Genomic DNA, 71512 nt, shown 5'->3' on the forward strand with positions numbered 1-71512 from the left:
ATAAAATGTGGTACATATACACAATGGAATACTACTCAGCAGAGAAAAACAATGACATCATGAGGTTTGCAGGCAAATGGATGGATCTAGAAAAATTCATCCTGAGTGAGGTAACCCAGACTCAGAAAGACAAACATGGTATGTACTCACTCATAGGAGGATGCTAGATGTAAAACAAAGATGACTAGACTGCTACTCACAACTCCAGGGAGGCTACCTAGAAAACAGGACCCCAAGAAAGACATAAGGATCACCCAATGACAGAGAAATGGATGAGATCTACATGAACAACCTGGACTTGAGTTGGGGAAATGAAGGGTAAGGGTCGAGGGAAAGAGAGATTAGGGGACCAGGAGATCCCAGCTGGATCAAGAACAGAGCGGGAGAACAAGGAATAAGAGACCATGATAAATGAAGACCAGATGAGAATAGGAAGAAGCAAAGTGCTAGAGAGGTCCACAGAAATCCACAAAGATACCTCCACAATAGACTATTGGCAATGGTCGAAAGAAAGCCCGAACTGACCTACTCTGGTGATAGGATGGCCAAACACCCTAACTGTCATGCTAGAAACCTCATCCAATGACTGTGGAAACCAGATGCAGAGATCCACAGCCAGGTAATGACTTCCCCTTCTCAGAAGCCTCTTCCTCAGTGCGGGCACTTGCAGTGCTTCCATCAGTCACCACCTCAGCCAACTCATTTTTCTGTGTTACTCAGAAAAACCAGCTTTTTCTTCTTTCCATCTGCTTTTCTTCCGGGTGCTGATCACAGCCTTGGCGTGTGTGGTTTGGCTGTAATTGGCCCCCAGAAGCTCATAGAGTGTGGCATTATTAGGAGGTGTGGCTTTGTTAAAGTGGGTATGGACTTGTTAGAGGAAGTGTGTCACTGAGGGGGTGGGCTTTCAGGTTTCCTGTGCTCAGGAAACCACCTGGTGTGTTTCAGTGGACTTCCTATTTCCTGCAAGCCAAGATGTAGCCAGCACCCCACTTTGCTCCCCATCATGAAGATAATGGACTGAACCTCTAAACATATAAGCCACCACCCCAATAAATGTTTTCCTTACACAAGTGGCTGCAGTCATGGTATGTCTTCACAGCAATAAAAACCCTAAGAGAGCGTGCTTTCCTGGATTTTTTGGGCTTTCTCACTGTTTCGTAGAAGCTGCCTCTCTCTCCACCTCCCACCATGCTTGTCTGCCATGTGACTGCTTACAAACAGCATGGCTTTCTCTCTTCCTCCTCTATCTCCCTTCTCCAGGCAGTTGCTGAGATTACAGCTTGCCTGCCCTGTTGTTTTTCTTTCAAACTATAATACAAGTGTCCTCAAGCTCCCTTCTGAGTCTGTTTCTAAATTCTTTTATTGACAAGACTAAGAACTCCAAAGTAGAAGCCACAATGTCTTAATTGCAGTTTCTATTGCTGTGATAAAATACCATGACCAACAGCAATTTTGGGAAGAAAGGGTTTATTTCACCTTAAAATTCTCAGGTCATAATCTATTACCAAAGGAAGTCAGGGCATGAAGTCTGACAGGAATCTCGTGGCAGGAGCTGATGCAGAGACCATGGAAGAGTGCTGCTTCCTGGCTTGCTCCTCATGGCTTGCTTATTTCTGCAATCTTATTTCTTTAAAAAATTCAAGGTTTATTTTTTTAATTTTATGTGTGTGTTGCAAACACACACACACACACACACACACACACACACACACACACACACACACACCATATGCATGTGTGGTGCCTAAGGAGGTCAACAGCAGGTGTTAGGGGCCCTGGAACTGTAGTTACAGATGGTTGTTAGCCACCATGTGGATGATGGGAATCTAACCTAGGTCCTCTGGACTAGTGGCCAGTGCTCTTTACCACTGTGCCATCTCTCCAGCCCCGTGGAGTCTTACTTCCGAGATGCCTTCTTTAGAAAGTGGTTTTTGGTTTCTTTGACTTGTTAGTTGGTTTAGTTTTCTTGACACAAGGTCTCATTATGTAGACTAGCCTCAAGCTCATGACCCTCCTGTCTGTCTCCTCCTTGCTTGATTTACAAGTATGAACCCCACACCCAGCTTTGACAGATTTTTGGCTAGCTATTTAGCCCTTGATTTTGTGTGACAATTTCTCTGCCCATTTTGTGTTTCCTTTTGTTGGTTTTCCTTCATTACTTTTGGTGTGGGAGATTGGGTGGAGGAATATTGTTTGGGAGGTGTATATTATTTTGGTAGGGTTTTTTTATGTTTGCCTTTGACTTCAGTGATTTGTTTATCTGTATTTATTCAGAGTTCTGTTTGTTAGGGTTTGGGGGCATGAAACACATCTCCCTCTCTGCACCCTTAGTGGCTGAAATCTGCTCCAGTAGCTTTGGAAGAGAAGGAAGTGTTGACCCTTGCCCACAGGAAGTTGTTAAGGAATATCCCTAGGAGGGAATAGGAGGAACTTTACCTTTATAGCATGCTAGAAAACATTTTCACACAAGGAAAAGCTCTGCTTGTTTTATTGTGTTGTTTCTACTCTCTTATCCGTAGGAAGATGTTATTGGTTGTTTTTACTGTTTTATTCTTTTGGCTCTTTGCTCTTTGGGGGGTCCACCCCCCACCACCTCCCAAATAAATCACACATGGAGGCTTATTCTTAATAACAAACGCCCAACCTTAGCTTGGCTTGTTTCTTGCCAACTTTTCTTAAAATTATCTCTTCTACCATTTGCCTCTGGGCTTTTTCCTTTTCTTACTTCTGTATATCTTACTTTCACTCTTATTTGTGCCTAGCTGTGTGACTGTGTGGCTGGTCCCTTCTTTTCTCACTCCATGATCTGTTTTGCTTCCTCCTTCTCCCTGATTTCTCCTTCTGTTTATTCTCTCTGCCTGCCAGACCTGCTTATCCTTTCTCCTACCTTGCTATTGACTGTTCAGCTCTTTATTAGACCATCAGGTGTTTTAGATAGGCAAAATAACACAGCTTCACAGAGTTAAACAAATGCAATATAAAAGAATGTACTACATCTTTGCATCATTAACCAGATGTTCCACAGCATAAACAAATGTAACACATCTTAAAATAATATTCTACAACAGGAAGATGTCCAGAATAAACATTTCTAGTGCATCTACGGCCTCTACACTCCAGCTCAACACAAACCGTATTGTATATTTGAAATTCTAGTATATTAAACTTTTAAAACACACACACACACATAGTTCTTTGATGACTACGTAAGAATCAAAAGCACAAAATGCTGTCCAAGCTGTGTAAACTGAGGCACTCTGAAGAAGCCACATCTGTATTTGTACCCATCCTGGCAGGAGCTAAGACAGTCAAGAGAGCCATGTATGTCTCTCCCTTTAGCTATCAGGTATTGAAACAAAACTCCAAGCAATTGGAATTTCCCTCAGACTCTCATCTTGGAGGAAGGAAGGCCAAAGCCTGGACCAACCAGAAGAGGAATTTGCCTCCTAAAAAGAGATTTTGAACAGTTCCTACAACATATGAGACCACCTTGCAGGAAGACCCAAAATGAGCTAATGATAAATCAATGATGGATGGGATTCTTGACCAGGACTGCTTAGTTATGCATGCCTCTTGCCCTCTATTTAAATATCAACCTGACTTTGGGACTTGTGGATGATGGTCTTGGGTGACTGGACCTCTGTTTCTCTGCCCAGTGTGTTACACTGAACACATCTCTTTTCTCTGCTTTTCACTACACATCTCTTTTCTCTGCTTTTCATTATTACTTGTCCCTTTAAATGGCTCACTGAGGAGAGACAGCTGAGCTTAGCTTGTGAAAGCTGTGACATGTTAAGTTATGCAGACTGGATGACTGACGAGAACTCTGTGACTACAAAGCGATGGAATCCTGCAGACTGAAAACCAAATTATCTTGTGCTGACCATGACCAAAAGCAAGGAGAGGCAGAAAACTTATTTTGTCTTACAATCCCAGAGGAAGAGTACCATAATGGCAGAGGAGGAGTGGCAGCCAGTGGCTGGAGCATGAGACTGAAAGCTCACACTCCAACCTCACATAGGAAGCAGAGATGCCAAACTGGAGCGGGGCAAGGTTGTCAACTCTCAAAGCCCACCCCCATGATGTACTTTCTCTGTAAAGCCTTTGCCCTAAAAGTTTCATAACCTCCCCAAAACTGCCACCAACTGGGAACCAAGTGTCCAAATGCATGAGCCTATGAGGAGTGTGTCATTTAAACTACTACAGCAAGTCAAAGCACTTGCCACCAACTCTGAGGACCTGAGTATAATCCTTGGAACCCATGTGATGCAGGGAGAAAACTGACTCCTTCAAGTTGTTGACTGATCTCCACATGCACTCCTGATCTTCCTGCTTCCTTCTCCCAAGTGCTGAGACTACAAGTGTGTGCCGCCACTGCCTAGCTGGTATGGTTAACTAGTGGCTAGCTCCACCCTCTGATCTCCAGGCAAGCTTTATTTGTCACAACAGAAACAAAATATCATATAATATAAATATTCTCCCAGGTTCATAATTTATTGTACAAATTGAGTATTACGTGATGAATTAACATCAGCTTCTCTAGGCTTTGGAATTGACACATGTGGTTAGACATTTCAGAATACATTTATGTTGCTCTCAGAGTTGGAGAATTTTTGTCCTTAACTTGAAGCATAAGACCAATTTTAGGAATGCCTCCGTAGCCACTAGTGCACAATTCAGTCTGACCATGAGGGCTGAAATACTTTTAATACCAGTTTCTGGACCTGCCATAATTTCCAACTTTGTCCAGTTCTACAACCACTGTCCTTTAAGAAATCCAGCCACACACTCAGCTCAGCTAGCAATAAAATACATTTTAAAAAAAATTACAAGTGATGCCTCAATGATCCATTTAGAGACAATTTTCATATAAAGTATGACACATACATCATGGTTTTATTGAAAATAATTGATCATGTTCATGAAGCTCTGTCTTTGGGCCTGAGTCTGTTCTGTGGACAATGAACCTTTTCAAAGCATCACAGGGCTGAGTGTAGTACATGGCTTCAATACCAGAACTCAGGAGGCAGAGGAAGATGGATCTCTGTGAGTTTGAAGCCAACCTGGCCTACATACACAATTCCAAGACAGCCAATAAAAAAAAAAAAAAAGGAGGAGGAAGAAGAAGAAGAGAGAGAGAGAGAGAGAGAGAGAGAGAATAATAATCACACTATCTTAGAGAAAAGTCAGTGTGCATCTCCCACACAACCTTCTTTCTTTCTTTAAAAAGGTTTCTTTAAAAAAATTATATGTATGAGTTGTATATGTGTTGTAGAGTATTATTTTAAGGTATGTTACTTTTGTTTATGTTCCATTTGTTTAACTCTGTGAAGCTGTGTTACTGTACCTGTCTAAAACACCTGATGGTCTAATAAAAAGCTGAATAGTCAATAGCAAGGTAGGAGAAAAGATAGGCAGAGCTGGCAGGCAGAGAGGATAAATAGAAGAAAAATCAGGGAGGAGGGAGGAGAAAAGAAGGAGCCAGAGAAGGAGAAAGATTCCAGGGGCTAGCCACCCAGCTACACTGCAAGCCATGGAGTAAGAGTAAGATTTACAGAGTAAGAGAATGGTAAAAGCCCAGAGGCAAAAGGTAGATAGGATAAGTTAAGTTAAGAAAAGCTGGCTAGAAACAAGCCAAGTTAAGGCTGGGCATTCATAATTAAGAATAAGCCTCCATGTGTGATTTATTTGGGAGCTGGGTGGTGGAGCCCCCAAAAGAGTAAAAACTCCCAGCAACATATATGTTGGATCCCCTGGAACTAAAGTAACAGACAGCTTCCATGTGAGAGTTGGGAAATGAACCCAGGTCCTCTGCAAGAGCAGACAGTGTTGGTAATAGCTGAACTCTCTCTCTGGCCCTTCTTTCTTCTTTTTTGAATTGTTTTTGGTGATTCTACTTTCCACATATTTTAGAGTCAACTGGTGTTCCCATAAAAAACAACACTGCTGAGGATTTGGGTAAAGTAGATATTTAATGGATGTACCATTCAAGTTGAGAAGAACAGAAATTTTAACAATGTGGTGCCTTCTAGTCGATACTGTATGACAGCTCTCCAATTTATTTGGTTCTTCTCTGATTTCTTTTATCAGTATTTTCTGGGTTTTAAGATGTAAATCTAGAATATATTTTGTTATCAGACTTAATAAATATTTCATATAATAGTATTGTAAATGACACTATTTTAAAATTTTAATTCCCAAGTTTTTGTTACTGACATATAGAATATTATTTATTTTTATTTTATGTGTATAGGTGTTTTGTATTCATCTATGTCTTGTTTACCTGGTGCTTATGGAGGCCAGAAGAGGTCATAGGGTGCCCTGGAGCTGGATTAAAAACAGTTGTGTGTCACCTTGTATGTGCTGGAAACCGAACCGTGGTCCTCTAGAAAAGCAGCCCATACTCTTCACCACTGACAGCCATCTCTCGAGCTCCATTCTCGCCTCTTTTGAATTTTTTTCTTTATTTTTTTACACTTTATAAAATCTTTATTGACAAATAATTCACATAATATACAATTTGCCTATTTGTACAATTTGATAGACTTTAGTGCAGCATCCTCATAGGCCCATGACACCATCACCACTTTCTATTTTAGAACACCACTGTCTTCAATTTCATACACATATATAACATATGGTGATTACATTCCACCTTATTTTTTTAATGAACATAATATTTGCAGTTGTAACCATTTTTAAGCTCACAATTCAGTAGCATGAATTACATTCAAGATATTAATCACACTCATGATATTCATTAATTACACTCATGATATTAATTACATTTGTGGTATTGAATTTTTTTTCTAAGCAGCAGTTTCTGAAGGTGAGTTATGTTCAAGTAGATACTACCACAAGGCTTTTCCAATGTATTTGTGTCCCTGTACACTTCCTCAAGAAACATCTAGGAGCACAACTCCTCTATATGCCTTTGATACTTGGAATCATCAACATTATAATTGCAGTGATTCTGGTGAGTGCTAAGTTCAGATTTTTAAAATCCAAAGTACTAGCAAAAAGAAAAAGAAAAAAGTATGTGAGGTCTACTGCCAGCTAGGTATAAACCTTAGGCTTGTATCTATCTACTGCACAGGTTCACCTAACAAAGACACACACACACACACACACACACACACACACACACACACACACGGAAGTCAGCATCTTCTTTCACTGCTCCAAGTCCTTGAGTGGAGTTTCTCCTTAGACCAGAACTCATAGCTCCTAGGATGAGTTTCATCTTACTTCAGATATCCTCAGTTATAGTAGCCACACAGTTACAGTATATATTGAGTTAATACTGTATTTAATAGCAGATGCACTTGAGCATGAACAAACACAAAAGATATAATATTCGAAGAATAGACTGGATATGAGTTAACTGTTGCTACAGAACAAATTACCTTAAAACTGAGTGGCAGGGACTGATGAGCATAGTTTCTGTGTGTCAGGAAAGAGGGAGTGGCTTAGCTGCACTTAGTGGCTTAGTTCTATCACAATGGCTCTCTCAAGATCCCCATTAAGATGTTGATATGGACTGCAGTTACACAAAACTTTCTGGGACTGGACTGTGTTCCTCCAAGGTGCCTGTTCTAGTTTGATTTTCTGTTGCTGAGATGAGCACCATGACAAAAAAAACCCTACTGCTCACAGTCCCAGGTCATACATAGTCCATCACTGAAGGAAGTCAGGGCAGGGACATAAGCCCACTGGGGAATGCTGCTTTTTGGCTTACCCAATGCCTCATACTCAGCTAGCTTTTTTACATCACTCAGAACCACCTGCCTAACGATGATGCTGCCCATCGTGGGCTGGACTCTCCCATATCAATCATCAGTCATGACCGTTTCTCACAGACATGGTTACAGGCCAATCTGATAGAGGCAATTTTTCAACTGAGGTTCCTCTTTCCCAGGTAACTAGGTTGTATCAAATTGATAACGAAAACTAACAGAACTGTAGCCAGTTCACATAGCTGGCAGGGAATGCTGGCTATTAGCATGAGGCCCCTCTTTCTCCCAAATGGGCCTCTCTATAAAACTCCTTGGAATTGTCCTGACAAAGAAGCCATCTTACCCCAGAGCTAAGAGAGCAAGGCAAGAGCCAAGGGGACTTTTGTAACCTTACCTTAAAAGCCACACCCTTTTGTGTTTTGTATTGACAATTGAGCTGTGTCAGCAGTTAAGAGAACCTGCTGATCTTCTAGAGGACCCAGAAACTACAGGACTGCTGAAAACTGTAACTCCAGTTTCAGGGGACCAAATACCCTCTCCTGGGCTCTAAGGAACCAGGGATGCACATGATACATAGACAGACATACATGCAGGCAAAAACACCCATACACATAAAATATAAAGTAATTTTGAAAAGCCACACCCTGTCACTTCCACATTAATTCCTAAGGTTACATGAGCTACTATCATTCAGTGTGATAAGGTACTATAATGATTGCCACAGGGCACACATTAAAATATGGTTATTCTTCTGTCAGGTTCAAGCCACACCTATTTGCCCTTTCAGAGGCAACCACTCAGAAGAGTAGTAATTTTTTAAACATTTATTTATTGATTTTCTTTTTCAGGGTGGTGCACATGCCACAGCATGCATAGAGAGGTCAGAGGACAACTTTTGAGAGTTGATTCTCTTCTTCTACCATGTGAGTTCCAAGGATCAAACTGAGGTCCTCAGGCTTGGCAGCATGCACCTTTACCCACTGAGCCTTCTTGCCAGCTCCCAGTAGTATTTTATAGACACACACACACAATTACATTCACCCATAAGTATATCTTTTCACTCACTGTCTTGGAAGTAAGTCTTCCCATGTCAGAACACAGTAACTGACCCTTCTTTTGCTGCAGTGGGCCATTCCTATGTGCGCACATGCCGTAAGTCAGTTTACCCTCCCCATGGGTGGCTAATTGGATTGCTTCCAGTTGTCTAGTGTAAGCAATGTTGCCCTGAATTAACAGGTTCTCATAGTCCTTTGCACAGGCATAAGAATATCAAAGATAAATTCCTAGATGTGGACCAGCTAGCAGGAGGGCTTTCTTGCCCTCCCCACCCCCTCACCCCCGCCGTGATCCATGTTGCCCTTCACAAAGGTTGCTTATAACAACTCATGCTCCCTCCCAGCAAAGAATTGGTAATGTTCTAGGATCTCTGGAAGCTGAGCAAGTAATTTAAAATGTAATATCATTTATCTCTATTGTCTGGATGTTTTTGTAGACTACTCCAGCCACTTCTTTTTAAAAGATGTATTTGTGTGTGTGTGTGTGTGTGTGTGTGTGTGTGTGTGTGTGTATGTGCAGGTGTCCAAGAGGGTACAGGGACTCCTGGAGCTGGAGTTCCTAGAGTTCGATGTGATTGTAAGCTGCCTAGTATGTGTGCTGGGAACTGAACGCTGGTCCTCTGGAAAAACAGCAAGTGCTCTTAACCACTGAGCCATCTCTCCAGCCCTCCTGCCACATTCTTCCCTCAGCTCTCTTCCTTCTCTACCAGTGGTGCTCAGCCTTCCTAATGCTATGAACCTGTCTTCATTAGGGTTTCTATTGCTGTGAAGAGACACCATGACCAGGGCAACTCTTTTTTTTTTTTAATATAATTTATTTAAGTTTATTTATGTGCATTGGTGTGAAAGTGTCAGATCCCCTGGAATTGGAGTTACAGACAATTGTGAGCTGCCATGTGGGTGCTGAGAATTGAATTCAGGTCCTCTGGATGAGTAGTAGCCAGGCCTCTTAACCTCTGAGCCATCTCTCCAGCCCTTCACGGCAACTCTTATAAAAGAAAACATTTAATTGGGGTGGCTCACTTACAGTTCAGAGGTTTAATCCATTATCATCATGGTAAGACATGGCCGCATGCGGGCAGACATGGTGCTGGGGAAGTAGCTGAGAGTCCTACATCTTGCAGGCAACTGGAAGTGGTCTCAGACACTGGGTGATATCTTGAGCATAGCCCCCTCAAAGCCCACCCCCACAGTGACACACTTCCTCCAACAAGGCCATACCTACTTCAAAAGCCACACCTCCTAATGGTGCCACTCCCTATGAGCTTATGAAAGCCAATTACATTCAAACTACCATTTTGATATAGTTCATGTTGTGGTGACCCCCAACTGTAAGATTATTTTTGTTGGTACTTCATAACTGTAGTTTTTATTGTTATAAATTGTAATGTAAATATCTGTGGTTTTTGATGGTCTTAGGTGACCCTTGTGAAAAGGTCTTTTGACCTCACAAAGGGATCTTGACCCAAAGATTGAGAGCTGTTCTATACTGTGTGCTAAGCCTTTCTCTCATGCTTGCTTGCCCATGGCCTCTGAAATTCCTCTTCTTGCCTTCAACGCTGCAGGTGAGTTCTTTTAACAGTTAAATACCCAAGACTGACTCTCCAATGCTAAGATGGTTTTTATGGTTTGGGTCCAAAATGCTCATTATAGGTTCATGTATATTGGTGGTGTGCTGTGTAGGCAGAATAGGGCAACTTTGGAAGATAGAACCTAGTCAGAAGAAGTCACTGAGAGCAGGCTGTTGTGGACATTGTGTCTGGCTTCTTCCTGTCTTGCTCTTTGCTTTCTAGGTGGCTATAATATGAACAAGCCATAGCTGTGAGCTTCCCAACACCACAGACTGAGAGCTCCTCCTGCTGACATGCTTGTCTGCTATGATGGACTAGGATGCCCTGAAACCATGCACTAAAATAAATACGTCCTCCCTTAAGCTGCTTCTGGGATGTATCTTGCCTCAGTAACTATAAAAGTAACTAACACAGTTCCCCGAGATAGAGGGACATGAGTAGGCAGTTTCTCTGTGTCCTGGCCCCTATTACATACTTGTAATCAGCTTTATGATCTGTTGTTACAACAATGTGGTCTCTATTTTTATTTTCTTTCCTTTCTTTTTCTCTTCTCTTCATCCTACCCCTGTGCTAGGGACAAAACTCAGGGCCTTATGGCCTGTGCATGCTAGGCAAGCACACTGAGCCATGCCCTAGCCCCTGGTTTGCTTGTTTGCTTGTTTGTTTGTTTGTTTCAAATAGTTTTACTATGTAGCCTAGGCTGACCTAGAACTTACTATCCTCCTGCCTCAGTCCTCCAAGTATTGAGATTGTAGGTATGAGCCACCATACCTACTTTAAAAAATTTGTTTTCCCAACATTTTGTTTTGAACTTTTTCTACTGACCCAGAGTTGTAAAAATGCAGGCAATGAAGTCCCATTATATAAACCACAAACTGAGAGTGGTTTCCACATTTTTGTTTGTTTTGTTTTTTTAAGACAGGGTTTCTCTGTATAGCCCTGGCTGTCCTGGAACTCACTCTGTAGACCAGAATGGCCTCGAATTCACAGAGATCTGCCTGCCTCTGGTTCCCGAGTGCTGATATTAAAAGCGTGCACCACCACACCCACCTTAAAAATTTATGTATTTTCATTTTACATGTAAAAGTGTTTAACTGAAGTTACAGGCTGGTGTGAGCCACATTGTGGCCTGAGAACCAAACCAGGATCCTTTGTGAAAGCTGCAAGTGCATTTAACCTCTGAGCCATTTCTCCACCTCCTAGCTTCCACATTGTTAAGGGGTTAGAACAAAAATACAAAAGAGGGAAGAATGTTTCATAACACCTTAAAATTATAGGAGAGTCAAATGTCAGTGTTCATATCATTTACCACTTATTTCCATGTTACCCACAACGGCTTTCACTCTGCAGTGGTGATCCTGGAGACCCCATTGCTAAGCTCCAAATACTTATTTGAATCCCTTTTACAAAAAGTTTGCCAACACCTGACTTAGATCTACCAATTATTAAATGTCTTTTGTGTGGTTCTGGGATGGAACCTAGGGCCTTGCAGAGAAGCATTACACAGCCAAGACCTTTCTCCAGCTCTTCAAGGGTTAAGATTTTCTGCTGCTTCTACCCTTAAGTATGGTAGTGGTTCTTTTACATTTTTTTTTTTCTGGGATGGAACCCAGGACTTTAAACATTCAAGGCAGGTCCTCTACCCCTGGGTGACATCCCCAGCCCTCTGCTTCTTCAGCCAACACAGGAAATAGCAGACTTAGAGTGAGGAGAGACAAGATAATGAAATGTTAGGTGCACTGTGCTTGGTGTGTAGACAGAACTCAATAAACATGGCAATGAAAATTCCAGGCATTTTTTCACACAAGGTTTTTAAAAAACAAAAAAACAAAAAACTAGCTTGGGCCTGCTGAGCCTGAGTCTTCCCTCTCTCCCTGGTTCCTGTAGTCTGGAAACCAGCTTTTCCCAGAAAGATTTTTAGCCAAGGAAGCAGAAAAGGCCTCCAGGAAACTTCATTTTTTCCATAGCTTGTGGTTTGGCTGACTCAACTTCTGCCTTTCCCTGAGTCACAAGTTTGTCCTCTTCCTTAGAGGAGGGAGGGAGCCTTCACTCAGGCCTCCCCACCCACCACCAGGCCCTGCTGGGAAGGGGTGGCTAGCTGGATGATCAGTTTATGCAGCTATAGGGGAATTCCCACCCTTCCTTTCAGCTGCATGGAATGTTGAGGCTAGAAGGAGACAGTGGAGACTGAGTTCTAAGTGGGCCCTGTATCCCCAGTAGATCGAAGCTGGAGGCATTTCCTGACTCCAGAATCAACAGGTATTCATTCCTTCCTCTGGTCTTTTAGACTCCCTTCTTTAGACAGCCACTCTCTGCCAGATACTGTGTTGGATGCCAAGATGCCCTCACAGGGGACCATCCTCATCCTAGCCACCTCCATTTCTCCCTGAAAAGTCCACCTTTGCTAAGGAGGTGAGGGAGGGAGATCAGGGGACTGAGGCAGCCATGAAACCATGACCCTGAAGACTCAGCTGAACAACCCCTCTCAATATCCTACCTGAGCTTCTTGGTGGGACTGGAATACTACCTCTGTGAAAAAGCAGACTCCTCACTTGTACCCACCAGGGAGGCAAAAGAAGAGTGAGAACCCAGCATGTCTGTCTGCACCTCTTTATCTGTCACTCCTCCTGCTTTTTTTTTTTTTTTTTTTTTTTTTTTGGTTTTTCGAGACAGGGTTTCTCTGTGTAGCTTTGTGCCTCTCCTGGAACTCACTTGGTAGCCCAGGCTGGCCTCGAACTCACAGAGATCCGCCTGGCTCTGCCTCCCGAGTGCTGGGATTAAAGGTGAGCGCCACCACCGCCCGGCCACTCCTCCTGCTTACCCCACACATACGCATGTCACCCACCAAAAGCCTGCATGTCTAAAAACAAGAGAAATCTAAAGGCTTTCATGGCGTTCACACAGAAAGCATCTGACCTTTAACTTTTATAATGTCCTGTTCCAAAGTCTCCAAACACACCATGAGCTCTGTAGTCATTGTCTCAAATTCATGGATTTGGGGAATGGCAAAGCCTCCTGGCCTATCACCCCATCCCCACCCCAACCACCTTCAGACAATGGTCTCTGACATCCTCTCACCCCCTGCCCAAATTCTTCATCTATTTAAACCTAAAGCTTGTGTCAGTGCTCCGAAGACTAACTCCGGACGTCACAGAAGTCCTTTATCTGTGAGTGAGAAGATGAAATGAGGACATGACACTCCTAGGTATGGTGGAGAAGAAGGTTTACTGTAGCTATGAGGAAGAGCATAGGTAGAGTCTTATGGAAAAGTCCACAGTGAAATAGCTGGCAGACTGAACCAGGCCATGTGAGAAGAGGGGTCAGGGGAGAGCCAGAAGTCAAAACCAAAAGCAGCTGAGAGACAACAGGGAAGCCCAGCCTGGAGAATTTAAGCTAGGGGGTGAGGTATGCAAGTCAAGATGACTCTGTAACAGAATCTAAGAAAGGCCAGAGAAACCGGCAGCCATTATCTGCAATAGTTACAAGCTAGCCTGTGGGACTTCAGACCCTGTCTTTGCTCTAGACAGTGGAGAGTTTGGCTACACCACCAAAAAAAAATCCAACTGGGATACATCCATGGGTAGGGGAGGCCTAGAGTAAAACCATAAAGAGTGGTGTGGTCCATGGTGGATGAAAGAACATGAGCCCCATCTAAAGGGGACAGTGTGCTGTGGAGAAGTAGACCAACCAGTATTTCCAAATCTTTGATTGATTGATTATGTAGCCCAGGCTGGCCTCAAACTCAATCCTCCTGCCTCAGTTTCTGAGTGCTGAGATCACAGGCATGTGCCACCCAGGCCCCCAAATCTTAGATAAGCTAAAAATCTGGGCTGAGGATATAGCTCATTGATTTGGCACTTGTCTAGTATGTAAGGCCCTGGGTTCAAATCCCAGTATGGTTGGGTGAGGATGTGATAAGAGGGGACTAAAAGTCTCAAATTTTATGTGAATTCTTCTAATCTGAAATGTTCACAGAAGTGCATTTTGTAAATGTTTACACAAATTTCAAGTCAAAAAGAAATGTTCTTAAAGTATGGCTGCTTAATAAATGCTGATGGGGGGTTGGTGTGGGTGACCATGGGAATTTGGTAGAGATTAAGGGACAGAAGGCTGGAGACCCAGCTTAGGTAAGGGTCTGACCCTAACACCAACACCGCGGGGGTGGGGGGGACGGGGACATTAGCCCTTTTGAAACTCTCTAGTCCCCTCTGGCCTTGGTCCTGGCCCAGCAGGCACCAGGCTAACCAGAGCTAGGACCTCTTCAATGTAACCAGTTTGGCAACACAAACTGACACTATACAACAGACATTAGCCCAGCACTCTAGAGACAAAGGCAAGTCAGGGACAGCCTGGTCTACACAGTTTCTGACCATACATAGTAAAATCCTGTCTTTATGAAAAAGAAAAAACAAACAAACAAACAACAAACACCAACAACAAAAATGGATGAAGTAGAGCACTGATGCTTTGGGGCCAAAGAGACCTCCCTGAGAAGGTATTGAAATGACAAAGGAGGGGAGTGCAAAGGGGGAGAGTGGAGCCCGCCCAGTGGTTTTGAGGAACCGGAAGAAGACAGTGGAAGAGGATTGCGTGGAGGCAGGTTAGACAGGAAGGCAGGCTTGGAATTGAGCTCTGAGTGTCACCACCAGCCAGGTGGAGTCAAGCAAGGGGTACTTAACCTATTCACGTTGGAGCTATGTGATGAGAACGTGGGGTCAACTAGACTCATTTCCTCCCGTGTGTTTTTGCCATTTTCCACTAGGAAATTTTTATAAAGTTCTGTTGGTCTTTAACAAAAGGCGTGTCACCATCGCCGAAAATAGATAGCCATCATGATAACAGGGGCATCTGAGGACCCACAGTCCCACCATCCCGTCGCGCGTGCTTCAGTGGTGGACCGTCCCCCGAACCCGCGCCGACTCAGCCTTCAGCACGGCGGCCAGAGAAGTTGGGGACGGGACTCCAACCAGAGATCAGTCCCGCAACCACACGCAGAAAACGAGCTGACCCTCTTGCCATCCAGCGGTTCAACTCCACCCGCGCACATTTCTGGGGAACTTGGGCTCACTCCGGCTCCGCCCCCGCCTGCGTGCTAGGGCTCCGATTGGCCAAGTGACCCTCGAAAGGGCATAGCCAGGGAGTTGGAACCAGGAGACGTGGGCGGCGCGAGATTGGCGGGTGGGAGCGGTGACGGTACGCAGACCGGCTGTGCGGGGTACGCGGTTCTCCGCGGGAGGTAAGCAGGCTAGGCACCGGAAGCGCTCCCCTCCCGCCCGCAGCCGCGGGTGGAGGTGGCCGGGGAGATCGACTTCTGGGATTCCACCGGAGCAGAGTGCTCTCTACTTGCTGACTTGTGGGGGGCTCCTTGGGAAGCGGTTGACAGCAGGGACTCCGGAGCCACTGAGTCCCCGAGGTGTGCCTGAGCTGTGAGCCGGGAGAGGGTCCTCCACAGGGTTTCAGTCCGCACCTTGTCCCACGAGGTTCCGGGAGTCATTATTTGGCCTGTGATGTCTTAAGGGTGGGAGGAGCGGTTCTCACTGGCCTCTGATTTGAGACCCTGAAGAGTTTGAGTCAGCGACTGTTCATAAAGGAAGTTACTGAGGTGGGACCGGGTCCGGACTCTCCTAGGGAACACCTGAAGTGCAGAAGCCCCGTCACCAGGCCTCAGTAGGAGGAAAAACGGCAGTTCCGAGTCACTCTGTAACGCGTGCACACGCCTAGAGGGAGCAGGCCTTGGAATTTGAACACAGCTGATATCAGATTCCACAGGGTTAGAGGCCGAGGAGGAGGGGCGATCAGTGCTGGTCAAGATCCCTGCGGTTTGTGTAATCTGAAGTGCCTCACTTGCTGTGCGTCCTGCCCACGTCAGCTCTCAGAGCTGCCTAGAGGGGCCAGGCCAGTTGCCTGAGCACTGGGACCTGGCCAACCGAGCCGCGCCAAGAAAGGAGGGGGTTTGTGGCCTGCGGGGTGGGACAGGCCACCCTGTGTGTATGTGGTAAGAGAAGACACGAAGATCGGGCAGTAGAAGACTACACACTCTGGAGTTTTAAGAACTTCTGATTCTGGGTGTGCTGGGGGGGGCGGGGTTTTTTGTTTAATATGAAGAGGGCACGCCTTTCAGGAGTCATTCTCTCCTTTTCATCATGTGAGTTCCCGGGATGGAATTCAGTCAGTCTTGGCCACAAACACTTTTATCCTCTGAGCCATCTTGCCCAACTAGGTTTTGGTTTTGTTTGTTTGTTTTTTGTTTTAAGATAAGATCTCACTATATAGCCCAGATTGATTGACCTAGAACTCTCTATCCTCCTGCCTCATCTTCTCAGGTACTGGATTACAGGTATGCGCCCTAGGCCAAAGTTTCTCTTCCTTGCCTCAGAGCTTATTTGAAAGTTTGGCCACTAGCTAAGGTTCTGGGGTGGTGGCTGTGAAGGGACTTGGTGCTTTCTCCAGATGAGCATTTTGGGGGACTAAGTTAGATCAAACATGCTATGTGCTCCATTTTATACCTAGCTAGCAGCAGGTGCTGAGAAAGTGGCACCTAAGAGTTCGTTTTACTTATTCTGTTCTCCTGGAAGAGGATTCCAGAAAGTTTCAGTGACTCACTACCCTTGTAATAACTCAGGAATGCTCACACTGGCCTGTAGGCTGGCAAGGTGACCCTACCTGGCCCTGTAACCTGACCTCTTATAGGAGGGGGTGCCTTACTCCCTCCTCCTGAGTTCCAGGTTCCAGACCTCTCATAGAGGCTGTACCACATTGGGCAACAGGATATGATGGGTTCTATTGGGACAGATATCGTTGCCAGTATCCATGAGTAAGGTGCCTTGTGCATTTTGCATGTGTCAAGGGTCAACAAACCTTTTCTATAAGAGGCCAGAGAGTAAATGTATTTTAAGCTGTGTTAGCTTGAATGTGATTGTATTTCACTAAGGTTGCATTTAGGAAGGCTGGCAGTGGGCCAGATTGGGTCTGGATTTTTAGCTCCTGGTTGTAGATCACATTTCCTTCTTGGCTGTCTGTCACATGTTTCTCAGAGATGGGCATTTGGGTTGCTTCTGCCTCTTGGCTTTAGTAAACACACAAGAATATAGATATTCCTTCCAGTCCCTTTGGAGACAGAACCATAGTGGGAAAGGTAATTCTATTTTTAATTTTTTGAGGAAACTTCGGGTTGTTTTCCATAGTAGCTATGTCGTTTTTTCTCAAGATGTATTTGTTTATTTTATGGGTGTATCTATGTATGTGCACCACATACATGCAGATCCCTTGGAACTGGAGTTCAGAAGACTGTGAGCCACCTGATGTAGGTGTTGAAAACTGAACCTGGGTCCCTGCAAGAGCATCAGAAACCACTGAGCTCCAGCCCATAGCTATAGCATTTTACATTTCCAGCAACTGGGCATACCTTTTTTGCTTTTCCCACATTGGCACTTACTGTATTTTCTTTGATAGGAGCCTTCCAATGGGTATGGGATCTCCTGTTTTTACTTGTGGATGGGTTTCTTGAATAGTTTGGAATGTTATGTGAATTCTGCATAAGTGATAGTCAGTTGTATGTGCCATCCTAGGGCTGCTCACCTCAGTCCATTAAGTGTTCATTACTCCTGTTGGTCCATTTATCCATCATGTGAGAAGAACCTGGGGTTTTTTTTTTTAAGATTTATTTTTATTTTTATTTTTATTTTTATTCATGTGTCTGTGTGACTGAATGCCACATGTGTGTGAATGCCTCAGAAGCCAGAAAGAGTGTATCAGGTCCCCTGGAGCTGGAGTTACAGGCAGTTGTAAGCCAGGCACCCAAAGTGGGTACTGGGATCCAAATTCTGTCCTCAGGAAGAGCAGAAGGGCAGAAAGTGCTCCTAACCTCTGAGCCATCGTTCCAGCCCAAAACCCTGTTTCTTATTAGATCCTCTCTCTGCTCCTGTTTCAGTTGTCTCTGCTCCCCGGAAGCCACTGCACCTTTGGCTCTACTGCCTCTGGGCCATTCTGGTCTCTCCACAGGAAGATGTTATCCACATTGACCCCCAGCACAGTGCCTGGTGGCCATGGAGGTAGCATGCTGGCACATTAAGGGACACAGGTTGGATTTGTCAGATTGTCCCTCAGCCAAGAACTGGTGATCAGTTAGCAGAATGGCTTGGGGTTGCAAAGTTTGCTGCCGAGATCAGCAAACTAAAAATAGTTATTATATCAGGTGGTGTGGGCAGCACTTTGTGTGTGTGTGTGTGTGTGTGTGTGTGTGTCTCAGCAGATGTTTGTATGTGGTAAGAGGTCAAATCACTCCTGCTTCCTCCCAACAAGTAAGAACTGAGTGTCAAAGAGAGGTTCATGTACATGATACCTTACTGTGTGCATGGCACAGTTTTAAGAATTGTTGATATAGCTATTAACAAGAAAAGGCTTCTGTTCTGTTGGAACTAAGGATTGAGTGGAGGCAATATAAGGTCATATGCAGTAACTAGACAGGAAAATACCAGGGGTTTTTGGAGTTTTTGTTTGTTTGTTTGTTTGTTTGTTTTTTTGTTTTTTTTGTTTTTTGTTTTTGTTTTTGTTTTTGTTTTGTGTGTGTGTGTATGTGTGTGTGTGTGTGTGTGTGTGTGTGTGTGTGTGTGTGTTAAGGCCAAAGACTGATGTCTGGTGTCTTCCTCAATTGCTGTCCACCTTGGTTTTTTAAAGATTCATTTAACTTTTAGTCATAGGTATACATGTATGAATGATATCTTAGTTAGAATTTCTATTGCTGTGATGAAATACCATGACCAAAGAGCAAGTTGGGGAGGAAAGGGTTTATTTGCCTTACACTTAACAGCACTGTTCATCATTGAAGGAAGTCAGGACAGGAATGCAAACAGGGCAGGAACCTGGAGGCAGAAGCTGATGCAGAGACCATTGAGGGGTGCTGCTCACTAGCCTGCTTAACTGGCTTGCTCAGCTTGCTTTGTTTTAGAACCCAGGACCACCAGCCCAGGGATGACACCACCCATGATGGGCTGGACCCTCCCACATCAGTCACTAAGAAAATACCTTACAGTGGGATCTTATGGCGGCATTTTCTCAATTGTGGTTCCCTTCAGTTAATTCCAGCTTTTGTCAAGTTGACATAAGACTAGCCAGCACAAGTGGGTATATGCAATTATGAATGTAGATGTCCACAGAATCCAGAAGAGGGTACTGGATTCCCTGTAGCTGGAGTTAAGGAGGTTGGGAGCTGGGAATTGAACTTAGGTCCTCTGGAAAAGCAGTATAGGCCTCGATAGCTTTTTTTTTTTTTTTCTTCAGAAAAGGTCTGGTACTGAACCTGGCACTCACAGATTCAGCTAGATTGGCTGGTCAGCAAGCCTCAAGGATCCTCTTATCTCTATTCCCAGCCATGGAATTACAGATACACCACCACTCCTGGCTTTTTACATGGGGCCTCAAGATCTACTCAGGTCCTTACGCTGGTGGGCAATCTCCCCAGCCCCATGACTAGGTCTTGATAAGTGTTATGAAGGGGAAAAACAAAACAAACAAAAACAGGGTGGCATCTTACAGAAGGGGTCAGCAAACTTTTCTACAATGGTCCAAATTGTCAGTATTTCAGGTTTTATTACCACATGACTCCTGTCACCACTTAACTCTGCCATACCCTATAAATGAATGTGCACAGACATGTTACAATAAAACTTTATTTATAAAAATGGGCTCTGGGCTACATTTGACCTCTGGCCAGTTTGCCATCACTGGGAGAAGCTTCCTGAGATGAGGAACAAAGAATCTTTCTAAGCTGGTCATGGGCCAGGGCCAACATGGGATGGCCTAGTCCAGGTGAGGCAAGATGGCACCTTGCTGTTTTACGGTGGTGGAGTTGCATGCTGAGAAATATGTTGTGTAAGAAGGAGGAGGCTCAAGGATGAAGACTAGATTTGGAGTTTGAGCCACTGGGTGCATGGTGTTTCTGATGATGGAGAAGAGCTAAGAGGAGAGGGCCCAGGAAACATTGGGTTCAGTGTTGAGTATAAGAAGCTAATTTGATGGCGCACGCCTTTAATCCCAGCACTCGGGAAGCAGAGCCAGGTGGATCTCTGTGAGTTCAAGGCCAGCCTGGGCTACCAAGTGAGTTCCAGGAGAGGCGCAAAACTACACAGAGAAACCCTGTCTCGAAAAAAAACAAAAACAAACAAAAACAAAAACAAAAACAAAAACAAAAAAAGAAGCTAATTTGATGACTGGGTAGGCAAGTGGCTATCCACACCTAGAGCTTAGTAGAGATGCCAGGCCTGGAAGCTTGGACCAGGAAGTGGCCACATCTGTGTATCCTTCAGTTTTGAGTATGCTGGGCTTAGAAGGGTGGGTATGAATATCAGGAGGTAGCTAGGGTATGCTGTGAGGTTACCAGTGTTTATTGCCTAGTACATCAACAGAGAACCCAAGTGGGCTTTGCACTCCACAGAGGAGGCTCTATCTTCTGAGCTGTATTCCCTCCAACTAACTACCAGAGTCTGTTTCCCTCCTGTAAGATGGGGGCAGAGGGTTTTCTAACCTGCTAGGGTTTGTGTGAGGACTAAATGAAGTAAAGCTGCCCTTAGCTGAGAGCTAGTACTCAGCACATGGCCCCTGAGATGGCAGTGTGGCCCCTGTTCAGCCACCCAGAACAGCTGGGTACCTTGGGCAGATGAAGGATCGAAGAGTCTGTGATCAGTTTGGATCCCAGACACTCATATTGTCCAACATACACTGTTCAGTGTGTGCACCCCCCCCCTTCTTCCAATCACAGACTGTCCCAAACAGCTGATGGGAGTTTGAGGCTCACCATTCCAGTTTCCTTCTCCTGATGCATGCCTGAGTTGTGCTCTACTTCCAAGGCTCCTAGGACCACTGAGTCTCTTATTTCTTGCATTAACTCCTCATGGCTATCTTCCCACCACCAGCTGCCTCCCATATGCCTCCTACAGGAGAATCTCCGTCACCCACTCCACCCCCAATAATCTTCCACTCCTTGTATCAAGTCAGCCTCTGGTGCGCCAAGTTTCTGTGCCTGGGAGGCTGGGTAGGCTTGGGATAATAGGTTTGTCTGGTTTGGTGCATGAGTGAGCTGGTGTAGGGGATGGTGAACAGTGTGGTTCTGACTTCATGGGCAAGCTGATGGCCTCCCTGTCTGCCTTCTACAGCCTAGCTACTGAGAAGATGGTGGACCATTTGGCAAACACAGAGATCAACAGCCAGCGGATCGCAGCAGTGGAGAGCTGTTTTGGGGCATCAGGGCAGCCGCTGGCCCTGCCTGGCCGTGTGCTCCTGGGCGAGGGGGTGCTGACCAAGGAGTGCCGAAAGAAGGCCAAGCCACGCATCTTCTTCCTCTTCAACGACATCCTGGTGTATGGCAGTATTGTGCTTAGCAAGCGCAAGTACCGCAGCCAGCATATTATTCCCCTGGAAGAGGTAACATTGGAGCCACTGCCAGAGACCCTGCAGGCCAAGAACCGCTGGATGATCAAGACAGCCAAGAAGTCCTTTGTGGTGTCCGCAGCCTCTACCACGGAGCGCCAGGAATGGATTAGCCACATTGAAGAGTGTGTGCGGAGGCAGCTGCTGGCCACAGGCCGCCAGCCCACCACTGAGCATGCAGCACCCTGGATCCCTGACAAGGCCACGGACATCTGCATGCGTTGCACACAGACACGCTTCTCGGCACTTACCCGGCGTCACCACTGCCGAAAATGCGGGTTTGTGGTCTGTGCTGAGTGTTCCAAGGAGCGTTTTCTGCTGCCACGTCTCTCCCCCAAACCCCTTCGTGTCTGCAGCCTCTGCTACCGTGAGCTGGCAGCCCAAAAGCGAAGGGAGGAGGCCAAGGAGAGGTACGGGGACTCTCCAGGGCAGCAAACCCACCTAGGCGGGGCTGTCTGTGGTGCATCCAGTGGTGATGACGATGACTCCGATGAGGACAGAGAAGGCAGTGGAGATGGTGACTGGCCCAGCCAGGTGGAATTCTATGCTTCTGGTGTCTCCTGGTCAGCCTTCCACAGTTGACCCTCACCTTCAGAGTATCTGCATCAAGCCAGTCCACTGCCCACGGCCCCAAGAGTGCAGGTCCTGAACTGTCTGATTTTGCTGGGACCCAAGCCCATGGTAGTGGGCATATGACAGGTAGCTGTTCCAGAGCCATTATTAGTGCCTTTCTGCTAGACAGCAGCATCCTAGGCCTTCTTCTACTTCTGGTCAGATAATTGCCTTTCCATTTCACAAGGCCCAGAACATATAGTCCTTGGTGACCAGGCTACTACAGCCCTTGGGGTTAGACCAGGCCAAGTGTCCCAAGCATTAAAAGACCAGGGTGGAAGAGGGCAAAGGGAAGACCAGACCAGAGTGGAGGTCCACTCCACTCTGAAGCTTGAGCTTCAGACCCCATTCCCACCTCCACCCCTTAACAGGCACAGCCCATGGCAGCACAGAAGGCCTGCACACCCACCACCACGCAGATATCACCACCTGACCACTGACAGAGTCCTTGCCAAGCTAGGCCCCAGGTGCACTGTTTGTGCCTTTGGGGCCCAGGTGAGCTGCAGCCTGTGCTCCCCCAGCCCAGAGCAGCCCATCAAGGTCTCTGCCCTGTCACCACTCTCCAAATGTCTGGTACCTGTCCTGTCCCCATCTCTATCTGCAGTCAGTAGAAGCGATGTTTCCCCTTAGGATTTCAAGGACAGAAACCCTATCCAGACTGACTTACCAATAAAAAAACAACAACAACAAAAAACAACTCTTTTGATTGCTAAGTCTAAGAGTACCCTAGCTTCAGACACTTCTACACTTCAGTGGTAGAAGCCATGGGTAGGGACAGCCACCCCTGATACTGCCACACTGGGCATTCCTGGAAATGCCTCCCACCCAGTGAGACATTCATGCCACACTGTGGCTGGCTCCCCAAGAACAAAGCCCCATTCTGCTGCTTTGATAGCCAGCCTGCCTGCCTGCCTGCCTGCCTTTCCTTTTCCTTTGAGACAGGGACTTGTTACAAAGGGCTGATACAAACTTGAGATCCTCTGGCCTCAGCCTCCCCAGTGCTGAGATTACAGGCATATACCACTATACCTAACTTATTGGTGTGGGCTGTCTAAATGGGTGGTAAAGGAAAATAGGTGTTTGTCTGGCTCAGCCTGATCCTTCTGGGGTAAAAAGACTCCTGAGTAGTCTCTGCTCAGCCCCTGCAGATGGTGTCTATGATTTGGGGAGCAAGCCGCTAGCTTTGCGTGTAGACTAGAAAGTTTCAGGGCCCTTCAGAAGCCTTCTTTAAAGCTGTTCATGGCAGTCCATGCCTGTAATCCCAAGATTGTGAGTCTGAAGCCAGCCCTAGCTACATAAAATCCCTGTCTTGGGAAACCATGCTTTCTGCAGGTATTTATCAGTCTTTGTCCAGTACCTGGCTATCCTTGAATGGAGTCCCTGTGTATAGAGTGGGGTCACTGTCAGGTACATGTGAGACTTTGGTGCTAAGAAAACTTCCCTCCGACTCTAGTATAGTGAACCCCTATTATCAGGGATCTCCATCCCCCCAATATAATGTTGTCTTCCATGTCTATGTTCTGGTTCTGTAGGTTGGGTCCAGATCCCAAAGTCTACAGTTGACAGACATGTGGTCGGTCATCCTCTAAAGAGTGCTGGAGGGGTAGAATATGGAGCACCCAGGAGCTGCCTGTGACCCTTCCTGTACTGGCAGTGACAGGCTGGGGAGGATTGGGGATGTGTTTGTTTACAGCCCCTTTTACTTTGTGGCCTCTGTCAGCACACAGACTGGTTCAGGCTGCTTCTCCTGTTTGGGCCCAGGACCAGGCAGGTTCCTAGGTGAGGCGCGGCTTCCTGAACCTAGATCTAGTGTCTTTTCAGCAGTCCAGACCAGGTAGCCCCATCCTTTCCACCCATGGCTGGTGACTCACAAAACTCACTCCCTTGGAACCTTCCTTTCCTAGAAACCTTCAGGGTATTAAAAGGCAGCAGCAGTTCCTGTGGACAGAAGGAACTGCCTGAGGCTGAGCCTGGGTCTAGCCGCTGTCCTTATCTCCTGACAAAATGAGCATGGTGCAGGAATCTGGGTGGTTGGGGCAGGCTGTGGAGGGCCATGTGGCACTGGTAAGTAGAGACAGGAGCTGACTCATCCCTCAGCCCAGGGCTCAGACCTAGGACAAGGATGTTACTTCCCTAAGCCCCAAGATGTCGGAGACCACAAGGGCCCAAGGTTGTCAAGAACCTTGGGAAGGTGTTCATTTATTCAAAGCTACTGAGACTTGCTGTGTTCCCTGCCAGATGCTGGGGGCACCACTGTGAATAAGATGGACTTGGCTTTCAGTTTTGAGAGGGGAGACTACATTCTAGCAGGTGGACTGAGGCTGGTGCATAGAGGCACACCCCGGGTGAAGAGAGTGAGCCGTGCCAGTGGAGAAACAACCTTCCAGGTATTGGCAATGACTTGTGTCAAGGCCCTGAAGAGGAAGGGGTCCATGTTGTCCTGGAGAAACATGATGGGGTCAAGGCCAAATGACAATAGACCCCCCCAGGACCACAGAGGCTTCTACAGGCAGCAATCTGTTCTCTGCTCTGATGACTTTGTTCTGACTTGTCAGCAGATGGTTGGAGAGTGGGGAGGTAGGCAGGCGTGGGGACTGTGTGCACAGAAGCTAGCTTGGGATTTCCAAGGGGGAATCTAAGAAAAGTCCATCCTCTGCTCTTTCTGCCTATGGTGGTAGGCAGGAAGCTTCCATGGCCTTCTTTCTGTCCCTGACTCTTTTCTACTGAGATACTGAGGGAACTCCCAGGAGTCAAATGACTGTGGGACCCTGTGCGAGACCAAGTGATACCCAGTATCCCCCGACTGCTGAAGCTTTCGTTAGAGGGGAACCGACTGCAGGAATGAAAGTCTTGAAAATAAGATGTGTAAGAAACAAAAGTGGGGGCTGGAGAGATGGCTCAGAGGTTAAGAGCACTGGCTGTTCTTCCAAAGGTCCTGAGTTCAATTCCCAGCAACCACATGGTGGCTGAAAACCATCTGTAATGAGATCTGGTTTCCTCTTTGGGCCTGCAGGGATACATGCAGGCAGAACACTGTATACATAATAAATAAATAAATCTTTAAAAGAAAAGAAAAGAAAATGGTGAGGATGTTTGGAAGAGGAAACCTGTGCCCTAATGTAATAGTGCAGTCACTATAGAAGGCGTTGTGCAGGCCCCCCAGCAAACAAAACAGAACTGGGAATGACCCAGTTCAATCTGGGTAGTCAGCATACACTTGGGTACCACTTGGGTACCTAGCAGTATTCACAACAGTCAATATGGCACTAACCTAGGTGTCTATCAGCACATGAACCGATAAAGAAAATGTAACATACACTGGAGATTTATTCAGACACCAAGGAGAAGGAAATTGTGTCATTTGTGGAGAAATAGATGGAACCAGATATGGCCATGTTAAACCAAACAAGCCAGACTCAAAAGATCACATGCTTTCTCTCATAGGCAGAGTCTAATTTTTTTAAAAGTTGTGAAAGTATAAGGGTACGATTTAAGAAGAGGGAGGGGACCAGTGAGGGAGCAAGAGAAAGAAATGGGGTGAATATGATCAAAGTGTTTGATAAATATGTGTAAATGTAACAAAAAAATGTCTAGCATGTGGCCATAGAATGGAGCCTGAGAAGGGAAGGAACTGTGTGGGAGATTGTCCTCAGTCCCTTGCTGAGGCAGTATGGTCAGCCAGGCTGGGATCAAGGCTTGCAGGCATGTTATTCAGGCTGTTCTCAAAGAGGGGCCTGCCTGAGGAGCAGGTGCAGCCCCCTCTGTTGCCCAGTCACACAGGTATACACCACTCTCAGTTGGGGCTTTCCAGCCAAGGTGCTGAGGGCTAAGTCAAGGCTATACTGCTGACTTTTGGGCCACCACCCCACCCAGGGACTCAGGAGTTCTTAGGATGGACTTCAGTACCTCAGCTCTTCGTCTTGTTTACCCAGTACTGAACTGAAGGCCAACAGGATCTGAGAGCTATGTCTGATGGGTTGGGGCCAGGCTTCACACTCTTGCCCATGGCTCTGTTCACAAGGCCTGGCAAGGACTCAGGAACCCACTGTCCTGCCAGCAAAGTCTTCCTGAAATGTCCTCCCGGCTGTGTGAATACTGTCCCTGCCAGGAGCATGTGATTCTCTAGCAGCATTGGGTCCTTGGGAGGGGGTCTGCCTTGCCCCACCTGGAAAGGAAGAGAGACAAAGGAGCTCTAAGGCCAGGACCCTGCGTGGACAGCATGGAACTTGCACCTCAGCATTGCCTGAACCAGCTGTGCAGAGTCCAGCCCGATGGAGTGTTGGGGTAGGAGGTAAGGTTGCAGCTGTGACCCAGTGTATCAGGAGCAGATGACAGACTGCTCTTGCAGTTCAGTGGGGTCCAATTTTCACACAGGATTCAGATACCAGGAGAAGCCGTGCAAGGGCCATCGTTAGGGATCCTAGCCTGTGCATTTGTCCATGGGACTTCCAAGTGCCACATTTTCTCAAAGGAGAGAGCCACTTATATATCACTAGTGATATCCAAGTGTGGTCTGCCAAGGTGAGGAGGAAGGTAGGGGATTCTAGGACCCCAGGAATGGTGTCCCTGTGTTGATGAGGGTAAATGCTGGTGCCTACTTACTAAGGTCTGTCTGTATTTGATGCAGAGACAAAGGCAGGTCACACAAAGCCTTCTTGAGGCTCAAAGAGGATGGCCTTAGGAGAGCTTCCTAGAAAAGGTGGCGTTTGTTGGCACCTCAAAATGAGGTGCCTCAGCAGGCTTTATCTTGGTATCTGTGAGGACTAGAATACTGGTTCTTACTTGTTTTGTTAAATTTTCTTTTTTTTAAATTTTTAATAAAAAAAAAGTGGCCAGTCATAGTGGCACATAACTTTAATCCCAGCACTTGGGAAGCAGAATCAGGTGAATCTCTGAGTTCAAGGCCAGCCTGGTCTATAGAGCAAGTTCCAAGACAGTCAGCCAGGGTTACTCAGAGAAACCCAGTGTACTGAGTGGTTTTGTGTGTCAACTTGACACACAAGCTAGAGTCATCAGAGAGGAAGAAGCCTCAGTTGAAGAAATGCCTCCTTGGGATCCAGCTGTAAGGCATTTTCTCATTTAGTGATTGATGGGGGAGGGCCCAGCCCATGGTGGGTGGTGCTATCCCTGAGCTGCTGGTCCTGGGTTCTATAAGAAGGTGGGCTGAGCAAGCCATGGGAAGCAAGCCAGTAAGCAGCACCCTTCCACGGCCTCTGCATCACTGCATCAGCTCCTGTCTCTGTCCTGACTTCCTTTAGTGATGAACAGCAAAGTGGAAGTGTAAGAGAAATTAAGCCTTTCCTCCCCCAACTTGCCTTTTGGCCAAGGTGTTTCATTGTAGCAATAGACACTAAGACACCCTGTCTCAAAAAATAAATAAAAAGTATATTACATTTGCTTATGTAGGTGTGGGAGGCATGTGCCATGTGGAGGTCGGAGGACAACTTGTAGGAGTCAGTTTTCTCTCTGCTATGTAGACACCAGCAGACTTTCATAAGGCTTCTATAGACAATGATTTTTCATATGACACCAAAAGCAAAAATAGACAGGAGGGCCATAGTCAACTGAAAAGAGTGGACAGACAGGCAGCAAAAAGAAAAACAAACAGACAGGATCTCACTTTCACCTTGGCTGACTTGAAATTTGCTATGTAGACCAGGCTGGCATTGATCTCACAGAGACCCACCTGCCTTTGCCCCCTGAGTCATAGGGTGGCGTTACCTATAATCCTTGGGAAGCTGAGGCAACAGTTCATGAGTTAAAGGCCAGTCTGGGCTACATAGTGAGATCCTACCTCAGATGAACAAACCAAACAACAAAAGAAAATTCAAGCTAGTTGTAAAATTGGGCAAATAGACACTTTTCAAAAGAAGAAATGAAATATATGTTATTTACATATTTTCCATATATATATTAATACCAAGCATTTATATATAATTCTATATTGTAATATATATAACTAATATATATTAATGCTTAGTATGATTAGCCATCAGGGAAATATAAATCAAAACTTCATTGACCTGTCATTTCACCCCAGTTAGAATGTTTACTATTTAAAAAATAAAAGTCCCTGCTGTAAGGCTGTGGGTCAAAGGAGCCACACTCACTGTTGGCAAGTGAACTAGGTCAGCCATTCTATAACAGTGTGAGGGGGTCCTCAGCTGAATGGGAGATCTGACACTTGAGCCAACTCTTCCACCTCAGGGTCTCATCAAAGAAAATGATACCAGCATACCAGAAAATGTGCCCACATACCATGGATGGGCTTGACAGCAAAGTCACAATAGCTAATTCACACATGGGGTCCCAGAAGCAGGGCAAGTTCTTCCTGACACCCACTGTGAGTTGACCTCACAGGCTGGGGCAGAAGTGCCCACCATACCAGACAGAAGTTTCTGGAGAGATTTCATCTGTTCCACTGAGAGCTTGCTTGGAGCTGTTATCTAAGTGGATACCTGACTGCCTCTCTGCCTCTCCCTTGCCTCTGTCTTCCCTTTAAACACCACTGTAAAATGGCTGCTGGGGGAATTCAGATCACCCACTGGGACTGGGACCCTGTAAGAGCAACTCAAAGGCTGACCCAATTCTCAGTCAGAATCTGAAGTCTCGGGACAGGTACAAAACAAGGGTAGCCACTTCCTCTTGGCCTGCTTGTTACTGAGGCCTCCAGGATGTGACCTACCCAGACAGGGTCTGTGGGGAGGGGCATGGCTATCTCTGGGTGTGGAACTTTTCACATGGTAGATTATCAGGTTCTGACCACCCCCAAGCTTAAGCCTCAGCCCTTGCCACTGTCTGCAGAGGTCCTGACTTGTGAAAGCCCACATCCTCCTTGCATATGCTCTGTCTCCAAGTAGGCTTGCTAGGAACTGTGCTCAGAGGGCAAAAGAAGGGCCTAGGGCAGTGAAGAGGGGTCTGCCTAGCCAACCCTGCCAGTCAGCCTCAGCTTCCCAGGGCTGCTTTCTGACTGCCCACCACTCCCCTGTTCTGCCCAGGATGTTTAGCCTTCTAGCACAGATACCACCTGAGGTTTCTCTGCAGCCTTCCTGGATGATGGGCTTGCCTATCTCTGTTCCCCTACTCTGGCTTCCTCACCTTCCTACAAACTATCCCATTTGGTACCCTGTGAAGTACTGGGCAATTGCAGATGATTTCTTTGAAGGTGACATCAGTACCTCCCCTAGCTTCTGGGGCATTGTGGAAAAATGTGGTAGTATGAAGAATGAGAATGGTCCCCATAGGCTCGAGTATTTGATTTTTTTTGTTTTGTTTTTCGACACAGGTCTTCTCTGTGTAGCCCTGGCTGTCCTGGAACTCACTCTGTAGACCAGGCTAGCTTTAAACTCAAGAGATCCTCCTACCTCTGCCTCTGGAGTGTTGGGATTAAAGATGTGCACCACCATCATTCAATGGCTCATATATTTGAATGCTTAGTCACCAGGGAGTGAAACTTGGAGGGGGTGTGTCACTGGGGGTGGGTTTTGAGGTTTCAAAAGCCCATACAACCAGACTGACTCTCTCTTTCTCTTTCTCTTTCCCTTTCTCTCTCTCTCTCTCTCTCTCTCTCTCTCTCTCTCTCTCTCTCTCTCTCTCTCCCTCCCTCCCTCCCTCCCTGCCAGCATACTCTGAAACTGTAAGCAAGCCCCCAATTAAATGTTTTTCTCTTCCAAGTTGCCTTTGTCATGGTGTCTCCTCTCAGCAATCGAACAGTGACTAAGACACTGTCAAAGGCTGTGCACTGTGAGCTGACTCCATCAGCTTTGCCTACCTACTTGTCCTGCACTGGGCATCCATCCAGACACTCCTGGGTCTCCCAGCTCTGCCCTTGTTTCTACTTCTTCTCTCACCCTTCCAGAAATACCCTATCTGTGGATGCCCTGGGTCCAGGACCCTGTCACACACCAGTACACAGGGAAATTTGCACAGGAATGGGGTCTGTACATTGAAACACCCAAGAAGCTTCCTTTGGGCAGAGTGGAAGCCCTACCAGCAAGAACAGAGGGGTGAACATGGGCCAGGCTCTGTAGGTGGAGTCCATATCCTAAAGGAGAGGAACTCTGTACACACACTCTCCATATAAGTCCCCACCCCCACCCCAACACACACACAACCTCTCTAGGGAGCTCTTGCCCAGGAAAAAGAATGAAAATCCCAGTGACCTCCCAGCCTCCTCTCACCCTTCTTCATCTTTAGGGTTGGGAAACCAAGGCCTAGGGAGCAGACACTCAACCCCACCTGACACTTAGGATCAAGACAGGATAAGCCAGACCAGGGCTGTCTTCTGTCTTCCCAAGCCCCTCCTTTCCCCTGCTATCTCCCACTTCAGCCTCCCAGGCCAACAGAGAGACAGCATGGGGTGGAGGTGCCAGACAGTTCTGGGGAAAAACAAGGGGAAATTTCAATCATTGGAGCTTCATGGGGATTCTGGAAGATTCTAATTCCAAAAATCAGGCCTTCCAGAATGCCCTTCTGGCACAAAGTGGCTCCCAAGCTGGCAGGAAGTGAACCTGGCATCTGAACCAGTTGTCCACTGCGCAGGAGTCCCCCCAGGGTGACATTCCCTCTGCATAGTCACACTCACCATAGCTCCTAGCTATCCACTGTAATACCTGGCTATGGAAATTTCCAAAGTTTGCAAATCACCAAAATCCTGAACACACCCAAATGGCTTCTTCTGGGTTCCAAATAGCAACAAAGCCTTCTGGGAGGCCCCACTCCTACCCACAAGGAGCAAAGCCTTTGACCTTTTTCAGCTCTCAGCCAATCATCCTCTTGCTGGCCTGGGGGAGGAGATCCTGAGTGTCTCCTGGAGCCAGAGTGAGAAGTAGAGCCTCCTAGCAGGAGAGTTCCCAGGGAAGGCAGCTGTGCACCAGGCTCCCCTGAGCACCAGTCCTCTTCAGAAGGTCACCCTTGAGGGCCCTCTTTCCTCCCCGAGCCTTTTGATTTGTCATGGATGACCTCACCCATATCCTGGCTTTAGAAACAGCCTCCTGACTTAAGTCTTGACAACGAGAACAATCTTCAGTCTGCAAGATCAACCTCACCTCACCTCAACTACCTGTGTCAGGGAGGTGTGATCCTGAGGTCACACCAGCAGGTGTCACCAGAGTTCTTGGGAGATTCCCAGAAAGCAATGAGCTGGGGGTCTCAGGGTCTAGATTCACCTCTCTGTCTCTGTCTGTCTCTTTCTGTGTCTGTCTCTCTGTGTGTCTCTATGTCTGTCTCTCTCTGTGTCTCTATGTGTGTCTCTGTCTTTCTGTGTCTGTTTCTCTCTCTCTCTCTCTCTCTCTCTCTCTCTCTCTCTCTCTCTCTCTCTCTCTCTCCTGTGTATGGGTGTTTGGCTTGCATGTATGTATTTGTACCACTTGCTTACCTGGTTCCCATGGAAGCCAGAAAAGGACAATGGATCCCTGGGAATTGGGGTTACAGCTGATTGTGAGCCACCATGTGAATACTGGGAATTGAACCTGAGACCTCTAGAAGATCATGTAATGTTCTTAACCACTGAGCCATCTCTTCAGCCCTGTGCAAAGAAATCATCCAGCAATAAACAGCTCAAGACAAATAGATGAATAACAGGGTGTCCAAAACCACAATAGACACAATGATCCCTTTATTCAAGTCACAAACAAGCCAGTCTTTTGCCTCCTGAGCTAGTTACCATGAGTCACAACCCAGAAAGAAACACAATTCAGATACAATTTGATTTGGGGTACAAAGGCCTCCCAGTCCTCCTCAACTTAGAAAAATACTAATGTTGGAAGACTTTTTGGCAGACCCACTGTGACACAGCAGCCTGAGCCCCCCATCAATCACAGCAACCTGAGCCCCCCTGTCAGTCACAGAGCCCGAGCCTGAGCCCCCCTATCAATCACAGAGCCTGGACCCTCCTGTTTGTCACAGAGCCTGAGACCCCCTGTCAATCACAGCAGCCTGAACCCCCTGTCAGTCACAGAGCCTGAGCCTGAGCCTCCCTGTCAGTCACAGAGCCTTAGCCCTCCTGTCAATCACAGAGCCTGAGCCTGAGCCCCCCTGTCAATCAGAGCCTGAGCCCTCCTGTCAATCACAGCAGCCTGAGCCCTCCTGTACTTGTGTACTTTGATTCCACAGAGATGGAGCAGGAGAGGGAAATCTGTGTCCTGGGAAGAACTAACAGGAGGCCTGTTACAGAACAAGAAGTTCAGTTCATCCCACTCTTCCTCTTTCTTCCCCACTCCCTTCATCTTTCCTTTTTCCTTCTTTGAAAAGTTTGTTTCTTTATTCTTTTGATGGTGCTGGGCATTGATCTTAGGCCTATGCCCATGCTAGAATAGCTCTTTACCACTGAGCCATGCCCCCAGCTTCCTTCATTTGTGTGTGTGTGTGTGTGTGTGTGTGTGTGTGTGTGTGTGTGAGAGAGAGAGAGAGAGAGAGAGAGAGAGAGAGAGAGAGAGAGAGAGAGAGAAGAAGGAGGAGGAGGAGGAGGAGGAGGAGGAGGAGGAGGAGGAGGAGGAGGAGGAGGAGGAGGAGATGACTGGGTCATACTAAATTGCTCAGGCTGACCTGGGACTCACTATATAGGCCCTGAACTTGTCATCTTCCTGCCTCAGTGACTGAAATGGCGTGTTTGTACCACCACACCATGCTTGGGGTTGATTTTGTTTCTGTTCTCTTTGCAGTGCTGGAGATGAAACCCAGAGTCTTATACATGTAAAGCAAGTGAGCGATGTACCGCTCAGCTACATCCACAGCCCTTTTTCTACTTTATTTTAAATCAGGGCTCAGTAAGTTGCCCAGGATAGCAATGAACTCACTCTGTAGCCCAGGCAAGCTTCAAACTTGTGATCCTCTTGTCTCAGCCTCCTGAGGAGCTGGGATTCCAAATCTGAACCACTCAGTTTAATTTTTCCCCTCTCGCACTTTCTCTTTTAACTGCTCTATAACCTCCCTCTAGTGAAGCACATACATCTTTTTAATGATTTGTTTTTAATATTTTTAATTATGGGGTATAGGGCATATGCCCATGAGTGCAGTTGCTTTAGAGGCCAGATGAAGACATCAGATCCCCTGAGCTGGAGTTATAGGCAGTTCTGAGATGCCTGGCATGGGTGCTGGGAACTGAACCCAGGTCCTCTGCAGTATGTACTTTTTTTTTTTTTTTTTTTGGAGACAGGATCTCACTGGCTGGCCTGGAACTCACTATGTATTCTAGTCTAGGCTGGCCTTGAAATTACGAAGATCCTCTTGCCTCTGCCTCCCAAGTATTGAGACTAAATGCATAGGCCACCACACCCAGCTAATATGCACTCTTAGCCACGGAGCCATCTTTCCAGCCTAAGAACACTTTTTGTTTTGTTTCTGTTTCTTGAGACAAGGTCTCATTCTATAGCGTTAGCTGGTCTGGAACTCACTATGTAGACCAGGCTGGCCTCAAACTCACAGAGCTCTATCTACTTGTCTCTCCCTGCTGAGTACTAGAATTATCTGGAAAAATGAGTGTTCATCATGCTAGGGAGGCATGGTAGCAAATGGCTGGCATGGAGCAAGGAATAGGAAGTTGAGAGATCACATCTTAACCACAAGCATGAAGCAGATGGAGCAAACTGGAAGCAAGGTGAAGAACATACTCTCAAAGCCCACCCCCAACGACATACTGCCTCCAGCGAGGTCACACCTCATAAACCTCCCCAAACAGCAACACCACCTGGGGACATGTTCAAATGCCTGAGCCTATAGGGGACATTTATCATTCAAACCACCATACCATGGTACTGTAGTCCTTTGCCTGGTGACCATTCTGGTTGTATTTGGAACTCTGGCCTCAGACCTTGTGCTGTGATGGTCTGTCTTCCTTCCTTTACTGGGAGGTAACTGACTCCCCCATGGGTATCTATCTTGAGCCAAAGGTCATGCTAGGGCCAGAGGCCTGCCTGCAAAGGGACAGTGAATATTTTGGAGGCACTGAAACCACAGGAGAAGGGAGCAGATTGCCTCCTGTCTTTTTCATCCTTTGTTTATTCATTCAACAAATATCTGCTGAGTGCCTCAAAGAACTGGGACTACAGCTGTGACCCAAACAGGCAAAGCTCTCTCCTGGAGCTTACTGGTGCAGGGCGATAGACAGGAAACAAGTTAGAAATCTTGTTACTGAAGGAATCTAGGGAATTTCACCCCCAAACAACTGTGTACCCTGAGGTAAGAAAAGGCCCTTGGCAAGCAGGAGATACTGGGGGAGGCTTCCCAGGATGTTCCCTCAGCTGAATAAAAGACTTTAGGTCATCCCCTGAGCTCCAGTGAACACACACACACACACACACACACACACACACACACACACACACACACACACACACCAAGAGAAGACGAAGAAGCCTGGACAGATTATCAGCTGTGGTTCTTCTCCCAAGTTTCATTCAGTTTCCAAAGAGTTGATCACTAACTGTTTTGGTTGCTTTCATTTCCACAGCCTCCCAAGTTCACACTCCCATCTCCCGGTCTCCATAAAGAAATACACAGAGGTATCAGCACGACACTGGCTTTAGGTCACCAAGCTTCTGTGACTGTCCCTGTGTGTCAGTCTCATTTCATTTCATTCCAGGGAGCCTTGTGGAGAGGGCTGAAGTGATCTCCTTTTGCCTTCACTACAATCTCATATCTCCGGCATCTTCTCCAGTGTTAAGATTTCCTGCAAAGAGGGGCCATGATGTTTGTAAAGCACATGCCTGTCCATATGAATTCAGCCTTGCTGGTGTGCTTTATAGCTTGTTAAATTGAAGAGATTATCTCAATATTCTTCCCCTGGATACAAATCCTTTCATTTGGTGGAGGGGCAGTGTGCTTGTTACTGTTTGTCAGCTTGACACAAGTTTGAGTCATCAGGAAAGAGGGAACTTTGAGGAATTGTCTACATCAGATTCACCTTTGAACATGTCTGTGGGGACTTTTTCTTAATTAATGATCAATGTGGGAGGGCCCAGCCCACTGTGGGTGGTGCCATCCCTAGGCAGATGTTTTTGGGTTGTATGAGAAAGCAAGCTGAGCAAGCTAGTAAGCAGCACCCCTCCAGGGTCCCTACTTCAGCTCCTGTGAGTTCCTACCCTAGCTTTTCTTTCCCAAGTTGCTTTTGATAGGAAGCAAACTGGGGCAGGCAGGTACAGGACCATGTTTATAGATGCTAACTGCTATGAAAAAAAAAAAAAAAAACAAGACAGGGAGGGATATACTGAAGCTATGGTTGGTTTCAGTTGGAGTAGCTATTAGAAATAAATAGGCAGGTTCCCCAAAAAGGAGCTAACATGGCATTATCCCTGCACCAGTGGAACCATGACTGGGTCTTCAAGGAGGAAAGCATCAGGAGAGATGCAGTTTCATATCAGAGACCTCATGATGGAGCCTAAGAGGAACTGCATTGGGAAGAGAGCGACCGGATACAGCAAGATGAGGTTGACTGGAAGAGCTCCTCAAATCCCACAAATGAAAGGACTTCTTATTTTTACAGCTCTTCAGGGAGGGTGGGAACTTCCATATCGTGTGATTTAGCCTGGCCTAGCCTGTGTGCCAAAGGACACAGAGGCAGGTGAAAGCATAAAGTTATCTTGTGGTTACAAGGAGGAGGGGCTGGGTTTGCTTGCCACAATCATTTTCTGGAATTCTCCACCTTTCCTCTGCCTCATAAGCAACCTTCCCTTCCAAGGAAGTTTGCCCAAATAGTGCTCTCCAGGCCCTTTGTATTCATCACTTTTCTGTAGCTGTGATAAAACACCTCAACCAAGGCAACTGATGGAAGAAAGGATTTATTTGGGTTCAGGGTTCCTGAGTGCTAGGAGGCTGTCACGGCAGGGAAGCCGCAGGTATGGCTAGCAGCTGAAATAGCCATGAGAACTCACATTCTGAAACACAAGCAAGTAGCAGAGAGTGTTAGTTCCTGCTGCGGCAGCATCCTGCCTCAGCCGCCAGGCAGTTAAGTCACTATCTGTCACTGGGTGTCTTTCCACCATCAGCTGTGAGACATCAGCTGTACACCCCTTAAATTGTCTGCCTGGCACAGTTCTCTCTCTCTTGTCTCTCTTGCCACTTGCTCCTCTCTTACCTTTCTTATCTCTTGCTCCTCTTCCTTGTTCTCTCTCTCTCTCTGCCTGTCTGCCTGCCTGCCTGCCTGCCTCTCTCATGTCCCTACTCTGAGGCCTTTTGCTCTTTCACTCTCTCCCTTCCCCCTCCCCCAATAAACCTCTTTTTTTAAATTTATATTTTATTTTATTTTAATGCCGAATGCGTTTATTGAAGGAGGGAGGAGGTCTTAAATACAGGCTTACAGCACAATGGGAGAACCCCGGAGGGCAGAAGTTTGCATCTAAGCTGTTAATGCCCATTATGCAGGATACACAGACAAGGAACTTCCCTTAAGCATTCAGGAGGGTAGAACCTGGGAGGGAATTAGCATAGGGAGGATATCAAGGTCAAGGTCAGCAAGCAAGGCAACAGTTACCCAAAACGGGGGCCAGGTCCCTACAGGTCCCCCTTTTACTAATAAATAAGCTTCTGACTTAGGTTGCGTGGGACATCAGCAGGTCACCTTACCCGTCATGGAGATGAAGATTTATTTATTCATTATGTATACAGCATGTATGACTGCAGGCCAGAAGAGGGCACCAGATCTCATTACAGATGGTTGTGAGCCACCATGTGGTTACTTGGAATTGAACTCAGGACCTCTGGAAGAGCAGTCAGTGCTCTTAACCTCTGAGCCATCTCTCCAGCTCCAATTATTTTTTTTTTATTATTTATTTATTTAGTTAGTTTTTTGTTTTTGGTTTTTGTTTTGTTTTGTTTTGTTTTTTGAGACAGGTTTCTCTGTGTAGCTTTGTGCCTTTCCTGGAACTCACTCTGTAGCCCAGGCTGGCCTCGAACTCACAGAGATCTGCCTGCCTCTGCCTCCCAAGTGCTGGTATTAAAGGCGTGTGCTGCTGCTGCCACCGCCTGAAAACCTCTTGCACTAATTCTGTTGCATGTGGCATATTTGCTTAGTGGCATACCTTGGCAGGACCCACCGAAAGGTACCCACTTTGCCTCTTTTTTTTTTTTAAATCCTTTCAGAGAGGCTAGGTGTGGTGACACATGACTTTAACTTCAGAACTAAGGATGCAGAGGCAAGTGGACCTCTGTAAGTTCGAGTCCAGCCTGGTCTATATAGCAAGTTCTAAGTCACCAGGGCCATTAAACCTTGTTTTTTTTGTTTTTTTGTTTTTTTGTTTTTTTTTTTTAAAGCAGAGCAAGTGTCCAAAAAGTCAGGTGACTGATTATGGCATTATCAACTATGCATCGTGCAACCACGCCCCACCCCCACCCTGTGAGACCAAAATGAGCCATCTTAGAAATAAGACCAAAATGTTTTCACCCTAAAATTAAGGCCTAAGATTTCTCCTTTTGGGAATAGGCCATTAGTTACTGAAACCAGTCAGTTCAGATTCCAGAAACCAGGAAGTGTAAAAGTACAGTCACAAGATAGTCACGAGGTAATGCCTGCCGGACTATGGAATATCCTCTCCCTGGTTTCCAGGGTAACTGACCATAAAAATGCCCCCACCTGAGGGTAGCCAATGAGAAATGGTGGCGGGCAACCACTCCCTTAGAAGTAATTTCTAGTAAAGTAAAGTTCCTAGAAGCGACCCAATCAGAATTGTACCCGTACTAGCACCCCTAAACGATGTAACCTTGTGATTTTTCCCTTTAAAAGCTGAGCTTGCAGATAGGTGGGCTCTTCCTCCAGCCTCCACTGCGTTGGATGTATTGGACGAAGTCCCTGCCTAGGCTTGTATTGGATATCCAGAATTAAACCTTGCTTTTGCATTCCAGCATGTTCGTCTTTGGTGGTCTCTCTGGGGGTCACAATCTGGGCACAACAACCCCACCAGCCAAGGAAAGTGAAATCAAGATCTAGCCCAGGTTTAATAACATAGAGGCCAGAGATGGGGTGTCCGGTAAGATGGCTGCTGGGAAGAACTGTGGATTGGAAGAGACAGACCTGGTATAGTGAGCATTGGAAATGCCCCTGAGGAATCCTATCACAATGAGAACAGAGACAGGCAGTGAGTGGCTGGAGGCCAGAGAGGCCAGAGGAAGTTTGTGTAGTATTTTAACAGCCTTAATTTTTAATTAAAAAAAATATTTATTTTATGTCTGTGGGTGTTTTGCCTGCATATATGTCTCTTCATCACATGCATACTGGTCCCCATGAAGGTCAGAAGAGAGCATCTGATCTCCTGGAGGTAGAGTTACAGCCTCTTATGAGCCACCATGTGAGTGCTAAGAACCTACTCCTCAAGTGGCGCAGCCAGTGTTCTGAACTCCTGAATCATCTCTCAGTCCCCTTAACAGTCTTATTGAGATGTAAAACACACCTCCTAAAACCCACCTACTTCCACAATGTGACAAAATACCCAACTGAACCCAGCTAGGGAAGGAGGAGTTTACTTTTCCTCCTGTTTCAGAGGACTATCCTGGTGGTGGATAAACAGGAGAGACTATGCATAGCCTGTAGGGGTCCTTCTTCTCCTTGGCTCAGTGAGGAAAAGGCTCATTAACTGGAACCAGAGGAGGGTGTAACCTTCAGGGCCAGCTCTGTCCTACTCACCTCCTAAAGGTTCCATAACCTCCCAGACAGCACCACCAGCTGGGGACCAAAGCCTTCCAAACCATAGGCATGCCGCTTCTTTAACTCCACTGCTTCTACAACAATCCTAAGATGATGCAGTCTTCCTGCTTCAGCCTCCTGAGTGCTAGGATCACACATATCACCAATACACTTGGCTTTTTTAATTAATTGATTGATTAATTAATTAATTTGTGTGTGTGGGTTGTGTTGTATGTGCATGCACTCATATACCACAGTTTGTGGAGAGGTCAGAAAACAATTTGCAGGAGTCAGTTCTTTCCTTCTACCATGTGGGTTTCATGGATCAAACTCAGGTCATCAGGCCTAGCAGCAAGCACCTTTACCCACTGAACTATCTCACTGGCTCACTATTCTTACTTTTAAAATAAAATGCAGTTATGCTGGGTATGGTGGTCCATACTGTTAATCCCAGCATAAAGGAGGCAGAGGTAGGAGGACTTCTGTGAGCTCAAGGCCAGCTTGGATTACGTATCGAGTTCCAAGCCAAGCAGGCTACATAATGAGACCCCGTCTCAATCAATCAATCAATCATAGGTGCTGAGAGTAAAGAGCACTGGCTGCTCTTCCAGGTTCAATTCTTAGCACCCAAATGGCAGCTCAAACCATCTGTAACTCCAGTTCCAGGGGATCTGATGCCTTCTCATGTGTCCTTCCCAAGGGCTCATGAATTTCGTACACATATACAGACATCAGTAAGCACACACAACTAAAAATGAAAATAAACCTTTAAATATGTATATATAAAATTATATTTGTTATTATTGATTCATATTGCATTATTTGTTACAGGGTCTCATTGTATATCCCCAGAAGTCCTGGAACTCACTCTGTAGACCAGGCTGGCCTCAAACTCAGAGATCTGCCTGCCTCTGCTTCCAGAGTGCTGGGATTCAAGGTATGTACCACTGCACCTAACGAAACTAAATATTTTTTTAAGTAAAAGTTAAGGGGACTGGAGAGATGGCTCAGCAGTTAAAAGCACTTGTTTTTGCAGAGGACCTAAGTTCAATTCCCAGCATCCACATAGCAGCTCATAACCAACCATAACTCCAGTTCCAGAATGCATAAGACACAGACATACATGTGAGCAAAACACTCATACCCATAAAAATAAAGTCTTAAAAAATAGTAAAAGAGCCGGGCAGTACTGGCACATGCCTTTAATCCCAACACTTGAGAGACAGAGACAGGCCGATCTCTGTGAGTTCGAGGGCAGCCTGGTCTACAGAACGAGAAACCTTGTCTCTAAAAAATAAAAACAAAAAAAAAAGTGAAAAGGTGAAAAAATTTTAAATTCAAAATAATAGGACAAATGGCTATCACTTCAATAGCAGAAAAACACCTTTTCCCCCACTTCATCTGCCAAGATTGGGGGTAGCCAGAGCTAACCTTGAGGCTGTGATTCAGCTAGCCAAGCCAGAACCCAGCCTTCTGAGCCACCGTTATCATAACGGCCTCAGAAGCCTCTTCTGGCTAATGAAGCCACTTATCTCCTCCCAACAAACTGGAGACACCAGACAGACCCAGGATGAGATGAATCCTGGCATTTCTTAATCGCCATATGTTGATTGCTTAGAATGGAGAACATCCGGTTTTGTATGCAAAAAAGGCTGCAGGAGACCCAGCCCATGTTCTGCTCTAGGCTAATTAAAACCTCAGGAAGTCCTCAAGCCCTCTGCACCCCAGCTCATAAACCAGACCCCAATGTGGCGGCATCCTGGGCTTTGAACGGTGACCACGAGAGGGCGCTGAGATCCGAGCTGAGGAAAAGTGGGCGTTTTGCCGCTAGATGGCGCCTCATAATCTCCGCTGAGTGGACACAGCCGGCTCTAGCCTCCCTGCCTCCTTCCTTGATCCTGCCTCCTTGGCCACAGGACCACTGCCCTTCATCCTTAGCCACAGTGCCCTGCATCACTTCCGGCGCACTTCCTTCCAGGCAGCGGCTGCATCTCCAAACACAGAACCAAAGTCAAGTCTAGCTGAAAATACACCATCTGCCTGTGGGAAAAAAAAAAAATCTCTGGCGCTGTCACGTCAGCACCCGATGCAGGTTAATAACCAGCCTCCGAGCAGATGGCCGCTTTTTATAATTACTGGGTCCCCGCCTCGGCTTGCTCCCCTTTGCCTCCTCCCCAGCGGGAGCAGGTGGGTGTCACACCCCCGCGTGTGCCCTGCCACCTGCTGCCACCAGCTACTGGTGGCGACACAGCCCTGCAGGGAGCCCCTTCTCAACCAGGGAGGCCTGGACCCAGATTAAACTGATAGCCGGTATGCCGGAGAGGATGCCACAAGATCTGCATGCCAAACCTTGGAGGATAAATTAATGAAAAATTTTGACTGAACAACATACTTTTAAATCCAGCCATTTCCCTCCGGAGGAATCTGTCATAATCCAAAGACTGTCATAATCCAAAGACTATCAAAATCCAAATTATGGAGATAGTAACAAAAGCATATTCATCGCAATGCTTTGATAAGAACTTGCCTAAAAGATACCCCCCCACCCAATGCTATGATATAAAGGATACTGTATAACCATTGCCAGTATTTCCAAGGAGTTTGAAATTACCTTAAAAAATACGAAGTTGGGCTAGAGAAATGGCTCAGTGGTTAAGAGCCCTGCTCTTCCAAAGGACACAGGTTCAATTCCCAGCACCCCTATGGAAGTTCACAACTGTCCGTTATTCCAGTTCCAGGAAATCTGATGCCCTCTTCTGGCATACGTGGACCTCAGGCACCACCTATACACAGACATACATGCGGGCAAAACACCCATTCAGGTACAAATAAATACATACATTTTTAAAAGGAGTATGAATTTGTTGGTGCATGCCACTGAGGCAGAAGTAATACACTTTTCTGGATTTACCTAAGTTTTCAGCAAAAATCATTGACAAATGAAAGGAAATGAGTAGTTTCTAAGAACTGTTTTTAAAAACAGAGTTAAAGGTGGCACATGCCTGTGATCTTAATATTCTGGTGGCTGAGGCAGGAGGATCATGAGTTTGAGGATAGCCTCTAACTACCACAATAAGGCCCTGTCTCAAAAATAACCCTAAACTAAACTAAATCAAACCAACCAAATCAAGGCAAACCCAGGAGAGCTAAACACAAATGAAACCGGTAACAGCGGCTGGTCATGAGTCTATCCGGGCTGCTTTCTTTCACAGTTTACCTGCTCTGGCTCCCTTTAAATTTTGTGCCAGGCTACTCAAAATAAAGTTTAACAAAAAAGATACAGGGCTACAAATACTTTTAGATCAGGAGAAGCAATCACCAAGGAAATCCAGGAAAATGCTTTCAGCTCTGGAAAGGACAGTAGGAGGTACCCTGCTGGGCCCGGTGCCACTGAGTCACAGCAAGACTGGCTGTCAAGGTGCCCTCACTTGAGGGCTGCTCCATCAGGCACACAGTGGGACCTCATGCAGGAGCATGGAAGGGTAGGTCCAACTGCCCAACAAACGGAATTCTATTACAACCTGACTTTTCTAAATGCATGAGTGTAAGCAATTACAGAATTTGACATACTGTTCAAAATGGGGCACATGCCTCCACTCACAGCACTTGGGAGGCTGAGGGAGGAGGATTATTGAGTTCCACAGCCTGGCTATATAGCAATACAGTGAGGCACTGATCAAAATAATAAAACAAGAAAGTATCCCCTAACCTGAAGCAGTGGACAAAAAAAAATCTTAATTGTGGTTTCATTGCCATGCATCTGCCAACCAATGTCTTCACCTCTACACTAAAAGGGCAACTTTGGAGCCCAGTGAAGCTGTAGCAACTGGGGGTGTGGTCCGGACTTAGACTTGTAGTTCAAGAGGCCTTGAGGGTCACTTACTGTTTAACAGGAAGAACAGAAAGTGTCGGTTGAACCAGAACAGCCACAGTCTCTCCAAAGACAGCATCCGCTCCCAGCCCTGCCCTGTGCCCAGTCTCTGACTCCATGAGCTCCAGGTAGCACCTGGGCTAGAGCACCTGACCAGTGCCAGCTAAGGTACTCTGATACAAAGGCTCTGCCCCCTCCATCCCCATGGGGTGAAGTCCACAGGAGGCTTCCTTAACACATGCAAAGGGGCTGCACTCTCAGCTGGCCCTCAGTCCAGCACCCGCCTCTCTGCGGAAATTCTGGGCTGTAGCCATGAACAGAATCTGGGTCCCAGGCACCAGACTTGGGCAGAGACAGCTGGAGGGAGCTAAGCATGACATGCAGCAACATGGCTGAAGCTGGCCTGAGTCAGCTGTCAGTCATCAGGAGCTGGGCTGGGCAGCTTTTACCCACCTATAAAGTCACAAATCAAACAACCTTCCCTTTTATGTTAAAGCTTCAATTCTCAAAAGTGGTTTACACAAAATACATGGAAAATGGCTTTTCAGGGGAAAGTAATTTATTAGTAATTTGATGACATTTGGGTTGTGGTTTTGAAAGCAGAAAGAGATAACATCAGGGAAGACCTGGGGATAGAAATATTGTTTGTCCATGGTTGGGACAACCCCTCCCCCGACACTTCAGAGACAGTATACATCTTACTAAAAATATTCCATGTGGAAAACATGTCTCAAAACTTGTTTGTGAAAACTGGGGGGCTCCCATGTTGTGTTTGTCGGAGGGCTCTAGGTTCTAGGGACGCCAGACCAAGCTCTGGCTTCTACGGTTAGTAGCTCAGGGGCTTAAAGGAGCTTGAAACTTGATTCCAGGTTTCCTTTGTCACATTTTCTTCCTGGAGAAGTTCCATAGCAAGCGATTTCAAAACAATGGTTCCCCAAAATATTTACTGAAGCCTGGCATAGGGGTATACCCCAATAATCCCAACCTTTAGTGGGTGTGGAGGAAGAAGGATCAAGAGTTCAGGGTTATCTTTGGCTTTACAAAGAACTGGAGGCCAGCCTGGGCTACATGAGATCTTGTCTCAAAATAATAAAACAGAAACAATAAGAATTTAAAGACTTCTAACAAAAAAAAAAAAATATTATAGATCTTGGCTTGGTGGTGCTTGCCTGTAATCTCATGGCTCAAGAGCCTGGGACAGGAGGATCATGAGTTTGAAGCCAAGCAGAACCACATAGAGAAACAACCCTGTTTTGAAAAAACAACGCTTAGAGGTAGGGAGATGGTTTAGCCTGGGTTCAGTTTCCAGCTCCCATATGACAGCTTACAACTGTCAGTAACTCCAGTTCTAGGAGGTCCAGTGCCCCCTTCTGGCCTCTGTGGGAATCACACACATACATACTGTGCTTACATAAATGCAGACAAACCAAGTAAAATAAACAAACAAACAAACAAATAAATAAAGCAGAAAGACATAAAGTATATAGCTTTAAAAAATAAATATTTATTGAGGGTCCACCCCATAAAAGCCATGGTCCCAAACAGGAACAAGCTGGAGATTGGAGGGGTGATCAAGACATACAGCTCAGCCAGGCGGTGGTGGCGTGCGCCTTTATTCCCAGCACTCACAAGGCAGAGCCAGGTGGATCTCTGTGAGTTCGAGACCAGCCTTGGCTACAGAGTGAGTTCCAGGAAAGGTGCAAAGCTACACAGAGAAACCCTGTCTCAAAAAACCAAAAAAAAAAAAAAAAAAAAAAGACACACAGCTCCTTCCCTCCCTGAGTACACATCTCCAATAGGGGATAAAAAGAAGTATCAAATGTTTAATAAAATGTATATGATGTCATTGGTTGAGCTCCAGCACTAGGACCAATTGGCCAAGCCAAACCAAAATTGAGCCCCTCAAGGGCTGGGACCAGGCTTAGCAGTACAGACAGCACTTGCCTTGGCTCTACCACAGGAAAGCTGGGAGCAGGGCTCACTGGTGGTATTTACCTAGCTTATGCAAGATCCTGGGTTCCATCCACAGCACCACAAGAAAAAAAAAAAAATACCAAACCAGCTACTTGTCAGGTTTGAGCCATTGTCACTTGGGGAAATCTAGGAGAGGCTAGCCAAATCCCTAAATACACAGTTTCATCCAGGGCGATAAGGTGCTTGCCTACCCGTGGGTTAATTAACCTTAGTGCTTTTGTTTCTGCTTTCCCTTGGCCTCCTCTGTCAGCCTCCTCTCTCTAGCACATCAGAACATTCACTGCATCTCCATTCTGTGACTGCAAATGAAAGCCAAGTAAGGTGGTGAGGTATGTCCCCACCTTCTATCTCCTGGCCTCCTCTATGTTGTCCAGGTTGGTCTTGAATTCCTGGGCTCAATGATGCTCTCACTTTGGCCTTTCACTTCTCTAGGACTGTGGGACTGTGGGTGTGTGCACCTAGCTCAGTCAGGATCTTTGAACTGGATTCATTGTTAATTTTGTCTTTTCATACAAGTAAATTGTAGACTGCAGCCAGTGCCCAGAGGAAACTCAGCTGGGACAGAGAACATGGAAGAACTAACTTAGATAAAGTGGCATGGAGATCAGTCTTTGAGGTAAAGCTGGGTATGATGGCATAAGCCTAGAGTCCCAGCTATGTGGCAAGATCACTTGAGCCCAAGAGTCTAAGGCCGGCCCAGGTAACATAGTAAGAAATGGAGTTTAATTAACTTAGACTACAAAAGTGTAGAGAAGAAAAAGGGTCCAGAATTGACAATAAAAGTAAAAGATAAATAAGTGCCATGATTTTCCATAAGAAGTCAAAAGACTCTAGAAGCTTAACCAGAGTTACTCAAGAGACCCTGGGGCATAAACAATGGTGGAATATGGAGACTGCCTGGTATCTGTGGCTTCACTCAAAGTAGGAACCACTGTCATCGTGAGACCACTGGGAAGTCCCTGGGTGAAGAAGGGGAACACTCAGAAGGTAAGCACAATCCTGGCAAGAGCTGGCTCTAAACCCCAAGACCCTAGAGCCTAAGAGGGTCCAATCCTGTGACAGATTCTTAGAGGTACCTTCACAGGAAGAAGATCATCCAGCACAGTTGGCCAGCCAACAAGAGAACTTCTTGGGCTAGAGAGATGGCTCAGCCGTTAGAGGCTAGGCTCACAACCAAAAATATAAGAGAACTTCTTTTAGACCTACAGGATCAAGAGGACTCCCAAACTGTTTGTGGATGCCAACAGCCTGTACCTTTCCATAACACACACAGCCCGTGTCACATGGCCAAAGCAGGGGACAGTCCAACAGGATGTACTTGTACTCCAGCATACAATCAATGCTGATGATGTGCGAGGTACCTGCCAGGCATCCTCCATTCCCTGGTCACCTTCTGGGAGCCATAGAATCATCCAACTGAAAGCCCATCCCCCAGGGGGAGTAGCCTAGTCATCATAGCGGATCTCGGCCTGCAGCTCCTTGGTGACATAGGTGGTGAGCATGGCCAAGAGCTTCTGCTGCATGGCCTGGTTGCTCATGACCAGAGCAGTGAGCTGTACAGCATCTGTCCAGTCCAAGTTCCTGATGATGGCCGTGGCTTCGTTAACAAGTTTCTGCTGTTCGGCAGGGGGCAGCTCCATTAAGATCTGAGGAACCGGCTTAAACTGTCCACTCGTCATCCAGGCACCTAACAGACCCCCAACAGTCCCCCCTGGAAAACAAGGAAAGGCTCAATTAGTGAGCCTCATTCTCCAACAATGGCCTTGGTTTCTTGCGGAGAATGTAGCCTCTGTCATGACAAGTGGGCACATTCATGAGCAGGTCACAGCAAGCTCAGTTTCTGCCAGGCAGTCAGGAGGGCAAAGGTTTATGTGGTCTCTAGTTCATTTGGCCCAAGTAATTGGCACCCATGCATGTCCCTCCCCATGACCTCCACTTACACCCTCCCCACCTCACTGAACACTCCCATCTCTGCAACTCCCAGAACAATCTGTCTCCACAAAGGAAGGGCTGAGAGGGAAGTCAGTCTTCTAGGAAACCACTTGCCTGGAGAGGCAGAGAGGTTGAGCTGTTTCCATGACAATAAACAGCTTGGGGAAGAAAGGGTTTTATTTCATCTTACAACTCTCGGGTCACACTGGATCATTGAGAGAAGTCAGGGCAGGAACTAACTCAAACAGGGCAGGAACCTGGATGCAGGAGCTGATGCAGAGGCCATGGAGAGGTGCTGCTTATTGGCTTGCTCAGTCTGCTTTCTTAAAACACCCAGAACCAACAGCTCAGGAATGGCACAGTCCACAATGAGCCAAGCTCTTCCAATCATCAAGACAATGCACCACAAGCTTGCCCACAGGCCAGTCTAGTGGGGGTATTTTCTCAATTGAGGTTCCCCCTTCCAAAATAACTCAAGCTTGTCTCAAGTCGATAAAAAAATCAGTGGCTGATAAGAAACATGCCCTTGAGCTTAGTAAATTCCCAGAGAACTCACATGGGAAATGACCCTAGAGGTAAGCCAGTTGTTTCTCTTGGAGACTGCCTTTTATTCCATTTTTCAAAAATAAAAACAAGGGGGCTGGAGAGATGGCTCAGAGGTTAAGAGCACTGACTGCTCTTCCAGAGGTCCCGAGTTCAATTCCCAGCAACCACATGGTGGCTCACAACCATCTGTAATGAGATCTAGTGCCCTCTTCTGGCCTGCAGTCATACATGCTGTATACATAATAAATAAATAAATCTTTAAAAAAATAATAATAATAAAAATAAAAATAAAAAAAATAAAAACAAGACAAAAGCTAATATAATTACTACTTCTCCTTCCAAAAGTGGAAACACTTTTACCTTCTCTTGCTTTGCTTTTTAGCGACAAAGTCTTATTGCTTAGCCCAGGGTAGCCTAGAACTCTTGCTCCTCCTGCCTCAGCTGAGAATCACAAGTGTGCCAGCCACCAAGCCCAGCTAGAAACACTATTTTTAGATTTCCGCTTTCATTTTTTCCAGGTGCTTGATATTGTAGGGTGGGAGTGGGAGTGTGGCTCAAGAGTTCCAGCTAAGTACTCTAACACTGAGATACATCCTCAGATAGAAACACTGTTTTCAGTTTTTACTTGTAATTTTTTTTTTCAAGACAGGGTTTCTCTGTACAGCCCTGGCAGTCCTGGAACTCACTCTGTAGAGCAGGCTAGCTTCATACTCACAGAGATCCACCTGCCTCCCAGGTCTAACAGATTCAAACACCAAGGCCAAGGGAAACCTGTATCACATGGAAGCTGTGGTTCTGACAGAACATACTACACACAGAAGCAACTGGGCCTTAGAAACTCCCCACATGGGGTATGTGGTAGGTACCATTCTTACTTACCAGGTCATTCTTCCCTGTGGTTCCTCAAGCATGCCAGAAGCCTGGAACATACTATGTAGCCTAGGCTATCCTTGAGCTCTCCATGTTCCTGCCTCCCCAGGGCAGGGATTATAGGCCTGAACCAAGGCTGGCTATACATGTGAAGACACCCCCACTCACCAACAGCAATTCCTGGTGGGCCACCAACCAAACCACCGACAAAGGCCACTGTCCCCGCAACCAAGGCACCCCTCCCAGAGTGCTTGACAGCCGCCTTCATTTTCCTCTCCTGGGAAATGGAGCACAGAAGCTTCATGATGTCATCTACCAAGATGGGCATCTTGTCAGACCTTAAAAGACGATTCAAAGAGATAAGTGGTTTTAGTGTTTGCTCAATTGTGTACTTAAAAATAAAACAAAAAACTGTATACAGATGTTCTGCTGCATGCATGCCTGTGTACCACATGTGTGCAGTGCCCTTGGAGGCCAGTGATCCCCTGGAACTGGAGTTACAGACAGTTGTGAGACAACATGCAGGTGCTGGTAAACAAGCCCGGGTCCTCTAAAAGGGCAGCCAGTGCTCTTAGCCTCTGAGTCTTCTCTCCAGGCCCCATTTTTTTTATGTGTTTCTTTTATTTTGTTTATTTTTGAGATAAGGCCTTCCTTGCTACATACTCCAGACCAATCTATTTAGTTTATTCATTTATTTTGAGATAATGTCTTGCTACACACTCCAGACCATAATCCTTCTGCCTCAGGCTTTTGCCTTGGGATACCAGGCAGAGCACCACTGTACTCTATGGCTGAACGGGAGAATTTTAATGAGTTTATGAGTATTTTGACCCAAATGTATCACTTTCTAACATCTTCGGAAGAGCATCCACCTTCTGGAAAGAAGAGTTGCTTGGCCGTGTGCATGCCAGACGGGCACACAGCCCTCTGTCGCCAAGAAGCTGGGCAGCTAACAAGTAAACGGGAGCAGCAGAGTGGATGAAAGGTCTTTTCTGCCCTCTGATTCCCCTGACAAATGAGGAAGCAGCCTCTGCCACAGGCTTTACCAGTCCTCGAGCAAGCTAAGCCTGACCTCCCTCACACCAACAGGCTTTCAAGTGGCTCCTTGCAACCTTCAACATATAAAGTCTGGCAGGGACAGGAAATTCCCAGCCATATGGCCTCTTGCATGTGACAAGGTATCTGAGCCAAGCCAGAAAGGGGGGAAATGGACAAGATTCTGAGGCCACACTGGCATGTGCCTGCTGGGTAACCCAGAGCCAGGAGTTAGATGGATACTTAGCTTTAAGATAGAATTAAAATGGGGCTGAAAATGTAGTTCTTTATGACAAATGCTCTGACTTTGAGCCTCAGTGAAAAAAAGAGGGTGGACCTTGTAAGGGGTACATAGAAGGGATGCAGAATGACTGACTGAGAAGAGCCGAGGGCACTGCAGACCCTGTTGAGACATTATGAGCAGAGACAAGACCTAGGAATGTTAGCACAGGTTATATTCTCAATACTGGGGAAGCTAAAGCAGGGGAGTTATGAACCCATGGCCAGCATGGATTAGATAGCTAGATTTCCTGCCAAAATAAAATAATGACTTGTTAATTATAAATAAAGAAAACCAGGAATAATATGATTTACCAAGATGAAGCCATCACAAAACAAAATAAATCAGATTTCTGGGGGCTTGGCAATTGTCATGGTGGCTCACTCATGGCTGCAATTTCAGCATTTAGGAAGTAGAAGAAAGATCAGGACAAGTCTGAGGCCAGCCTGGGTTACATAGTAAGATCCAGGTTTGCCTGCACTACAGAGCAAGACCCTGTCTCAAAATAACAAGAGACTTCCAGGGGCTTGCAAGGTACATGAAATGATAGACGAAAGAGCCCTTAAGAACAATGATTGTAAACAACTTGCTAGAATCAGGACACATTGCCATGCCAGCTGGGAAGTGATAGGCAGAGGCGTAGCCATAGGTAAGGTGCGCTGTGTCCCACAGAGGGACTGGTGGGTAAGGAGAGCCCACACACTGACAGGCCACTTCACAAGGTTGGGGAGAAAAGGCAGCAGAGCTGACACTTCTAGAAGACTCCCACACTTCCTGTTCCCATGAGGCTGAGGGACCTGTCAGGTAAGGGACCTTGCTGATGAAGTCCTGGGCTACTGTCAACAGCCTTGGGTTATACTGGGCTTTGGTCAGTGGGTTGATGTCTCTCTATGCCCAAGAAGTATGCAGAATCAGAATCTCTCAATGTAAAATTGCCCCCTTGGCTCTGGTAGCCCTTTACGGAACCCATGGAGCAACCACATTGTCACAAAGGCTATTTTTCAGAACTCCTGAACACTCCCAAGAGAAAGAAGTATGCTGTGTTCCAGCCCCAGAAATGTCCCTTTTTCTCACCCCCACCCCCTTTTGAGACTTCTTTACTGGCTGTAAAGAAGGCTAGCCTGGAACTCACGGTACTTCTGCATCAGCCTCCTAAGCCCTGGTATTATAGGTTTGAAACCATCGTCTCTGGCTTCTTTATCCGGTTTGATAAACTTTAGATGAACGCCTTCCTTTCAAAAGACTAACACCCCTCTTCCATCCGTAAAGTACCTAACCACTTCCTAGTTTAGCTTTGGTGCAGATCCAGCTTTTTGTTTGATCTGTGAGTTACACTGGAAAAAGTCAGGTGCAGCCCAGGTCTGGACAGCTGGACACCACCCATGCTCAGAAGCACAAGGCTTGTGCCATTCTGGTCCTGCAGCATCAGCATGCAGAAACCACTCCACATATCATTTCTCTGCAGAATAATGGATTTGCACTCTCAAAATGGTTTTTGCATAACAAGACAATGCATGTGAAAGAGGTAGGGCAGAAATGCATACAGTGGCGCGCCCCCCATCCATAAAGAATACATTCTGAGACATCAGTAGATGCCTATAAGCTTGATTAATCTGTTCTTCCAGCTTTTATGCCCTGGTTCCTTTGCATTGTAACTCTCAAGCTTTGGAGCCTTTATTAAGTAAAATGAAATTACTTGAGCACAAGCACTGGGCACCCACAATGTGACAGCTGAGGGCTACTGAGTGACTAGCATGTGGGTAGGGTATACCCTGTGGATATACTAGACAAAGGGAAGATTCACATCCTAGGCAGAATGGAGCAGGGTTGCATGAGATTTCATGACACTATTTAGACAGAATGAAATTTCTAACTACTTAGAAAACCCATGATTTAAAACTTACTAGGTATTTAAAACTCATGAATTGATTATTTCTGAAAATTTTCACCTAATATTTGGCTGCAGTTAGCTGAAACTACAGAAGGTAAAACTGTGGACAAGGGGAGCAGGCTAATGTACCTACCCATTTCACCCTCGATTATCTACTAAGAGGCACCTCCAAACCTGTTCTGGATAACTTTAAGTCAAAACCCATGGAGCAGATAAGGTACCAACATGCACATGCTGTTCCCAATCTCCACCCAGCCCAGCTAAGTCAGTGCAAGAGGACAAGCCAGGCTCTTTAGCATGTGCCAGGGAGCAGGGGAGCTGGGCAAGGAAAGCTCCACTCCAGCTGGGCTTCTGCAGTCTATGGCTGCAAGGCAAGGCTGGTTTAAATTTCTGGAAGAATAACATCAGAAGTTACAGCAGCAACAGGCATTTGTTGTGAAAGAAAGGTTTGCGACCCCGGCTCCTGAGTCCCTGTGAAAGCGTTTCATTTCCTTCATTCTTCAGGCTCAAGAAATTGAAAGGAAACATGCCCTGTTCCTCCTCCCAGCCCAGGGCCACCTGTGTCTGTAAGTGACGGGGAGAGATGAGGATGCAGGAGACAGGGTCTTTCCACAGTAGTACAATTATTTCAATAATGCTGTCCTCAAACCGGGTCCTGATCACTGGAAGTCCACCTGCCAGCCATAGGGAAGGCAGATACTAACACAGAGCTCTGACTAGTGGGAAGATGACAGCAGGGCTCTGGACATACACAGAGGAGGTGAAAAGTCAAACCTTTGGACAGCAGCCTGATTTGAGTTCAATTAAGTTGTGAGGGACAAGGGAGAAGGCTTCAGAGCTAACGGGGACCTCGATATCAGACAAAGCTGGGATTCCAATTCCCGATGTGTGTTGGGGGAGAAACGAAACAGAAAGTGAATGGAGAACAGGCCCTTGGCCAGAAGTCACTATCTTGTCCCCCTTTCTGGAATTTACAGACTCCAGGTTGCAACCTGGCCTCTGTAAAGTTCATCATCCAGTTCTTCCACCACACAAAGTTGTTTTTAAATTACTTGACGGTTGGTATTTAAAAATAAGAAGACATCGAGGGCGTGCTGACAGTTCAGAAATCAGAAGTTGAAAGATGAGAAGGCGTCAGTGGTAGGTTCACTATATAGCTCTCAGACCGGGCTGGCCAGGGGCTGACACCAGGCACTCTGTGCACTCCGCAGCGCAATGCCCTCTGCCCGGGCCGCCACCCCTGCCTACATGCACCTTATCTACTTACTTAGTCATAGCAGAACACTTCTCAACCACAACTCCAATTAATCTGGCCTTCTGAGCCCCTGACATCCCTTCCTGACTATCTCCAAGCTAGTGCTCAGGTCCCCTCCCGGCACTGCGCACGCGCCCTCCCGCACACCCGTGCTGACGCTGGCTTTGCGCGGAGCTGGTAACCTCAGTGCTTCAGCTTAGGCCTCAATTCCTTGCATGAAGACGAACAACAGTGTGCCCGACACTGTGGTGTGCCCGACCGGCTCCGCAGACCCTAGCTTCCCTGAGCGCACCTTTACCGTGCTGGTGGCTGGGACCGCGGGGACAAGAAGCCCACTCCGCTCTGCCGGCTCCGCTCTGCTAGCGCCAGAGAGGCGCTCACAGGCCACGGCCGCCCTGGCTCCGCCCTCCCGCCTTCCGGCTCCGGGGGCCTTCCGGGTCGCCGTTGCTCTTGGGGTCCGGGTCCCCAAGCTGGGCCAGGCTTGGGGAAGGGCCGTCAGGGCGCAGGAGCGAGCCCCTTACTCCCCCGCAGCCACCCCGCCCCAGTGTCTGGTTGGCTGGCACCGAGACCGAGACCATGACTTGGAAGCGGGAACCCTGCAGTGACCCTGGAGAGGACTTTGTGTCCCGAGGACCCGCTGCGCCCCACCTCCACCCCGGCTACCCTGCCCTATACCTGTCTAGGAACCCCAGTCGCTCCTGGAAGGTCCTCTTTGAGCACCCTTCGCGCTGGGTCTGTGACCTGTAGGGCCTTTCCCCCGGATTCCTGGGCGTAGAAGATGCAGCAGGGGTCTGAGCTGTCCCAATACTGTGAACTGTAACCCTGAGCGAAGTCTTGCTGAGTAGGCACGATTCAGTGGGGCTAGGCTGGGCTGCCACCCAATTGGAAGTGTGGACTCCAGTCTGTACCCTCTGCCTGGGGAGTGTAACGAGCCTCCAGATGACCGACTGTTTCCCATGAAAAGTCTAGATTGATTTATTCATTTTATATATACACGTACGCCTGCACACCATCAGATCTTACTACAGATGGTTGTGAGCCACCATGTGGTTGCTGGGAATTGAACTCAGGATCTTAAGCCAGTATTCTTAAGCCATCTGAGCCATCTCTCCAACCCCTATTTGTATCCTTTTTTGTCTTCTTGTGAGAAAGCTTGGAAAGCCTTTTAATACCAAGATTCTCCTGGCTGGAGTGGAAAATTCTGTCCGTCTTCGTGCCTGAATTTGGGTTGCTTTCAAGAACCAAAGTTAACTGAGGCTAATAGATCAGCTCGCTGCTCCAGTGTCCCCCGCGGGCAGCGCCCTCTGGTGGCATGTTAGAGAACCGGACTATTGTCTCCTTTGCCTAAGAATGCAGGGAGCAGCAAAGAAAGCTCAGTGGAGAAGAGAGGCTAGGATATAAGACATTCACACAAATGACGAACCAAGTCATAAAATGATCACGCTGAAGGCTAGAAATGTCACACACAGTTCACTAGCGGCTGAGGCTGTGAAGGCTAGGTGGTGTACATCCATAGTCCCATCACTTGGGACCCATCTTTAATCCCAGCACTCAGGAGGCAAAGACAGGCAAATCTCTTAGTTTGGGGCCAGCCTGAACTACATAGAGAGTTCCAGGGCTACATAAGTGAGACCCTGTCTCAAACAACAAAACAAACAAAAACAGCAGTTTGAGGCAACCTAGGCTGAATATGGAGACCCCGTCTCAACCCTCTCCCCTCCCAACCCCAGATTCACACATTGAAAGCTTTTGTTAGTGATTCTAAGAATGGCGGTGACTAGTGACCTCATATAAGAGGCTCGGGGAGCTTGTTGTCCCCTTCCTTCAACTATGAGGTGCTTGGCCTCACTAGACATGGAAATTGCTGGTACCTTAATCTTGTGCTTCCTGGTCTCCAAACTAAGAAATCAGTTCAATTGTTCCTAAGTCCCCTATCCTTGCTATTTTTACAGTAGCTTGAAGGAACTAAGGCACTTCCCATGAGCCTATAGAAAAGACCTCTGTCTCTCTTAGCTTCTGGTAAAGTCACCAGTCTTCCATAACCATTGGCTTACAGTGCTGATCTTCTCTGTTGCTACATGGTGCACATAGGTGCACGCTCACATGCATGCACCAGACACACATATACATGCATGTGAGTTGGTGCACCTGTGTGTACATGAAGAGGCCAGAATAAGACATGGGGAGTTCTTCCTCTATTGCTCTCTGTGGTAGTTTGAAAGAAAATGGCCCCCAAAGGAAGGGGCACTATTAGGAGGTGTGGCCTTGTAGGAGTAGGTGTGGCCTTGTTGGAGGAAGTGTGTCACTGTGGAGGCAGGCTTTGAGATCTCATATATGCTCAAGCCACTCAGAGACAGACCACTTCCTGTTGCCTGTGCAAAATGTAGAACTCTCAGCTACCTCTCCAGCACCATGTCTGCCTGCCTAACACTAGGGTCCCTGTCATGATGATAATGAACTAAACCAATGAACTGTAAGTCACCCAATTAAATGCTTTCCTTTATAAGAGTTGCCATGGTCATGGTGTCTCTTCACAGCAATAGAAACCCTATCTAAGACACTCTCCCTTATTGCATTGAGTTGAGTTTTTTTTACTGAATCAGCCATTGTCTTGCTGTTTCAGCAAGGCAGTTCCTAGAATCTGCCTGTCTCTGTCCACACCTCCAATGCTGGAGCCCCTGTCATATGTAGCCATGACTGGCTCTTTACATGGGTGCTAGGATTCACACTCAGGTCCCCATACCTGCCCAGAAAGCACTTAGTCACTGGGCCATCTCCTCAGTCCTCCATTGCCTTGTCCTTATAAGGACACAAACTATGGTGACTAAGAGCCTACTTTCATGACCTCATTTTTACTTGATTACATCCATAAAGACCCTACTTTCAAATAAGGTTACATATACAGTGACAGAATTGGGACTTCATGTCTGTGCAGGAAGGTGACAGTTCAGTCTGGTAGCTGAATAAACACGGCACCCATAGGCTCATATGTTTAAATACCTGGTCCCCAGTTGGTAGAACTGTTCTGAGATGTGACCTTGTTGATGGGGGTGTGTCACTGGGGCCAGGCTTTGAGGTTTCAGAAGACTGTTAACACATTCTATGTGTTCTCTGCTTCCTGTTTGTGGACCAAGATATAAGTTCTCTGCGGCTGAAGGAATGGCTCAGTAGCTAGGAGAACTTCCTTCTTTTCCAGAGGACCTGAGTTCTGTTCCCAGGACCCATGTTGGTGACTCACTACCACCTTTAACTCCAGGTCCCAGGGAATCTGATGTCTCTGGCCTCCACCCGCAACTGCATTCAGATGCATACACACAAACATAAACAAACAAAAATTAATTAAAATAAATAAATAAAAAGATGTGAGCCCCCAGCTGCTGCTCCAGCCATCTACCACCACGCCTTTACTCTGCCATCATAAACGCTAACTCTCTGGAACTGTAAGCCCAATAAAAACCCTTTCTTTTACGAGTTGTCTGGGTTATGATGTTATATCACAGCAATAGAAGAGTAAGACAAACCCATAACACCAGGAACTCACAAAATGCCAGCTAATGTGTATTACTTCTGCGCATGTGCCTAACACGTATCCACTCCATGAGAGGACACAAACAGAATCCTCAGGCCAGGCCTAAGTCAAGCTCGATGTGTGCATGAGGACCACTGACACTCTAGTCTTGGGAGATCTTGACTTTGAAAGTGCTGTCAGAGCCAAGATGGTTTGGAGACTGATGACAATCTCGCCTTGGGCTCCATCACTCTTCTAAAGGTGAATTCATCATTCATCCTTCAGATTTCCATAGACAGTTATCACATCCCTATTGTCACCACTTAGCATCAGTCTGCATGTTTGCTGTGGCATTCCGTGCGCTGTCGTCACTGCCAGGATTTTTGTTATTCCCTCCCTGCCCAGCCATGACTCCCTCAGCCATCATTACCACCTGAATCTCCTCCAGGTCCCCAGCCTTTCAAGTGCTATCTTACCCAAGGTGGGACATTAAAAATCATTAGTGGAGAGAGGAGATGACTTGCAGACTCTATAACCCCTTATTCCTCTCTAATTCCTATCACTTTCCCCAAAGTCACATTTAAAAAGAAACAGCAAAGCTCAGTGGAAACACAAGTGCAAATACAGCTTCCAGACAAAGCCCTAGGCTGGCTCCCAACTCGTCCTTACTGTCCTCAAGTGTGAAATGAAGACAAGGACCCAGGCTCTCAACAATCTTGGCTTATTGTGGCAACTAAATGAAGAAAGAGACAAAAAGTGCTGTGCCCACTAAGAACAGGAGACCAGCTGCACCAGCGTGCTGTCAATGACCAGTGTCTACAAGGCATCCTGAGGATTCCAAGGGAGAACTTACAAATGAACTCAATAGAGCTCAGTTGCACCTGAATCTGTCTGATGAAGGAATGTAGAGTGCCAGGCAGTGGTAGCATGCGCCTACTGTCTCAGCACTTGGGAGGCCGAGGTAAAAGGATCATTAAAACTTTGAGGCCAGGCCGGGCAGTGGTGGTGGTGCACACCTTTAATCCCAGCACTTGGGAGGCAGAGCGAGATCCAGGACAGGCACCAAAACTACACAGAAAAACCCTGTCTTGAAAAAACAACCAACCAACCAAACAAACAAACAAAAACAAAAAACAAACAAACAAAAAAACAACAACGTTGAGGCCAGCCTGAGCTACACAGAAAGATTCTATCTTGCAAAAAAAAAAAAAAAAAAAAGGAGGGGTGGATATGAAGGCATGAAGAGATGGCTCAGCAGTTAAGAGCACCAGCTGCTCTTCCAGAGGACCTGGGTTAGATTTCTAGCACCTGCATGGCAACTCATTGTGACTCTAGTTCCGGGGGATCTGATGCCCTCTTCTGGCCTCTGTGTGTACCAGGCACATAAGTAGTGCACATACATACATTCAGGGAAAACACCCATTCACATAAAATGAAATTAAATTTAAAATAAGAACCATACTTTATGAAAGTAGAAAGGATACTATTTGAGACAAGGAACCAGAACAGCATGGGCACCAGAGAGGATAATGGGGTGAATATGGTTCAAGTATATGATATTCTTGAACAAAAATGTCACAAAACGTAGCCCTTCATACAGTAAATATATACTACTAAATTTCTTTTATTTGGTGGGGATTGAGACAAGTCTCACTATGTAGCCTTAGCTGGCCTAGAACTCACTATATAGACCAGGGTGGCCTTGAATTTGTAATTATCCTTCTGTCTCTTCCTCCCAAGTCCTAGGACTGAAATCATGCAATATCACACCCAGCTAGTACTTTTTTTTTTAAAGAATGGAAAAAGAATTAGACCCTACTTCAAACCCCAGTAATAAATTTTAGCTTTCCAAATATGGCATAGAGCTGACTCCTAGATGAGCCCCAGGGAATGTGTCACAGATGGACCTGAGGGGACTTTGGAAGATTGCAATGCTGTAAAAGATTTTAGGGGGATGGGGGATCCACCTTGCCTTCCTCTCAGAGGGTGCAGGAGAGTTTCCCACTCGGAAGACTTATTTTCAGTCTGAGAACAATGAGTTTCAATGGTTCTGTTGAACATGCAATTCTCACACAAGTATTTCTATAATTATCCTGTTTCAGTTATGATACAGTCTCTGGAACAATGGGACTTTTATTGTATTGCTATATCTGTTATAATAGATGTTTTATTACAGAAAATTATGGTAGAGTCACTCTTACGATTCTGAAGTTTTTATTTCAAATTGCTCATAGGATGGAAATCCTTTTTTTCCTAAGTAGTTTTACTTTAATGCTGCAATGGGTGCATTTTTTTTAACCCTAGTTGGTTTGAGAATTTCTTCAATAGCAGAATGCTTTCTTTTGCTTCAGATACATACTGTGAGGTCACACGAGGTATTTACTTGCTAGTCATCCTGGCCAGTATGCTTTAATTTTTTTTTTTTTTACCTAGTGGATGCTGGAGAGATGACTTAGCAATCAAGAACACTTATTGCTCTCATAGAGTACCTGGACTCAATGCCCAGCACTCACAAGGCAACTCATAATCACCTGTAATCCCTGTTCCCAGGGATCTGATGCCCTTTTCTGACCAACTCCGTCACCAGGCATGAAGGCGATACAGGTGAAATATTCATACACATAAAATAAATATAAAGTTTCTGGTTCATCTAGATCAGTTATGTACCTCTTCTGTGTGTGTGTGTGTGTGTGTGTGTGTGTGTGTGTGTGTGTGTGTGTGTCTGTGGGATATATGTATGTGTTTTTATATTAAGGCTTATATTTATTATTTTTTAATTATATGTAGTCTGTGTGTGAGTATGTGCACATGACTGCAGGTGCCTGAGGCCAGAAGGAGGTGTCATATCTCCTGGGACTTTTACAAACAGTTGTAAGACAGCATGTAGGTGCTGGGAATTGAACCCAGGTCCTCTGGAAGAGTAGTCAATGCTCTTAGCTGGTGAACCATCTCTCCAGGCCCTGTGTGTGGTATTTTTGAAGCATAAACTCCATATGTAGTCCAAGCTGGCCTTGAATTCATGATCTCCCTGCCTCCACTTCCTAATAGCTGGACTTACAGGCATGTGCTAGCACACCCAGCACGCTGCATAATTTCAGAAGTATGGCTAAAGAGATGTCCACCACCCTTGGAATAAATGAAGGCTAAAAGCTGTGTTTGAGAAGGAAAACAATTAGTGACAATAGAGACATAGAAATGTCAGAGGTGCTCTCAGAGTAGGCAACACCCTTTTCACAGGGTGGCCCAGCTTAGAGAAGATCTGGGGCTGAGGATTTAAACCGGGATTTGGAAGTAGGTCTCCTTGCCAGGATGAATTGTTAGTCCAGGTGTTGGGTCGTTGTGACAAAGAGAAAAATTTAAAGAGGGCCGTGTTGGGACCACAGTTTCAGAGTGCTCAGTCTTGTCACTTGGCCCCATGTCTTTGGGCAATCATGGTGTGTAGCATGAACCTTAAAAGTTCTTGTTAATAAAACCAAACCTGAGCCAGGTATTGGGGTGAACACTGGAAGATCAGAGAGACACAACAGGCCACAGCTAACCTCACCTGGCCAGCTTCTCAGCTGATCTTGTTTCCTCAGACTGGAAGCCTCTGAGTCCTCATCCAGAATGAATCTCAGCTGAACTGCTGCTCCAAAGCCTGAAACCTTAGCCAGCTAAAAGCTTCTAGTTTCTGGTCTTCACGCCTTATATATCTTCCTGTTTTTGCCATCACTCCCTGGGATTAAAGGCTCACTTCTTGGGATTAAAGGCGTGTGTCACCATGCCTGGCTATTTCCAATGTGGCCTTGAACTCACAGAGATCCAGAGGGATTTCTACCTCTGGAATGCTAGGATTAAAGGTGTGAGTGCCACCATTTTCTAGCCTTTGTATCTAGTGGCTGTTCTGTCTCTGACCCCACATAAGTTTATTAGGGTGTACAATATTTTGGGGAACACAATACCACCACAATGGTGGGAGAACAGGTGGCCGAGGCTGATCTTCATGTTCTGCTGAATAAGGGCAGAGGAAATAGTGGGAGGGGCCAGGGCAAGATAAAATGCCCTCAAGACCACTTCTTCCATCTATGCTCTGCCTTTCGCCACTTCCTAATAATGCCATTGAGGGACTGGTCCAGTAACTAGGTCAGAGTCCTCAGAATACAAATATTCCTGAGAATACCATTACAGACACTCCCAGAAATGTGCCTCACTAAAACCACCCCCCCATCATCAGGCCTGCCTGTCCCTCCCTCTTTCCCCCTCCTCCTTCTCCTCTCCTCCTCCTTCTTCTCTTCTCTCCCCCACCCCTCTCTTTCCCTAGAGTCTCACTATGAAGTCCCAGCCTGGAACTCACTCTGTTGACCAGGCTGTCCTCAAACTCACAGAGATCCTCCTGCCTCTGCCTCCATAGCACTAGGATTAAAGGCATGCGCCACGGCATGCTCCCTCCCCTCCTGTTTGTGAGACAGAGTCTGACTACGTAACCTAAACGGTCTTTGAGCCCATGATCCTCCTGCCTCAGCCTCCCCAGAGCTAAGAATATCAATAATGCAAGCCCTCAGGCCCTGCTTTGTAGTATAGTTTGAATAAAAAATAAAAGTAGTCCCAGTCATGGCAGTGCACGCCTTTAATCCCAGAATTTGGAGTTCGAGGCCAGCCTGGTCTACAGAGTGAGTTCCAGAACAACCAGGGCTACTCATTGAGACCCTGTCTCTAAAAACTAGGGGGGAAAATGTCTGGTTGTGTTAAGATTGAGGGGCTGTTTGCTGCCACATGTGAGCCTCTTCTGTCATTAGTAAAAGAGAAACTAAAGGCTTAAACTCTCCTGTGCGCAGTTCCACACAGCATGCCCACCTCACTAGGTGTTCCTTAGACCAGTAAAGCTGATAGTTCAAATTGACCATCACAGGTGGCAGTGGAAGGAAGAGCCTCAAATCCTGGATGACACACTCTGTCTTTAGCCCATTCATCCTTTTCACAAGAGAATAAGGACTGTGGAAAGTCCCCAAATATCTGTCCACATCAGTACTACACTCTGAGAAGCCGTCACTTACCTTATGCCATTCACACACTGCCCCTGGTGGAACCCACTGCAGGCAAAATCAAGAGATGCAGATGGAGGGCCAGATTCTAGGTCCTGGGAAGCACAGAGCTCCCCCCCCCCCAGTTGCAAATAGCATTAGTGGGAGGTCATGGAGTGTGTGTGCAGATGAATGCGGGTGCCCCTGAGGCCTCCAAACCCCCAGGAGTTGAAGTGATAGGTGATTATGAACCACCCTATGTGGGTACTAGGCTCAGGTCACCTGATTTCTGTGTTCTTAACTGCTCAACCATCTCTCCAGCCCATGCAGGTGCCTTTTTAAGCTGCTCAGTGAATAGAAGGAGGGGTACCCATTGTCACACTGCTAGGAACAGAATCAAAGCAGAGCAGTGCCTCCTGGTACTCTGCTCTTCTCATCACACCAGCTCAAGTGGGAGCTGGGAAGGACCCTGGAGGGCAAACAGTGTGCTCTGGGTACAGGAAGGCTGAGGACATGTATACACACACCACAAACACACACACCACACACACACACACACACACACACACACACACACACACACACACACGCAGAAAACCAGTGTAGAAAAACAACAGAGCGTCATCCAGCATTGAAGGCCTGCTGTTTGAGCCTTCCAAAGGAAGGCACTTTGGAATTTGCAAGGGCCATATCCAGAGCAGGGTCCCTGGGGGCAACAGTGAACCAACAGCTGTTGAGGTCATCTTGATGTGACCGGCAGGGGCACTTGCCCCTGACTTTCCTCCATCCCTCCCTGGCCTACATCTGGCCTCATGACTGAAACACATCAGCCACCTCATATGTGTGCAGGCTTCCTGTGCCATTCTTTACCTAGTCGGTACTGGAAAACCTCTCTCACACATCAAGGCCCAGAGTCCCCTCCCATGTTGCCATCCCTGCTGCTGGGGACTCTGTGTGTTCAGGTCTGGAATAGGACACCCCGAGATTCCTTTGTGGGAAGGAGCTACCTTCTTGGTGTGTGCCAGTCCTAACCCCATTGATTTCTCTAAGGCCTAAATCCCCTCTGCAGGTTGACACTGCTCTAGGGACCAGAGGCACACACTTCGCAAGCTGTTGTACTGGGGGCTCGAAGAAGACCGACCTCTGCAAGCCAAGTGATATATGTTAAACAGCTCCTTGAAATATCTGCAGACACTCACCATTTGCACAGTGGTAGTAGCAAAGCGACTTGCAGCCAGGCGGTAGACAATGGGGCGGGTGGGAAGGAGGGAGACTGTGCCCAGGGACGCCCGACACAGGTGCGCCCTGCTCTCTGTATCTCGGCCTCTGAAACAAAAGCCGGGTGGCATCTGTGCCGGGGGGCTACACGCGCAGCACCCGCTCCACTCAGCGAGCCTGGGAAACAAAGGGCCCAGCCTCGCTGTCGGGGGCGGAGCGGGGGACAATTATACACCCAGGAAATCGTGTCTGTGGATTTGAAACGAATGAGGACCACGTTCCCAAACAATGCCTGTTGTTTGCACCAAGCTGCTTTCTGCTAAGTTTCATCCTGTCATTTGCATGCTGTTTCAATGGCATTAATGAATCACGGCCGGGTTTTTGTTTTATTTACACGAAATAAATTTTTTTCTGTCCTTTATTATTGAGATAATCACCCTGCCAGGATGCACAGGCGAGCCAGACACCAACTTCCTCTCTTCTGGGCTAGGGTGAGAGTCCATTCCCCACCTGGCTTGAACTTTCTTAGGGCCCAGAATTTCTTTGCAGGGGGGACAGAGAGGCAACAAAGCAATTAAAGGGTTGAGGAGGGGAATGAGTAGAACTGGAAAGCAGTCGGGAAGGGGCCTGCCTCTCTGAAGTTATATTTGCAAAACAAACTGTTAAAAAGGATTCGTGTTGTTTCTTAAAAGGTCACGTTTTCCTGTGGAGAATCTGAAATGAAGTTCCCAGGGCTGAGGGCTGCTCTAACACCTCAGACCTCAGAACAGCTAGTCCTCCCTCGGGAGCAAGAAGGGAGCTATGCTGCTTACCTTCATAGCGCTGGGAAAGAAGAAAGCAGCGAAGCGGGTGGATGGTATGGACTCCAAATAATAAATAACGAAATAAGAGCTCATCCTGTGCCAAACAAGTGCTGCCGATGAGTTATCTCACTTGCAGCAAGTACATTGCAGGTCTGCATCTATACTAACAGAGCTGTAAAGTTCCTGAAAAATACACTTGGTAACAGTGAGAACATCTTGGTGTCTGCCTACTGGTTTAGTGGTTGTTTAGATGCTTGTTCTGGTTTGACTTTTTTCATTTTTCTTTTCCTTTCCAACTTTACCCTAAGGAAAGGTCTAATAAAGTTCAGGCGCTTAATTAAAAAAATTAAAAAAAAAAAAAAGCCATGTTTTCAGAGGAAACCGCCCTAACTCCCAAAAGGTCCTGCAGCCTCTCAAAATATCTCAAAATATTAGGACCGACTGGGAAACAGGACACAAAACTCCAGGAGACTGAGGTCTTACAGAGACTCAGCCCTCAGGGCACTCATGGTTGCCCAGAATCAGAGCAGCCCGGCTTTTCCTGCTGCCAGCTCTTCTCCCTCCTCAGCTCTGGCATTCTCTGTCTGCTCAGTGTCCAGCTTGAAGGATCAGGATCTTGCTGGGGTGAGTCCCCAAGGAATTACTTGTAAAAGTGCTTGCTGCAACAGACCTTCTACATGCTTTTACCTGCTGTGGCCTTTTTTTTTTTTTTTTAAAGAGATTACCTATTTTGTGTGTGTGTGTGTGTGTGTGTGTGTGTGTGTGTGTGTGTGAGAGAGAGAGAGAGAGAGAGAGAGAGAGAGAGAGAGTGTGTTTATGCACACCATGTACATCCCTGCCTAGTACCCTCAGAGGCTAAAGAGGGCACTGAATTCCCTGGAACTGGAGTGACAGGTGGTAGTGAGTCACCTGATGTGGGTACTGGGTACCCAACCTGGGTCCTCTACAAGAACATCAAGTGCTCTTAATCACTGAGCCATCTCTTCAGCCCTCAAATTTTGTTATTAAAAGTCATTTGGTCCTACTGAGGACACTCATCTATCACTTACAAAGCTTTAGGTCAATCTCCAAGATGGAAAGAAGAAAGAAAGAAAGAAAGAAAGAAAGAAAGAAAGAAAGGAAGGAAGGAAGGAAGGAAGGAAGAGAAAGAAAGGGAGAGAATAAAAAAGGAAAGTCACTTGGGGAAGCCAGACTTTGCCTCTCACTGAGCCTCCAACTAAGCTCTGCTAATGATCCAGCCTCCAACTCAGTTTCACAGTCACACTGGGCTCCTGTTTCCCATAGCCAGTATCAGCAAGATGCTTATCCTCTATTGACCCTCAATATGGCTTAATGATGCCTTATGTTCTACATAATGAGGCAGTAGGAACAAAAGTTTGCTCTAGCCAAGCAAGTCATGCAATGCCCTTCCTCTCTAGAAGTCAAATATCTCCATTCAAAGTGAGAATTTTTATATAGGCAGGTGCTGTACCACTGAGCCCCAGCCCCAGCCCCTCACTGGGGAATTCTAGGCAGGAGCTCTATCACTGAGCCATGACCCCAGACCCTCACTGGGGGATTCTAAGCAAGTATTCTACCACTAAGCCATGCCCCTAGCCCCTCACTGGGGGATTCTAGGCAAGGCTCTACTGCTGAGCCATGCTCCCAACCTCTCACTGATAGGTTCTAGGCAAGCACTCTGCCACTACACTACATTCCAAGCCTTCTTTGTACTTTTGATTTTGAGGCAGGGTCTCAGGCTAACCTTGAATTCATGGTGTCACCCAGGCATCCTTGAACCTGAAATCTTCCTGCCTCCTTAGCAGCTGAGATTTCAGGCTTGGACAAGCAGGATGGCAAACTGTCTAGTTTTTGATGATAATCTGTCATCCCAGCTACACATAGGTATACACTCATCTCCTCATGGCTGATGGGGGAAAAAAAAAAAAGCCAAACCTCATCTTGAGAATATAAACCATTTTTGTTTTGAGACAGTGTAGTGGGGTTCTCTAGAGAACCGAACTGATAGAATGGATCTAAATGTATAAAAGGGGAAATTTTAAAGTGGCTTACAGGCTGTGGTCCAGCTAGTCCAACAATGGCTGTCTTCCATAAGAAAGTCCAAATATCCAATAGCTGTTCAGTTCACGAGACTGGCTGTTTCAACTGGTTCGCAGTATAAATCAGAATCCTGAAGAAGTAGTTTCTAATGCCAGGGAAGTGAGGGCAAGCAGGCAGAGAGCAAATGCTTCCTTCTTCTGTGTCCTTACACAGGCTGCCATGAAAGTGTGTGGCTCAGATTTAAGGTAGGTCTTCCCATCTCAAGAAATCTGTATTTAAGGTGAATCTTTGAATGTAACTGGCCCCCATAATCTCATAAGGAGTAGCACTATTAGGAGGGATAGCTTTGTTGGAGTGGGTATGGCCTTGTTGGAGGAAGTGTGTCACTGCAGGGGCAGGCTGTGAGGTTTCCTATGCTCAGGATACCACCCAGTGTCTCAGTCAGTTTCCTGTTGCCTGCAAGATATAGGACTCTCAGCTACTTCTCCAGCACCGTGTCTGCCTGCACACTGCCATGCTTCCACCATGATGATAATGGACTGAACCTCTATACAGCCCCTATCTGACTGCCCTATAATTCACTATATAGACCAAGATGACCATGTACTTACAGAGATCCTCCTGTCTGCCTCTGCCTCTGCCTCTGGAATGTTGGGATTAAAGACATATGCCACCATACCTGGCTAGCAACAAATACTATTAACTGCTAAGACATCTCTCCATCCTCAAAAATATAAACCTAGAATTTGTTTTGTTTTGTTTTGTTTTTTTTAATAGAATTTGTTTTCTTTAAGATAGTTTTGCCAGGCAGTGGTGGCACAGCTGGGAGGTGGTGGCCCATGCCTTTAATCCCAGCACTTGCGAGGCAGAGGCAGGCAGATCTGTGTGAGTTCAAGGCCAGCCTGGTCTACAAATTGAGTTCCAGGACAGCCAGAGGTATTACACAGAGAAACCTGTCTCAAAAAAACAAACAAAACAAAACAACACAAAGATATTTTGATGGGGCTAGAGAGATGGCTCAGCAGTTGAGAGCACTTAATGCTTTCACAAAGGATTATAGTAGGGCTTTCTTTGGGACCACTAGTTCCCCAGTAATGACATGGAGACATTAATTACAAAAGGTTGGCCTTTAGCTTAGGCTTGTTCCCAACTAGCTCTTATAACTTAAATTACTGATTCTATTAGTCTACATTCTGCCAAGTAGCTATTTACCTCTCTTCCGTTCTGTATATTCAACTTTCTCCTGTCTCACCATTTTTCACATGCATAGATTCTCCCAGGTTCCTTCCTCTCTCTGCCCAGAAGTCTCATCTAACCTCTCCTGCCTAGCTATTGGTCATTCAGCTCTTTATTAAACAGCCACATCTTCACACAGTGTAAGCAAATATCCTCCAACAAAGGACCAGGATCTGGTTCCTTAAACCTTTATCCGATAGCTCACAACTGTCTGTAACTTCAGTTCCAGGGCATCTGACACCCTCTTCTGACCTCCTTAGGTTCCTGCACACACATAATGCACAAAAACATACATAAGTGCACTCATACACATGTAAAAACAAAAAATAAATAAATTTAACCTTTAGGGTGTTTTTGATGGATCAAACCCCACTAATTTGCACAATTTTCTATCCACACAGGGGCTTGAGTGCATTTCTGAGATTTTGTGTTCTCAGGAATCTGAGCACAATGGAGAAATTCCTGCCATTTTATGAACAGGTGGACAGAGCAAGAAGTTTGGGGGCCATCCTAGAGTGATTTACAATGTTTAAGACAGGAATATAACATCTTCTTTCCTCCTCTCTAGAGTCTGGAACTAAATTCACACTTTTTTTCCTTCCCATCACTTAAAATCAAATTCTTGCCCTTAATACTTCCTTTGAAAACTACACCCAAAACGATCTGTATTCTCATGCATACAAATTAACCAAAGTGCAGAAGACTAGACCCCACAGTGGAGTGTGTCAAAGCCTTTATGCCACGTACTGTAGAGCTTATGAGACCCAACTACGGCAAAGAGAGCTTTATTTGGGGAAATGATTAGGCCAGTGTTCACCACCCTACACAGGTGCTCTGAAGTCGATTGTGGAGCAAACTATAAAAAGAGCAGATGCTCTCTGGATCTGTTTCCCAGCCAGGTGGAATGGCAGGATTCAGACAGGACATGTGTATCCCTCACACACTAGGAGACGACTTCTCTCTGAGACCTTGTCTAGCCGCCTCCTGTGGTGAAAACGTGGGCATTTTCATTTGGAACCACATGCAAAGCTCTGTGCCTTCTCTATTTTAAGCATAAGGCTGACACAAAATTTAGTTTCCAAAGACTTAAACAGAGGATGTCTTCTTGGAGAACAAACAACGAAAGGAACTGCCAGCCATTGTTTTTTTGCTGAGATTCAATTCCAGACTTTTCTCAGAACCGGGAGTTATGAGTCAAAGATACCACTAGGGGGCGCTATAGATCAGAAAATCCACGAGCCATTGCTCCTGCAGAAGGCACAAGATCCTGTCTCTGGTCTTTCCCACGTTGGTCAAAAAGACACAGCAAATGACTTGTGCTTTCCCCAAATTTTGTGTGATGGAACTATTCTAGATATTCCAAATTTGAAAATTTTCTGTAACAATGTTTGAATTTTTCACGTAATGATGATTGTATGGGATGCCCAGACTGTCTTGGGACAGCAGATCTGAGTGGCTGTGTGTTACATTCATTGTGTTGTTGTCTCCATCAAATTGGTCATCCCAGTTATCTCCAAGGCAGTTGGAGCTGGGAGACAGTCCCTGGAGATAAACAGGATCATTAACAAGGCTGCTCACTGCTGTGGGCAGCTAGGGCCTCAGCTGCAGGCTTCTGAGGACTCCATAGAAACCCTCACAGAATTTCGTACATGTTCCCCACTTACAGGGCACATTGGCTGCTTGTCTGTATGTGTGCTCAGCCATGCCATGCCACAGCATTGGGAAAACCACAGGGCCAAATCGAGCATTTCCGCGGGCAAAGTGCAGCGGCATAAGTAAGCAGACTTTGCACATAGCAACCAGAGCCAGCTGAGGCATGGTGATTGACAGTGTGTTTATCTCTGCAGCCTCTCAGATCCCCAGAGCTGTTCTGTCACAAGCCTTCGAGGCAGAAGCCAGACAGAACCCTACTGCGGATGGTCCTGAAATTGTCACCGGTGTTCTCTGTGTACTGGCAATGGTTTGGTACCCTCCAGGCTCCGCTGTGGTCCTTAGGGTGGTGTTGTAGGAGGTGATGAAAGCATTGGGAGGAAGGTGACATGAAGTCTTCCTTAAGCCCTATTCCCTAGTTACCTGGTGAGAACTTCTATTCAAGAAATGATTCTTGGGAGTTGGAGAGATGACTCAGCAGTTAAGGACACTTAGCCTCTTGCAGAGGATTTTTGTTCCTGGCATCCACAAGGTGGCTCACAACTATCCGCAACTCCAGTTCCAGAGGATCACGATGCCTTCTTCTCACCTTTTTGGGCACCAGGCACACAGTGCAGACATATGTCCAGGCAAAACACTCATACATGTAAAATAAAATAAACCAATCTAAAAAACTTCTTTGAAGATGTGATTATGGCTGGCTGGGTGGTGTTGCAGCCTTTAATCCCGGTACTCAGGAGGCAGAGGCAGGTGGATCTCTGTAAGTTCGAGGCCAGCCTGGTCTACGAATTGAGTTCCAGAACAGCCAGGATGCCAGAATTGTTACACAGAGAAACTCTGTCTCAAAAAACCAAAAAAAAAAAAAAAAAAAAAAAAAAGAGAGAGAGAGAGAGAAGAAAAAAGAAAAACCAAACACACACACACACACACACACACACACACACACACACACACACACACGATTGCTTGAGCTTGGCGAGATGCTCAATGGTTAAGAACACTCACTACTCTTTCCAGGAATCCCTGTTCAGTTCCCAGCACCCACATCAGGCTCTAACTCCAGCTCGAGGGGATCTGACTCCCTCTTCTGTCTTTCCTAGGCACCCTCATACACAGATGCACACACATATACATAAAAATAAAATAAAATTTTAAAAGATACAATTATTTAAGCCAGGTATGTAAAACATCTCTAACAACATCATTTGGGAGGCTGAGGCAGGAGGATCTCAAGTTCAAGGCCCATTTGCACTACCAAGCAATGCCTGTCTCAACAGACACAGTGATCTCTTGAGCCCTCGTGCTTCCTGCCATGCTAATCTATGTAGCTGAAGTTTTCCTTTGTCCTGGCCTGCCAGCAGTCGGGACAAATCTCTCCCACTCGTGCCCACCAAGAAAACACACAGACTCATATTACTTATAAACTGTATGGCCGTGGCAGGCTTCTTACTAACTGTTCTTATATCTTAATTAACACATTTCTATAAATCTATACCTTGCCACATGGCTCTTGGCTTACCAGTATCTTACATGTTGGTACTCATGGCAGCGGATGACAGCGTCTCCTGACCCAGCCTTCCTCTTCCCAGAATTCTCTTCTTTGCTTGTCTCGCCTATGCTTCCTGCCTGGCTACTGTCCAATCAGCATTTTATTTATACAGAGCGATATCCACAGCACTTTCCCTTTTCTTTTTTTTCAAAAAAGAAGGTTTTAACTTTCACATAGTAAAATTACATATAACAAAACAATTATCAAGCAAGAATTATAGTTATGATGTCTAGTCTATTTTTAATATCTAGTCTACTTGTATTTGGCAAAATTAAAGAAGATATCCTATCTATTCTATATTTGTGAGTCTAAGGTTTCATGTCTAACTTATGTCTTATCATAACTAAGGAAATTATAACTATCTAGTCTTTAACTACATCAAAGACATCAGAAGGATATAATATTACCTGAGAAACAGGAGACGGATGCAAGCAACTTTTGGGAGTCTTGTGAGAGTAGACAGAAACAGCTGGCAGCCTGGACAGTCACCCAATGTTCCTTTGTAAAGTTGGGGCATCTGTCTTCAGCCCATAGGCCTAGAGTCTCTCAGTCACTTCTCTCTGTGTCCTGTAGAATGTCTGACAGTTTCCTCTGTGAAGCAGGAACCTGAAGGACCATTTCACCAAGCAAAGTTCAGTGGTCACCTTCCCATGTGTCCTGCATGTCCAGTCAATCAAGCAGTCCAGACAAGAACAGTTTCTTGTCCAAATGGCTATTTTTGCCAAGAAGAAGATAAACTCCATACAGAGTGTCTTTGATGCCCAATTTTTTTTTTAAAGCCTGAGCCGCTTGAGTTGGCAATCTGGCTACAAGTAGCTCCAGCTGCGGGTAACCGCTTGTAGCTACAGTTGGTCAGGCCTAGGGCCTAGGCCAAGCTGGGCCAGGGCGAGCCAAAAACTTCAGCTACAAAGCTATCCTCCACCCTCCCCAGAAGCCAAATCTGTGGAGCTTTCTGATCTTGAATGTTAAAGATTTTATTTTTAATTGTGTGTGTGTGTGTGTGTGTGTGTGTGTATGTGCATGCGTCTGTTATGTGCTCAGCAAGTGCTCTTAACTACTGAGCCATCTCTCCAGCCCCATGGCCTAGAACTTTTTTTTTTAGATTTATTTATTTATTATGTATACAGTGTTCTGTCTGCATGTATGTCCTGCAGGCCAGAAGAGGGCTCCAGATCTCATTACAGATGGTTGTGAGCCACCATGTGGTTGTTGGGAACTGAATTCAGGACCTCTGGAAGAGCAGTCAGTGCTCTTAACCTCTGAGCCATCTCTCCCAACCCCCATGGTCTGGAACCTTAAACCTCTCCAAACTGTGAGTCAAATAAACTTTTATCTTGGTCATGTTAGTTGCCTCAGGTATTTCACTGTAGTCATGCAGAGCTGACTGATACACCCTCTGATTCCAATCATTCCAGGGGTTTCTCACTGATGGCCACCACCCTGACTTGTCTGGGTTGTGTACAGTCAGTCAAGCACACTTTCACCCTTCTGGGGTCTGAGTCCTTAGTCACTTTGTCACCCTTGGCCCATGCTGCTGAGGCTGCTCATTTATTATTATTGCAAAGTCATTGACATACGGAGGGACATATCAGTTATTCCCACAGCCTGAGCCCCAAACTTCCTTACCTCTCACTGATACAGAGCCATGACTCTGTCTCCCCCCACACCCAATCATTAGTTTTCTCTGCCAGTATTATTACTGCCTTCTTTGTTATTTTGGTAAAAATGTGTCTAGTCCCAAATTTTCTACTTGAATCAGTTTAAGTCCTAAATTCAGCAGCATTATTTGTATTAATCCTGATTACTGCTTTCAAAACTTTAGGACTTAGAGAGCTAGCTCAGCA

The 71512-nt window shown here is 46.3% G+C and overlaps 2 protein-coding genes across 5 annotated transcripts; one reads left to right on the forward strand and one right to left on the reverse strand.

The window, feature by feature from the left end:
* The first annotated feature begins 15483 nt into the window (after positions 1–15483).
* On the forward strand, positions 15484–25176 carry Plekhf1 (pleckstrin homology and FYVE domain containing 1). Of its 4 annotated transcripts, none has more exons than XM_059274723.1 (2): positions 15484–15598; positions 21513–25176. In XM_059274723.1, exon 2 carries the CDS (start codon positions 21529–21531, stop codon positions 22366–22368), a length of 840 nt encoding a protein of 279 aa, XP_059130706.1. In that variant the 5' UTR covers positions 15484–15598; positions 21513–21528; the 3' UTR covers positions 22369–25176. The 4 variants fall into 4 exon arrangements, with proteins under 4 accessions (XP_059130706.1, XP_059130720.1, XP_059130715.1 ...); XM_059274737.1 differs by having other exon boundaries at positions 15522–15577; XM_059274732.1 differs by lacking the exon at positions 15484–15598 and adding an exon at positions 15605–15775.
* A 20139-nt stretch (positions 25177–45315) lies between these two features.
* Positions 45316–53068, reverse strand: C1H19orf12 (chromosome 1 C19orf12 homolog). The gene is made up of 3 exons (XM_059253374.1): positions 52957–53068; positions 48372–48541; positions 45316–46566 (listed from the first exon to the last, which is right to left on the reverse strand). Exons 2-3 carry the CDS (start codon positions 48529–48531, stop codon positions 46301–46303), a joined length of 426 nt encoding a protein of 141 aa, XP_059109357.1. The 5' UTR covers positions 48532–48541; positions 52957–53068; the 3' UTR covers positions 45316–46300.
* Positions 53069–71512: the final 18444 nt, after the last annotated feature.

Source organism: Peromyscus eremicus, chromosome 1 (genome assembly GCF_949786415.1).
Source record: "Peromyscus eremicus chromosome 1, PerEre_H2_v1, whole genome shotgun sequence".
Lineage (NCBI taxonomy): Eukaryota > Metazoa > Chordata > Mammalia > Rodentia > Cricetidae > Peromyscus > Peromyscus eremicus.

Coding starts and splice junctions, on each gene's coding strand:
- Plekhf1 (XM_059274714.1), top strand. CDS start 18,408: ATGGAGGTAGCATGCTGGCACATTAAGGGACACAG. Junction 18,443..21,512: donor TGGCACATTAAGGGACACAG/GTTGGATTTGTC, acceptor TGCCTTCTACAG/CCTAGCTACTGAGAAGATGG.
- C1H19orf12 (XM_059253374.1), bottom strand. CDS start 48,531: ATGCCCATCTTGGTAGATGACATCATGAAGCTTCTGTGCTCCATTTCC. Junction 46,567..48,371: donor CCCACCAGGAATTGCTGTTG/GTGAGTGGGGGT, acceptor CTTGTTTTCCAG/GGGGGACTGTTGGGGGTCTG.